This window comes from Strigops habroptila, chromosome 9, assembly GCF_004027225.2.
Source record: "Strigops habroptila isolate Jane chromosome 9, bStrHab1.2.pri, whole genome shotgun sequence".
NCBI classification, from domain to species: domain Eukaryota; kingdom Metazoa; phylum Chordata; class Aves; order Psittaciformes; family Psittacidae; genus Strigops; species Strigops habroptila.
Genome location: NC_044285.2, coordinates 41864081 through 41933565, shown reverse-complemented (window position 1 = coordinate 41933565; position 69485 = coordinate 41864081). Strand labels below are relative to the sequence as shown.

General features: G+C 43.3%; 4 protein-coding genes across 7 annotated transcripts in view; all 4 read left to right on the top strand.

Annotated features, from left to right (window-relative positions):
• Nucleotides 1-18945, top strand: part of ADGRG4 (adhesion G protein-coupled receptor G4) — a 19868-nt gene extending 923 nt beyond the window's left edge. The window contains exons 3-20 of the mRNA XM_030497642.2: nucleotides 783-822; nucleotides 1219-1244; nucleotides 2413-2561; nucleotides 3265-3397; nucleotides 3894-4012; nucleotides 4961-5171; nucleotides 7532-7697; nucleotides 7817-7966; nucleotides 8765-8887; nucleotides 10625-10670; nucleotides 11516-11619; nucleotides 12548-12669; nucleotides 13506-13774; nucleotides 14896-14989; nucleotides 16393-16682; nucleotides 17204-17305; nucleotides 17930-18091; nucleotides 18737-18945. Coding sequence (XP_030353502.1) covers nucleotides 1234-1244; nucleotides 2413-2561; nucleotides 3265-3397; nucleotides 3894-4012; nucleotides 4961-5171; nucleotides 7532-7697; nucleotides 7817-7966; nucleotides 8765-8887; nucleotides 10625-10670; nucleotides 11516-11619; nucleotides 12548-12669; nucleotides 13506-13774; nucleotides 14896-14989; nucleotides 16393-16682; nucleotides 17204-17305; nucleotides 17930-18091; nucleotides 18737-18864 — 2379 coding nt within the window. The 5' untranslated portion in view covers nucleotides 783-822; nucleotides 1219-1233 and the 3' untranslated portion in view covers nucleotides 18865-18945. The remainder of the gene's footprint in view (nucleotides 1-782; nucleotides 823-1218; nucleotides 1245-2412; nucleotides 2562-3264; nucleotides 3398-3893; nucleotides 4013-4960; nucleotides 5172-7531; nucleotides 7698-7816; nucleotides 7967-8764; nucleotides 8888-10624; nucleotides 10671-11515; nucleotides 11620-12547; nucleotides 12670-13505; nucleotides 13775-14895; nucleotides 14990-16392; nucleotides 16683-17203; nucleotides 17306-17929; nucleotides 18092-18736) is intronic.
• Nucleotides 18946-26483: 7538 nt separating this feature from the next.
• Nucleotides 26484-36061, top strand: BRS3 (bombesin receptor subtype 3). Its single transcript, XM_030497451.1, has 3 exons — nucleotides 26484-27082; nucleotides 29736-30087; nucleotides 30643-36061. The coding sequence occupies exons 1-3, from the start codon at nucleotides 26652-26654 to the stop codon at nucleotides 31048-31050; spliced, it is 1191 nt and encodes a 396-aa protein (XP_030353311.1). The 5' UTR covers nucleotides 26484-26651; the 3' UTR covers nucleotides 31051-36061.
• An 885-nt stretch (nucleotides 36062-36946) lies between these two features.
• HTATSF1 (HIV-1 Tat specific factor 1) lies at nucleotides 36947-53748 on the top strand. 3 transcript variants are annotated; one of them, XM_030497450.2, is made up of 10 exons: nucleotides 36947-37299; nucleotides 40938-41142; nucleotides 41458-41505; nucleotides 43017-43171; nucleotides 44124-44287; nucleotides 45189-45288; nucleotides 45800-45889; nucleotides 46366-46503; nucleotides 46888-47095; nucleotides 53714-53748. In XM_030497450.2, the coding sequence occupies exons 1-10, from the start codon at nucleotides 37120-37122 to the stop codon at nucleotides 53731-53733; spliced, it is 1308 nt and encodes a 435-aa protein (XP_030353310.1). In that variant the 5' UTR covers nucleotides 36947-37119; the 3' UTR covers nucleotides 53734-53748. The 3 variants fall into 3 exon arrangements, with proteins under 3 accessions (XP_030353310.1, XP_030353308.1, XP_030353307.1); XM_030497448.2 differs by lacking the exon at nucleotides 53714-53748 and adding an exon at nucleotides 47593-51041; XM_030497447.2 differs by lacking the exon at nucleotides 53714-53748 and having other exon boundaries at nucleotides 46888-51041.
• Nucleotides 53749-55403: 1655 nt separating this feature from the next.
• On the top strand, nucleotides 55404-61741 carry VGLL1 (vestigial like family member 1). 2 transcript variants are annotated; one of them, XM_030497453.1, is made up of 6 exons: nucleotides 55404-55512; nucleotides 56069-56125; nucleotides 57248-57477; nucleotides 58047-58463; nucleotides 60737-60796; nucleotides 61474-61741. In XM_030497453.1, exons 3-6 carry the CDS (start codon nucleotides 57267-57269, stop codon nucleotides 61512-61514), a joined length of 729 nt encoding a protein of 242 aa, XP_030353313.1. In that variant the 5' UTR covers nucleotides 55404-55512; nucleotides 56069-56125; nucleotides 57248-57266; the 3' UTR covers nucleotides 61515-61741. The 2 variants fall into 2 exon arrangements, with proteins under 2 accessions (XP_030353313.1, XP_030353312.1); XM_030497452.1 differs by lacking the exon at nucleotides 55404-55512 and having other exon boundaries at nucleotides 56001-56125; nucleotides 58044-58463.
• Nucleotides 61742-69485: the final 7744 nt, after the last annotated feature.

Genomic DNA, 69485 nt, shown 5'->3' with positions numbered 1-69485 from the left:
GACCTCAGAGCAGCTTCCAGGGTCTGAAGGGGGCTACAAGGATGCTGGAGAGGGACCTTCATCAGGGATGTAGCGATAGGACAAGGGGTGATGGGTTCAAACTGAAACAGGGGAAGTTCAGATTAGATATAAGGAAGAAGCTCTTCCCTGTGAGGGTGCTGAGGCGCTGGCACAGGGTGCCCAGAGAAGCTGTGGCTGCCCCATCCCTGGCAGTGTTCAAGGCCAGGTTGGACACAGGGGCTTGGAGCAACCTGCTCTAGTGGAAGGTGTCCCTGCCCGTGGCAGGGGGTTGGAACTGGATGAGCTTTAAGGTCCCTTCCAACAGAAACCATTCTAGGTTTCTATGATTCATATCCAAACTGTGAGCAGCTGAGAGGGACATTTAGCAATTCATAAAAGTATCACTTGTACAGACATGGAGTGTTATTTCATGCATATTTCAACTTCTTATTTTCTTCTCTGATTTCCACAGTTACTGTTTGCTTTACAACTGACAACACAGCAACACACTGCACTGTTTACACAGGGTGAATCCAATTCAGAAAATCATAAGATAAGGGGGGATCCCATTCTGGAAGAAGCATTTTCTGTCAGGGTGCATATCTGTTACAGCACTTGGCCTTGGGGATTTATGTAGCTACACCTATGCTGGGTTCAAGATGACTTCTCAGCTGCAAGATCTGGTTCATCATGGTCATGAGATAATGTCTTTAGGTGATAGGAGAATGGGGCATGTTATGTGCTTACTCTGAAATAATTCTTCTATTCTTTTTTGCTTACAGGGTTAATTATCAACAAAGCAGTGTCTATAACTGGGCTCCTGTAAGTCATTTGCTGTTTTTGAGTTAAAAACTTACTTTTTCTTATCTCTTCAGGGAGGACATAGTAGTTTTATGTTTTAAATACTGATGGTAGGTGTACCCCATTTAAAGAGCTGGGCTGGAAAGCCACTGTGTCCCAGTAGATACTGATACGTTCTGCTCTCTGTGTGAGGCAGCATTGATGCACTATGATGTTCTCTTTCATCCTGATGTACCTCTAGAAGTACTATGGAACAAAGGCTACTCCAGAGAGCCAGGCCCCAATAGCATTTAAAGCAATAGGCTCTATTTTAGTGAGAACACTGAGTTTCTGCTGTTTGCCTGCCTTAAAATCCAACTTGCATCAGTGGATTCTAACCAGCTTCTAACTTGTTGTGTCTTTCTATGTGAACTGAAGGTGAAGCGCAAGCAGATGTCACAAAGGTAAGACCCATGGTTATGAACTGGGTTTCCACAGCTCATGTTGATTTCATTTTTAGGGTGAGGAGGAATTATATCCCCCCTCAGCTGTTTTAGTTTCACAGTAACTGTGGAACCTTTAGTTGTATAAAGCAGAAGTGGAGTCAGAACCACAGCAATGCTTGGCTTGGGGAAAGGTATTTGAGCATCCAAGGTTTCTCTCTCAAACACCATATCTTGGGAGGCTCTTCCATGGCAAGAGCTGGGAGGTTTGCGCTGTAATGTAAAAGTTGGCTTCAGATCCTTCACTAGGGCCAGAGCAGTGAGTGGCCAATGCCCAAGAAAGCTGCCAGGATGAATCCTGCACCTCTTCTGCAGGAAATCCTATTGCCTGCTGACCAGAAAAGGAAGGGGAGCTGGATTCCCATCACATTTAAGTGGTTGCAAATGGCTTACAAAGGCTGTGCTTAGTGGGGAACAGCTGTGTAGAGACAGGAGTGAGTTGGGAACACTTGAAACACCCCAGTCCTAAGGAGATCTCACTTGTTAGCCCTCAGTTAAATTAGAGATCCAATGAAATGATCAATCTACAAATGAGAGCTGTCTCTTTGCATCTTTCTGCCATGCCTGAAGCCACTCAAAGAGAAACTCAGTCTTTGCAAACCTCCTGAAGTCAGCAAACACAGTTACCCAGAGGATAGCTATTTTGAGGAGAGAAAGCTGGAATCCAAAGGAGATGCTGAACGCAGTTAGTTAAATCTCAGTTTTCCAGGGACCCTGGTGTCTGCCACCTCTGTCTGAACACAGGGGTACTCAAGCACCTCATCATTTTATGGCTAGCTCACTCCAAACTTTAAAACATGGTTGAAAAATACTTACTTGTGACAGAGGTTTTCCTGTGCCAAGATAAAATGAACAGAAAACCTCTTGTGGTACTTACCACGAAGCTATAAAAAGGTTCTTGTACCTGTATTCCCAGTAATTCATACTTTAGAAAGCATTTCCAGTGATAAGGTGCATAAGAAGTGGCATTTGGTGACATTTGCCATTGGTCTGCCCTTATGGTGAACAAAATACATACAGAAATTATCCAATTCAATATAATTTTCTGGGGTACTCCTTAATTTTGTAGCCACTTCTAACTGTGAAATGTTACTAATATGGTAGCCTTGTTTGTGTATCATATTTGTAGCTACATCTGTAAGGCCATTATAAAGGCCACATCACTTGAAACACAAGAAGTGCCGAGTCTCAAGATCAAACAATTGTTGAATGACACTTATGAAGAGGGACTATTATCCTTACACGTGAAACCTGAAGATGTGGCTGTCAAGCCAATAGGTAATATAATACTTCATTAAAAGCTCATTGGAAACCACATGCTTTGTAATTCTGAAGATACTCACCACCCTCACAGTAAAGAACTTCTTCCATATATCTAACCTGTATCTACCCTCTTTCTGTTCAAAGCTGTTCCCTCTTATCCTATCACTACTTGCTCTTATAAAAAGTCCCTTTCCAAGTTCTCCAGTCCTAATCTCTTTGTTAGTTTGGTTACAATCTCTATTGCTCCTTAAAACACAGGAGCAAGCCAGAGAGAAGAGCTATAAGACTGTACCTGAACTTCAAAACCACGTTTTATACCAAAGACTTACAAAAGATCAGCTGCAGACAATAAAACTACAAGCCTGGAGCAAGAACACTGATGGATAATGAGGGGCACTGTGAAAGCACCTTCAGATAGAATAGAGAAGCCTGCAGGATGTTCTGTCATTAAATATGGTTTGTGATGCTGGGAAAATAACACTTTACCTGAGAACTGACCTTGTCAAGGAAAAGAGAAGAAGGCTGTAGAAGAACAGATGAAATACTTCAGCAAAATGTTTTCTTGCAGCCAGTAAACTTGTGAAATGCTTCTCTCCAGCCTGCAGATTATAGCTCATTCCCACCAGGAATGGAGGCCAGAGAACAGCGTGTCAGGGGGTGGTGTCTGCTTTTGGGTTATTCTATCTTTTTAAAGGGATTTTATGTGCTTCTTCCTCAGCACTCACGGATTGTCCAGAAAGCTTTTCCCTCACAACCTACAAGGGGAATTATTCCTGGCCGCTAACAGAGCCAGCGGCCAAAGCGGAGGTGAGCTGCAGGAAAAACCCACTGCAGTCTGCTGAGAGGAGCTGGTGAGTGACAAAATCATCTCATTTTGGTTCCTGCATGGGAAACAGGAGGGAGAGCCAAGCTTTGAGTGGTGGTAAAGCAGATGGCAGCGTGCCGTGGCACACAGGATGTGCCAAGGAAGATGCAAAGTGTGCAGGGATGCTCCAGCACAGGCTGCGGGAGAAGGGAGCCCTGCATCATTTCATCACCTGCAGCAAGCACAAGCAGCTCTTGACTTTCTGCTTGAGCAGGGAGGGGAAATGGATGCATGGTAGCATTTTGTGCCATCCGTTCACAGCTCTGCCTTCCAGTACCTCCAGATGCATTTCGAATTGCTCTGGCATTTGGGCTCTGCTCCCACTCTGCTAAATGAGTGCTAAGTCAGATGTGACTTGCAAGTCAGTTTTAAAATTGGGCTAAGTAGTGACATTGAATGTACCTGAATGGGAAATACAAGGAACATCTGTTATTACATGTTTTTTTTTTCTTGTAACTATGTACACTGTTTTCCTTTTTCAGTGGAATTAATATTGACCTTGAGCAAGCTTTTTGGGAGAAACCAGATTTGACTGAATGTAGATTACTGGAAGAACTCCCAAATAATATCTTAGACCTCCAAGATATCACAGTAACACAAGGTAAGGCACCAGATACTTCAGTGGTACAGTGAATCAAAGTAAAAAGTGTTATACTCAGATAATGCTTATGTTGGACATCTGAAGAACCAAAGCAATAAGGTTGTTTTATGTGCATCCTGCTCACTTGAGCATCTTAGAGTGGTTTTAATGTAGATGAATTTTGCAGGTGCTTTGAAATTCTCTAGCAATCACTTTGAAGACTTGTCTCAAATCAGAGATTTGAGATTAGATTTAGAACTAAGTGAATAACTGCTGAATAACATGACAGGTTTTACCTGCCTATGCTCTGTTACTGCATTGAAGTAGTTGATAATGTTGTACAAAGAAGCATTGATTAGTGTATGGAAGCGAAAAGTTTGTGCTGTAATTCCTGTAAGCTCAAAGGTGACCTTTAACCACCTGATTATATCTTTGCTAAGCTATGCAAACAGTACAAGTTGTTTGAATGGTGAACAAAAACAATACCATTGCTCATCCACCTACTCAGCAGTGGCATCAAATAATAGAGCCTTGAAAGAGATGTGCAGTTGCATACAGGCTGTCTGACTCCTCGGGTGGAAAACTGCTTCTATAAAAACATTGCAGAGGGATGATGAGATGGTGAATGGCAAATACAACTTTTCAAGCTATATCATTCACAAATGGCTTTTGCTGCTGTCCCAATCCAAAAGGAGGTGATAATATCCTTATGAAAAGAACATTGTTTTCTTCCTTTAAAATACAAGCTGAGATATCCAGATTTTACTTTTTGCCAGCTTCACTGTCACATTGAGGGCTCACTGACTTACTCTTAGGACATAATTCTGTAACAGATCAGAAGCATTATATCCATACGGAAAGAGAGCAGAAGCAGACCAATTCCTTGCTTTAACATAGAGACATGGAGCTGTATAGCTAGGCACATAGCTATGCCACATACCTCACCTGTGCTTTCTTCTTTTTCATCAGAGAATGCACAAGATGTTGTAGAGCAGATTTTATACCTCTTGCCAAATGCAGTCCTGCGAATGGAAGAAATAGAGATCATCACAAGTAAAGTTTCTGAGATCATAATGCTTGCAGATGTGAGCATGACACTTGCGGAGTCTCTATTGTCTATACTAAACTATATTTTGCTGCAAGAAACAGAAGATCAGAACATTAGAAAAGTGACCAATAGGTAAGTAAGATAAACCCCAGAAGTGGCTTCCTAAGCTACAATGGCACCATGGAGTAGTCTATTAAAATATCAGCACAAGAGTTAGCAATATCCGTACTTGGATCTTAAAAGCATTTGTGGTTCTTGGCAGTAGAAATCAGCTACTGTGTTGTGAAAGGTGCTTTTACCAGCACCAGTTGTGCAGAAGTCACCATCGGAGTTGTTCTCTATGGGCATCTCAGCCTGGAGGCAGAGCAGGGAGACTGCTGAGCTGCCCTCTCTTCTCCGAGGTAATCCTCACATCCCAGCACTGAAGTCTGTTGGCACGTCAGCCTGGAGACCTGCATCTCTTCCAGCAGCACACCAGGCTGGAGTGCTCTATCTTCTTTATCAAACATAGCTATTCAATGTTAGGCTTCCAAATCTACGTTTAGGATCCTACATCCATTATGTGATTCTCACACATGCTAAAATTGAAGTTGCTAGATAACTTTGAAAACATCTATCATCTTTGAGATCTTAAAGCTGACTCAACTACCTATTTAAAGGTAACTCAACCACTTGGTTTTGAAATGTCTGTTCAGAAAACTACTGCCAGCCTTTTCAAAAGCAAATGCAAGTACAGAGTTCACTCATCTCTGATCTGGGCAAGGCAGCTTACCCACTTCTCAGTGCCACAGCCTGAGGCTCCAAAGAGGAGAGATTATTCTACGTTGCACCAAACAGTGCTAACCAACAGTGTAAGGATGCTGCGTTCATTGTATTAAAAAAGTCTTTCAGCATCTCTCATTTTAAAGACTGATTATCAGGAATTTCCTGGTTTGCTTAAGGTGAACCAATATTTTAATAAGAAATGTTAATACGAAATATTAAAGGCAAGAAAAGTTAACTTTCCACTGAAGTTCTAGGGGAGGCATAGACTAGGCAACGGGCCAGTTGTTTGCACTGGACACCTCTGCGTTGCCTTTTCAAACTCAGGAGGCTGCAAGGAAGAATAGCCAAAAATGGCTTAGAAAACCTGTCAGGGAGAAAGCAGTGAGCAGCATCATGATCCTTTCAGCTCTATGCTCTCCCTTCAAAGTCTACTGCAGTGTGTGGAGAGGGGGCTGTGATAGCTGCCAGCACTCAACACCTCTGCCTTCTCAAATAGGCTGGGAGGGGGTTTAAGTGAAATGTTTACTGTGATTTCTCCCATGGAATACAAAGTTTTAGGGACATAGATGATGTTCTGATAGGCCCTGGACTCCTGATCCTTAGTGGTATGAGTTGGTGGGTACAAATTGTCATAACAGTGGCTTCATAATTCCTGCACACAGGAGAATCTTTGATATTTTCACTTTTCCATAAATCAGACCTTACTTTAAAACACCAAAGAGCACGACCACTGTGATGATGCCTGGTGAGTGCCACCATGATGATATCCTCACAAGAGCTATTATGCTCCTTCTTCCAGGCCTCAGCAGAGACTTTGCAACCCAGATATTCTGGGGCAGTTGAACTCCAGGCTTTGCAGCTCTAGGGCAGCTGTGACTGAAAGGATCCCATGGGACTCCTTGTGTGTCTGGGACTGATGATGCATGAAGAGAACACCAGAGCAAAGAAGGACAGGAAGGTTTTCCTTTAGTCTGTTGGGGGTAGCTCTCTTGCAGGTTTTCAATAGGGTATTATCTCTTCTTGCATACTGCTAAATAGCCTTAAGGGAGGCCAAACAAGACCTGGAGCTGCCTCTGACTCTGAATACCCATGAGCATTAAACAACCCTAATTTGCTGCTTCCTTTAGATTCCAGCCTCTTCTGTTCACTTAGAAAAAGCCCACCGATAACAGGCCCCGGAAAGCCTGTGAAATCTCCATCCTCGTTGATATCCAGAGCTTTCCTGGACAAGACCCGGAGCAAATGACCTATGTTTAAAGTGTGCCCTGCCTGGGGGAGGCGGGGAGCTGGAGGTCAGACCTCCAGAGGTCCCTTGCAGACTATATTATTCTGGCTGTGATATTTCACCTGGGGGTACAATTAGATGACTGCAGACAATCAAATCAGCAGGTTCTACAAGTTACTGCCTGCCAGATGAAATGCAGTATTTGACTAGGTGTGAATTCAGGCTCGGGTCTTCCCAGTTGTTGTCCCTATGTGTTGTCCTCATAGGAAGGTATCATCCACCTGCCAGACTGAGTTGCTAACTCAACCATCAGCTGACCCTGTGACAGACAAAATGCCCCATAACGGACCCATTCTGCTCTAGTGATTGCTCCTTGTGGTCATAAATCAGAGCAGAGGTTTTTAGCTGCTTCTCTTCTCCTGGATGCATATTATGAAGCCAGGAGAACACTTCAAGAGATGTATCTTTTTTTTCCTTCTTTTTCTTCTTGCTCTTGGTAAAGTATCCTGAAGACAACTGAGGAGTTAGGCTATAAGGTGACTTATACAGAAAGAAATACATCAGTCATAACCACTTCCATGGCTTTCCTGGTGACACGTCCAGATCCCAGCATGTTTGGAGGATTGGCCTTTGGCGTTACCTCCTACAACAGAGGCCTGGATCTCAAGGTGAGAGCAAAACATCACCTCAGGGACCACTGACTCAACCAATCCTCCTGCTATTTTGTACCATGACATATTTGACCTGAGGCAAGCAGCTCTGAGCACATCATCTCTCTTTCCTGCAGATCAACATTCAACAAAACCCTTTCAAAGAGGCCTTGGCCTCGGTGTTTTTGCCAGAATCACTGAAGAAATTCCTCAGGATCGAGCACTCTGACCCAGACAAGCATGCCAAGATCCAGTTTAATTTCTTTGGCATTACTTCACTCTTTGTGGTAACTATGACTCCTTACAAATGCTAACACGGCAGTAATGAGTTCTGCTGTTCTTAGGGTGTGCTAAAGAAAAACCCCAATAGTTTCATCTGTTCTGGGCACATTTAGCAGCAGACTGATGGAGCACTAAGAAATGTGCAGGGAAAATGTTCCCAGGCAGCAAAACCTTCTCTGTAGCAAGGATGCTCTGAGAGGTGTCTGTAGACCTTAGACTTGGTGTTCATTTTCTGTAGCTGATGCTGTTCTAATACTTCTGTAGGAAAAGAACACCCCTTAATCTTCCTCTGCTAGTGAGCCCTTGCTTAAGGAACATGCATAGTACATGTCAAATAGCATTAAAATAATTCCAAGATTTATGTTTTCATTAAAATAACAGCATTTAGGGCTATTCTACTACTTGCTGTTTTCTTATCTTGGGGGGAGTGGGAGAATGTGATTTAAAAAGGAGACATTTCTTTTGGTATGATGGAGTATACAGTGTGCTGAGCAATGCTTTTCACACAGAAGCAGCATTCCCCATTGTGTCTGCTGTCTAATGAGCTTAATGATGTACAACTGGATGTTCTGATGTACTGAAATGATTACACAGCTTTCTCAATCCAGCCAATGCATCTGAAGCTCTGTTCTGCTTCAGCTGATGTGGAGATTGTCCCTGAATATGCAACTAATTACATCTTCTAATGAAGTAGCAAGTGGCTAAATTACATCAGGCATCCCATGGTGTTCCAAGAAATACAACTGAAGAGAATGGAAGCAGGGAAGATCTTGGATTTTCATGTGTGTATTTTCCCACTGCAGGATGTCAGCTTAAAGAAGGAGAGGTTGAATACTTACGTTGTGAGTGCCAGCATTGAAAATGCATCAATTCAGACCCTTAAGGAGCCTGTGATTATTACTCTTCAGCACATAGAGCATAATACGGTAGGATGTGTTCATTTCATCAGAGACACGTTGAAGTACAGCCTATTTCACTTGGCCTTACAATAAACCAGCAACAGGACGAATGAGCTTAGAACATTTTGCTGCCTGACCTCTCTGTGATCCATCAACCTAAAGCTGACAGACCACACAGAGCTTGGTGGTTAATTCTGCAGTTAGTAAAGCTTGTGTCTCCCCTCTACTAAATCCCTGCTTAGCAGCAAGGGGCATTTTCAGTGTTTCCTTCTTTTGATCTGGACAATTTTTTGTTCAAGGAATAGTTTATTGCTAAAAAACTGCAGGTTTTGGGTTTGACGGAAACCATTTGTAGTTGCTGCAAATTCAGCGAGTTGGTTTAAACACCAAAAGAGGTAAATTTAAAAAAAAAACCCCTCAAAACATTGCACAGATATTTTCAAAATCAATTTCTTTTCTTTCAAAATGATGTTTTGAAACTAAAAACTACCTGAAAGTATTTTCAAGTGGGCATGGGTCAAGCTTGGTGACTGAGTTAGCCCTTAGCATTTGTGTGTTGCCAATCTGTACGGTCCAGCTTCCATACAAATATACTGCAAACTAAGAGCAGGACTAAATAAGTTCATGAGATGAATTTGATTAAAATTTAAGTTAATGAGAGCTTGAAAATGCTGCTTTTATGGCAATAAGCTCTTTCCATTCAGTTCTAGCAGATTATCTATGTACCCAGAGACTTCATCTAGATACCCCCTCTCTTCCGTCACTTTTACACCACCATCTGGCACCTCTCAGACTTTTTTCCTTGACCTTTTAAAACTATCCTAATTAAATATTTAATGGAATATCATCCTAACCTACATCTTTGGCTCTCTGCCTAATTATATTTGACAGTCTGCAGATCACGGATCTTATCAGCTTATCTGTTACGGTGGCTTCCTGGGAACTCTGTGCTTTAATAAACTTTATTAATACTATAATAAAAGAAAATGAATCTGTGCCTTGGGAAAGTTTGCTGCAGCATCATGAGTAATAAACCAGAATGTCCTCAAAAGAAAACACTGCGTTGAATACCCATTTAAATCTGTTCAGCTCTTAGGTGTCTTCCCTGCCTGGCTTCAGAGAGGGAACATTGACATTCTAAAATAGAAGCCGAGAATTGTGGGGGTTTATTGTGTAAAATCTCAGGTTGTTCTTGTAGTCTTAGTCATAACTTGTGAATTTCACTGGTAATTGGGTATGACATCTCAGATAGCACATGAAGCCAGTGAGATTAGACATAGGAATTGGTCTAAACTGGACAACCTATCAGATATTCTGCTGTCCTTCAATACTACAAGATAGAGGAAAAGTGCTAAAACTGAGAAAATCACTGACTCCTGGGATTTCCCTTGGTAAAGGGCAAGGTGAAAATTGGGTCCGGCCTTGAGCAACCTGCTCTAGTGGAAGGTGTCCCTGCCCGTGGCAGGGAGTTGGAACTGGATGAGCTTTAAGCTCAATTCCAATCCATATCAGTCTGGGATTCTATAACTCATCTGATTCCCAACAAACCGCTGGCATCCCCAGTGACTTGCTTGACCCTCTGTGGCACCACCGTGCAAATAATCCCAGAGATGAGTAGACTTTCTTGTCGAGCAGCACAGAGGAAATCAACTCAAACAGCCTCAGTTATAAACCCTGATTACAGGAAAGATGCACATCTGCAAGTAGAGATGGGTTATACGTGTACTGACCAAATGCCACAACTTCCTTTTTCTCTGCTTTCAGGGTAATGCAGCAGTGCACTGTGTCTTTTGGGACTTCCAGAAGAACAGTAAGTATTACTTACAGAGCTGCAGGCTTGCTCTGTCACCAGCAGCACACAGCCTTTGGCTCCTTGACATTGCAGCTTACAACTTTGAGGGTGTCCTGTTGAGTCTGTGTTGCTGATTTTTGTTGTTACTTCAGGAATCAGTGATATCACTAGGAGACATGTGGCACTGCACAGGGATGCATCCACATGAATAAGAAGACTTAGCCTAAGAAAAAAAAAGCAGAAATGAAAGGAAATGTGAGAAGATTTCTCATAGTTACTTCAGGGAAGTCAGTGGGGCTTTGCTGGGATGAAGTCTTGAATATGGCTCTTCAGAGAGGGAAAGAGAACTGTGTATTGGGTTAACTCAGAACATGTGGGAGAGGTTTTCTCTGCGCTTACTGGTGTTAGAATATCTATTTTTAAGAATCAGAAGCTTAGTTCTGAACATGTCACACATGCCACATAAATAGGGACATAAACTTAATCTTACCAGGGAAGGTCTGGCTTTTTCTATGCTACACTCTGCCTAAAGAAGTCCTCTGCCCTTGCCTTCTGTGTTTCCACATCCTGCAGCATAATCTAGTCCAGCACACTCTTCCTTACCTTCTTGTTTTCTCTGTGTGCAGGCATGGAAATGACTTCAAATATTTCTGCATTCCACCAAAGGCTTTCATCCAAGTTTTGAGATTCTCAGGCAACTACAGAAGAAGTGTTCCTGTGTGAAATCTCACTTGTGTGCTGCTCAATGACCCTGCAATCTGTACCAACTTGAGCTCGTATTCACACATTCTGCACGCTGCAGAGCTATAAATGACTGAGCATGACTAACTCTGCCTAAAACTCCCTTTTTCTCTATTACACAGATGGACTGGGTGGTTGGAATACGTCAGGGTGTGAAATAGATTCTACAGATTCGAATTACACAATCTGTTTTTGTAACCATCTTACCCATTTTGGAGTGCTACTGGTAAGTATTGTGTGATTCATTTCCAAGAGTCCCGTGGCACTAACCAAAGTCATCACTAGTTTTGGGGAGGGATGGGAGATTCAGAGCTATACAAGCTGTTAGTGATCTGCAAGCTTGTCAAAATCACCCTTAACAAACAAACCAGTTATAATAATTGGTTATGGTACAAAGTCCTCTAAATGTTACTTTTTTCAAGGCAAATTCATTTTACAGATGTAGTTTGGATTTCTTTGCAATCATCAACTCCGTTAATATGTTATTTGCTGCACTGGAAATACCGTGTTAAACTTATTGCCTGCCAGTGGCAGCTAATGAAGTTACATCTCTCTGCAAGTTGTATCTGTGCTCTATGAAAAAGGGAAGCTTCATATAAATATGGGAGATGTCATTTTTTTCCTCTATAATACGGAGAAAACTGCCTCTAAAAGCTGAATGTCAAAAAAGGAGATGACTGCCTGAGAATGGGCTGCAACAAATGCAAAGGGATAGGCAAAGGTCAGAGCAACCCGAGTAGACTGAAGTTGTCTAATCCCAGTAGGATACATCCATCACAATGGGGTAAAGCCAGCCCTTTGCCTTTGAAGCCTGCCCAGCTTCCCTTGGAGGTCAGCATCACATCTACAAAGTGAGCTCCCAGTGGAATCATTTTGGCAAGATCCAGGAATCCTGGTTGAATCTGTGGTTTCTGAAGTGCAGCTTTTCCAGCTTCACAGCTTGTTACTGGATGCTTTAAGTACTGTGTATTTTTACTAGTTTAGATATTCTGTAGGACTATACAATAAGGAACCACATAAAGTATTAATGGAAACCCTCCAAAAGTAGCAGTAAGCAGGATGGAAATCAATATCTTTATCAATGTGAAAAGGTAGAAAGCAATTTTCATTATCTATTATGGCAAACAACAGTGATTTCTTATCTTGTTACATAGGACTTGGCCCGGACAGAGCTAGATACCACACAGGATCGTATATTAACTCTGATAAGCTATGCAGGATGTGGTGCTTCTTCCCTGTTTCTGAGTATAACACTGGTGACATATCTGGCCCTTGAGTAAGTCTGATCCTTTTTCTTATGTCATTTTTACTCCTTTAGCAATAACGAATTTGCAGCAACTATCAGAATGTTTGGTGATACTCGATGCTGTGATGCATAGGAGGGAAGATGTAAATGTTGTTTTATTTTAACCTGTGACTGTGGTGAAATAAGAAGGATCCAAATACTCATGCTTCAATACAAGCACTGATCTGAACTGCTCAGCAACTTCATTGTTCCTCATTTTCAGTCATTTCATAAACTTACCCATGGATATAAAACACTCATGTAGACACAAATTAGAGAATCACAGAACCCCAGACTGGTTTAGGTTGGAAGGGACCTTAAAGCTCATCCAGTTCCAACCCCTGCCACGGGCACGGACACCTTCCACTAGAGCAGGTTGCTCCAAGCCCCTGTGTCCAACCTGGCCTTGAACACTGCCAGGGATGGGGCAGCCACAGCTTCTCTGGGCACCCTGTGCCAGCGCCTCAGCACCCTCACAGGGAAGAGCTTCTGTCTCAGAGCTCATCTCAATCTCCCCTCTGGCAGGTTAAAGCCATTCCCCTTGGCCTGTCCCTACAGGCCCTTGCCCAAAGCCCCTCTCCAGGTTTCCTGGAGCCCCTTTAGGCACTGGAGCTGCTCTAAGGTCTCCCCTTCAGGAGCCTTCTCTTCTCCAGGCTGGCTCCAGGGCAGAGCTGCTCCAGCCCTCGCAGCATCTCTGTGGTTCATCTTATACCACACGAACACAATCTGTAACACGACAAACACCCATTTGTGCTACTTTGCATTAGTGAATGCACCCAGCACCAGTCATGCAATGACAACTCTGTGGACTTTCCCATTCCTTTTAGAAAGCTGCGGAGAGACAACCCTGCAAAACTCCTGCTCAACCTTTGTGCCGCGCTGCTGATGCTGAACATGGTCTTCCTCACCAATTCCTGGCTGGCCTCATTCAACCAGCCAGCTCTCTGTATCACCGTGGCTGTGCTCCTTCATTATTTCCTCCTTGCTGCTTTCACATGGATGTGTCTGGAGTCTGTTCAGTTTTACTTGGCTCTTGTCAAGGTTTTCAATGTTTATGTCCCAAAGTACATCCTAAAATGCTGTATTGCTGGCTGGGGTAAGTAAGCACATTTCTTCTCCTCCTGTGTAGGTTGCACACCCTGAGCCATAAGGATGGATTTCTTCCCCCAGGCAGGTTCAACTTAAGTTTCTTCTGCCCAGGGAAATATTAGCATAAAGTACCTGTTGCTCCCTTCATGGTCATATGCAAGGAAAGGTGGAAGTGGGCATAAGGAACTGCTTTCCCTGCTCCTCCTGCCCTCTTGCAGGAATGATTTATCATGGCATCTCACATCAATGTGTATGCCTGAGGAAGGATGAGCTGCCCACAGCCTTCACCTCTGCAGTGGTGATGCTCAGAAGTGATTTTGATCTCCTTCTCTACGCCTTGTGTCTTTAGCTGCTATTCTATGCATGGTTCCCCCATGGCGGGTAGATTTGGCTTTCATTCATAGCTCTCCTGAAGACTTCATTCATTCACCTTTCCTGCAAGAAGTGAGCATCAGAGACTTGCTTGGGAGAAATATAACCAAAAGAACCCAACTCTGATGTTATCAGAGACACTGACCCAGAGCAGAATCAGGTCTGTGTTTCTTGGGTTGCCATTAGATGCCATTTTAAAGGGGGGGTTGAGGCTTTTGAATGTCATCATCCTTATCCCTAGATCTCAAGTGGCACATAATAGCTCTCAGCCATCCGTGATGGTGATGTTGGTGGCAGCCGTTCCCAGCAGAAAAGCCAGGACTGAAAGTAATAGGGGAAATGGGAAGTGAGCTGAAGGGAAGATAGATGAAACACTGCCTGGAAAACGTCTGTCTCTATCAGATCTTAACACAAAATGCTGTGGTCTGCTTATCTTGTGACACTGCTTTTTGTAATAATCAGTTTCATTGAACCAGATTGGATGCCTTCTGGAGATGTTTGAACACTCACAAACATTTTGCAAACACAGATATTTTTATGCCTACTCACTTGTAATTTACATAAATAAGGAGATTAAACCTGCTCTGCCACACATTGAATCACACTCATCTCAAAAGGAGCTTCAGGGGTAGAGTTTAATCCAAAGATGTACGTGTCTGCTGTGATTACTCATTAGAGATTAGCTGATGTCTTTCCATAGGCTCCATATTTTCTTATTAATCTAAGTATTTCTTTTCCTCTTGCCTTCCATACTAGGAATACCAGCTCTTGTCATTTCTATTGTGCTCATTATAAATAAAGACTTCTACGGCGATGGATCACGTTCAGAGAGCAATCCATTCAGCAATTTGTAAGCGTAAGCTTTTTGATGGTCAACAGAGTGTCTTAAAGATATAAGAAATAACCAGAACAACTCTTGTCTTTTCTTTCCTATCTTAATCCTCTCCTTTTAGTGGTTCTGGTTCAGTTTGGATGTATAGCTACTACACGGAGTAACTCTCACGCCAGTGGACTGGGCTTAAGGACAGGGGGGGCTTTTGCCAGTCAACTCCATCTTTACTTTCTGGGAAGTCTCTTTCTTCACATGACATTAACTCATTCTGATGTATATGTCTCATTCTCATCTATAACTCAGTCTCATTTGTATCTGCTCCTGCATGCTCTAGATTTCTGGTAAAACCTAAAAGCAGAATAATTGTTCTAGATTTTGCACATTTGCTTCTGTTTTTTCTTTAATGCCAATTCACAATCACTGTCTCTTCATCATTTCCAATTCTTTTACTTAACTCATCTCAACATCCTCTCTTTTCCAGTGGGAAAATGCTGCATTCTTTCCTCCTTTTTAAAGAAGGCTTTTCCAGCAAAGAATGCTCCATTTTTTCGCCTGCTTTCTGTGCAGCACAATCTGATCACTCGTTGGTGAAGATTACCTGGAATATTTGAATTCTATCTCATCAGAGAGGCAACACACACCCAGGATGCCTCAGAGGGAAAACTGTTACCCATCTCTAGCAAAAAGGCAGTAAAACTCATTTAAGCCTGAGGAAAAGCTAACCAGGGCTCATCTCTGTGCTATGCTATTATTTAGACTCCTAATTAAGTGGTATTTAACTCAGTTTTCCTAAGGCAGGGTGTCTTTGTGTGTATAGAATCACGGAATGGTTTGGGCTGGAAGGGACCTTAAAGCTCATCCAGTTCCACCCCCTGCCACGGGCAGGGACACCTTCCACTAGAGCAGGTTGCTCCAAGCCCCTGTGTCCAACCTGGCCTTGAACACTGCCAGGGATGGGGCAGCCACAGCTTCTCTGGGCACCCTGTGCCAGCGCCTCAGCACCCTCACAGGGAAGAGCTTCTTCCTTATATCCAACCTGAGCTTTCCCTGTTTCAGTTTAAACCTATCACCTCTTGTCCTAATGCTACAGTTCCTGATGCAGTTAATTATTAATATTAGTATAACAATAATTATTAATATTCATATATTAATTACATTATTACGTTGTGCAACAATTGTCAGGTTTATCTGAATTTGGCTGAAATATTAAACTCAAAGTTATTGAATTTCTATAACATCTGTAAAAAAGGCAAGTGTGGAGATTCTATGTATGTCCTCACTGAGGGAAAGCAATCGCCATTAGGGAATGCTCCTTAGTAGGATTTGGAGAACCATATGAGACATTTATTTTGGGAACCAGGCTTCCTTAGTTTCACTGCTCATACAACTCCTCACTGAACACATACCTCCCTTTCTTGCAGTTGCTGGATTCAGGAGAACACAGTGTTTTACATCTCCGTTGTGGCCTACATCTTCTTCATATTTTTCATCAACACAGCCATGTTCATCACTGTTCTCCTTCAAATCCACTTCATGAAATCAAGGACACACAAGAGATCCAGGTTCTGGAAACGAGGTTTTCTCCAAGACCTCAAAAGTGCTTTCAGCTTGATGTTCCTTTTGGGCTTAACTTGGGGCTTTGTCTTTTTTGCCTGGGGAGCAGTGAGGATATTCTTCTTGTATCTCTTCAGCATCTGTAACACTTTGCAAGGTAATATCTGACTGGAATACTGTCATAAATACAACAGTTTAGGGCCATGGAATAGAAATAAATGTGTGTCATCATGTAGTTCCAGCACAGGGAAGAGGTTATATGGATTTCGTGTTACAGTGTTCACTATTTTAATGTGAAAGCTCCATTGCAGTGGGATGATAGTGGTGTTTAAATAGTGTTGCTGGGACAGATACACTGTTAAAGACACAAACTCATGCCTGTGAAACATGGGTCCCAATAAATGCATCCTTTCAGGATGGCCACAGTCCTGGGCACAAAAATGGTTGATAGAATCTACAGTGACTTGCAGGTTCTTTTGTTACCAAATCTGCTGAAAGCTCTTCCCATTACCCTTAGATATGCACAAAAGACTTGGTGCAATTCTGGCCCAGGTTCCACCTATCTCTGCTCATACATAACCTACTACTAACTGAGTGGCATGCAGAAAGTTTGGAAAAGGGGCAGCAGGTTGGAGAATCCACCTGAAACCCTGTGAATTTCTCTTCTTACATCTTTAGGGGTCTTTATCTTTGTGTTTCACTGCCTAATGAAGGAAGAAGTAGTGAAGCAGTGCCGAGTACACTTCTGCTGGGGGGGACGTCAGCTGAGTAACTACTCTGGTAAGCACTGAGGGGCTTTGTTTTGCTTCACTCATAAGTCTTCTCCTGCTACTTTAAGAAATAAGGATCCCCTCAACAGCCTTTCTGCATTGCATTGGATAATTGTTCTTTAATAGGTCTTTATCCTCTTCCATTGGCTGCTGGTGTGATATGATGGGGGGTGACAGCATGCAGTAAAATATAGACTACCAAAAGAGGTTTTAGCTTGGTCTCTAATTCTGGTCTCCCATTCAGTGTTCCCTGATGTGAGCTACGATTTTGGTGGCCTTCCAGTCTTCATAAAGCTGAGATTCAGAGATGTATGCAGGATATTGGACATAGCAGTAACTATTTTTTACGTGCAGGAGCTGGCATTGCTCAGCCTGGGAAAAAGGGGATGTCTTTATCCAGATTAGATTGGGTCCCTAAAGGAGAAATAGAAGACTGGATTGCTGGTACAAGTGTGACAGAGCTAGTGTGAAAGCTAACAGCAGGAATTGTGCTGCACAGAGACCCGTGGCTTCAAGGCCAGGTACAAAGGTGGCACAAGAAGCAAGCACTGACCTCTCTCCTCCCTGGTCTCTCATAGTTTGAGATGGGAATATACAGAATTTTATTCCTGTGCTTCCCACTTTCTGATTTCAGACTGGAATGGGTCAGGTGCAACTCCTGGATCTACACCACAGCGTTTAAACCCCAACTCACCATCCCAGGCTATGTGGAATCTAAATTCTGATGGAACAAGTTCCATGTTCAATGGTTCGGATTTCCTTCCCGGGACTTCTCCGGATAGACACTTTAGGATGGGTAAGGAAGTGTGCACTGCACAGCCTGGTTCCATGTGGTGACTGCCAAATCCCAACCCATGGCAATAAAAAGGAGCCCTTTCACTGCTTTGTCTCTGCCAGGCTTCAGTTTGGGCTTAATGGCTACACTACAGATGGCTTTTGCTGTACTAAGAAAAGTAAGAAAGTCCTTAAGATCCTGCTATGCCCCTTCTCCAAAAGGAAGGGAACTCTCTGCTCAGCTTCCACCTTAAGCACCTAAGAGATATTCTACCCTGGGCCAACTGGCTGTCATTCTAATGGGAGCTACTTCCAGTTTGGGAGTGCTATAGTTTCTCTCATGCATTCCCGAAAGAGCAGAGATGCTGGGGAGTACAGAAAGCTGAACAGGACCTGCTGTGAGCCTGACTGATGCAGGAGAATCCCAGCAGGAGGTTTTGCCTTCCAAGATGGAGAAATTGTTGCAGACACATGTTCTGAATTAGGAATGCTTTTATAGGAATTCTGACCTAAGCACCAAACATTCCTGGTTGCTTTTGGAGTCACACTGATTTCTGTTATTTCTCCAAAGTGGTTAAATGGGTGAGTTCTGCACAGACACTTTTCTTTCTAAATAGATTAAACCAAAATACTATAATGGAAAACTTTTCCTCATTCTTTTCCATAGCTGAAGTTCATTCCAACCCCACTGCTGTGCCTCCAGAAGATGGTGAGACCAAACACCCTTGCTCACGAAGAATATTCCCCATGGATTCAGGGCTGCACTATTCACCGGAAGCAACATTTCTTCGTTGATACTGAATTTGGTTTCTTCTGATTATCTAAGGATGGTTCTTTTTTGTGGCATGTAGAAATAAACATTGGTCTAAATAATGACTTCTAATGTAGAGTTATCACTTTGAACACAGTTAGAGAGCTGAGCCACCCCCCCAGGGCTCTCTAGGCTTCAGTGGAGTGGCAGTACTGACCACATAAGGAGTTGGTTCCCCTGTGACTGGAATCATCCTCTTCCTCATCATTCACCCTTCTCTGGGTTTGTCCTCTTTTTTTCGTCTCTTCACACCCTCCTGCCCATCCCTCTGCTCTTTTCTTCACTGGATTCTTATCCTCAGAACCTAATACGCACAACACTGAGTTTCAAGTCACAGTTTTGAGCCTGTTGGCTGTCCACAGGCATGGTTGTTGAGGTCAATCAATCAGTATCTTTCCTTCCTTTTTCTTTTGTGGACTTTGAGCAACTTATACATTAAGAAATTTGACTCAGCTTCCTAAAATCTTCCTTCCAGTTGTATGTTTTCATTTTCAGATGTGTTGGCACTGTTGACTCATATTCATATCTCTAAAGAGATGTAGAGGCGTGTTTAAATGCTTGCCCCCTACTAAAGAGGGGCTTGCTTTTAGCAGATGTGTTTGAATCAGTAACTTGCCTGCACAACCGAATCCTAGTTTCAGTTTGGAATGCCTTTCTCTGTATCATTCAAGTACAGATGTGTTGATGACTGCTAATAGAGTAAAATACTAACCTGCTCTGATCACAGAGAAGTAACAAAGTATAGTGGAGCAATGTCTTAGAGGTGGTATGTATGATAGCGAATACAAAAGGTTCTTTCATTCTGTGAATAACTCCCACACAGCAATTAGTAGGAAAAGATGAGTATTTCAATGTACAGTAGCTGCAGCCAGCCTACTTGAAATGAGACAGCTCACCTCCCCTTCCTTGGCTTTCTGGGAGAAATGTTAGCATTCAAAACATACAAACAAGTTCCACCTCATACCCACAAGTTTTAACTTGGAACTGCTTTCATTGAGAAACGAATATAAAGTATAGTTCAGTATGTTGGACACTTGAACTATCATCTTCTGCTTGTATTCTTGTATTTTCATTAGTAAACTCTTTGTTCCACAACCTGCTGCTGAATACAAGTTTTCCCTGCTTTGTGATGAGAAGCAGGACATGCTGTGCCATGGTGCTGTGTGCTAGAGCTGTGCCTGGTTCCCACTGCACCCCTACACTGGCTACTGCAGACCTAAAGGGGGATCCTCGGGGGGTTAGAAAGGAGGCTGTGAAGGTCTGCAGAGGAACTTTGGCAAGGGGGAATAGCTTTAACCTGCCAGAGGGGAGATTGAGATGAGCTCTTAGGCAGAAGCTCTTCCCCATGAGGGTGCTGAGGCGCTGGCACAGGGTGCCCAGAGAAGCTGTGGCTGCCCCATCCCTGGCAGTGTTCAAGGCCAGGTTGGACAAAGGGGCTTGGAGCAACCTGCTCTAGTGGAAGGTGCCCCTGCCCATGGCAGGGGTTGGAACTGGACGAGCTTCAGGGTCCCTTCCAACACAAAACAGTCTGGGATTCTACATTTTGTTACACTCCTGATCAAAGACAAAATGTACCTTGGTTTTCTAAAGTTTTTGCTAATCGCCCTCATAACATCATTAAATTATTAGCAACAAAGATTTGGATAAAACCTGGAGAAGCAGTGAGAAAAGTGCTGGAATACTGAAGACTTCTCAGGCTTTCTTGCACAGATTCATCAGAGTGTTTCCTGCTTTGGAGGTGGAACAGCAGGAAGCAGAGCAGGCTGCAGGGCACAGAGCGGTCTCAGGCCTCCATTCCTGCTGGTGATTTGATTTTTCTATTCAAAAACCCAAACTGGAAGGAAATGTTTTAAAACCTGTCAACTTCTTATGCAAAATGCCAAGTGCTATTTGCTCTCCATTATATGCCTAATAGCTTATCTAGCTAAACAGTGTAGCATCCGTGTTTCAAGCATGGCATTGTTTTCGTTGTCAGTCGGAATGAAGATGTGTCATTTTCTTTGGGCTGAAATCATATCTTCCGCACCGGCGCTATTACATTTGCTCCTCTCCAACACATCTACACTGACATTCTGCCACAGAACTGTGCATTGAGGGTGTGCACAAGGAGAGGACACACACAAAGACAAACCCAATACAGAACTGCTATGTGCTTGTGATTCACATCCTCACCATTCTAAGGGACGGGAGTAGCTTCCGCAGCTCTGGCATGAATGTGACCTGACGGGCAGAACCGTGTTAGTGATGCAAATGCATCCTCCTCCCTGCAGGCTGGATCGTATCAGTTGGCTCTGTTCCCTTGCTGAGAAAACAGCAATCTCAAAGCTCCCCTGATTTCTAAGTCAGTCTCATTTACTCCTAGATAGCTTATTTTTAGCGATATACACACACCAGGAAGTGAATGCTCTATTTTAAACCAATGGAAGGAGGATTTCTGACAGTATATTTATCTATGAAGACAATTATTTAATGTCAGATCTCAGTGGGCTGTTAACAATAGGTTAGACAACGCAGAAGCAATACAAAATGATAGTAAAATCACTGCAGCAACTGGGGTGAGTGGGGCAAAACCCTCCTCACTCCCATCTTGCTGTTTAGACCAGCACAGAACCACCACCCTTCGTACCAACTAAGTCAGTGGATGCAGATCCAAGGTTTCAGCAGCTCACTTGTTACATCTCTGTATGGAGAGGTTGCTAAAGCTGTCTTCCAGCTCAATGTATGTACCACCCTTTGATAACCATGTGATAGAGAACATTACATAGGATGACAGGTAAAGGTCAGTGCAGCTTCTTTAAGTTTTCTTCTGACAGTTTATGACTCTACAGCAGTGCTTTGCAATACACTTTAGCAATCCTTATGCCCGAGATGTATAATTCTTTCTCCATTTAGCAGACAGTTATTATTGGGGCAACGAAAGGAATGTCATTATGGGAAATGATTTGAGATTAAAAATCAAAACACTGGGAAGATAATTACCTATTGCATAAGATGATGGTTACGTTTTAATGCACAATACTTTGTGCTTCGAGGTATCAGAAAGTATTTAGCATGTAATGGCACTCTAATGGTTCTAAATTAAATGGATTATTGAGAGTTTCAAGGATGCCCAAAAGAATTGTGCTTGCTGTATTACTGCATGGCCTGATAGTTGCTGTAATGGAAAGAATTCAAGGATACATTCCAGTGCTTATTTTTCTCTCTCTTCTAAGAAATGACACCAAATTTCCCTGCCATTCCCATACCGAAACTGGCTGAGGAAACTCTTGGAAAAGGAGGCTGGAAGGGATGCAAGAATGGAGAAACAGGATAAAAGGTATTTCGAGCCATTGATTAATGACAGCACTTGAGATCCTGTCACAGGCAGACTGAGTCCCACTGACTCCACTGAATAGTCTGGATTTAGACATAGCAGAAGTGGAAACAGCCTTGGAGGTGTTAGTAATTTGCTGTCTCTGACATCGATGCTCACTCCAGGTGTACATTTGGGCTTTCCCATTCAATACCTGGCTGCTTGCACACTGGGAAATGTGCTGGGAACAGTCACACAAGTCATACAGCCCATGAAACGGCTGTCAGATAAAAGCTTCCTTCTTACTATTGACATGAGTTATGATACTGTTTGTCCCCTCCTTTTCCCAGCAGGTCAAGGGAGGTGTAAGAGGAATGTGCCTGTGGTGCCCCAATGGCAGAGTCCTGCTCTGTGCTGAGCAGTCTGGGCATGTGGATAACAATTGGGCTCATCTGTAGAAGAGATCTTCATCTGAGAAAAGCCTTTTATAAGAGAGGATGCCACAACAGAGACTACCAAAATGCAGGACTAGGATAGACAAACTGTTTGGTATCTCCCTGCTGTTAACACCCAGAGAATATAAACGTCAGTGGAGAGATAGAAAGATACACCAGCCAGCAATAAACAGATGGCCATGGTGCTGGGGGAGACAATCAAAGCAAGGGTCGATAGGGAGTTTGAGACATAAAAGAAGAATGAAGACAACTAAATAGTTCTATGCAGAAATTATACGAATAATGATCTGAGTTAAAATAATCCTAAACCCCCCCAGGCTGGCTAATGCAGCTGCAGTTCAGTTTTGTGTTCCTGGCACTATCGCTACAAAGCATTTTGACATATTTGTATAAATAACAATCAATGCAGCATGACCACTATTTCAATGTATGCTGAAATAACAAAATCACACTACACAAAATAACTACCATTTTGGCAAATCTGCTTCTGTAATGGAGTGAAGGTTTTGGCTCTTCTCTCCATATTTTGGCTTGATGCAGAGCAAATGGTTCCGAAACGGCTTTTTCTGAGTGTGTGATGCTATGCAGCACATGGGACTTCAATCAGCAGACACACTGCATTCAAACAGAAGATTTGCATTAAAAATACAGCTAAATGCTATACTCTTGAGTATTTTACTCCATTTTTTTGCAGCATGGAGTTCAAAAGCAACATTCATTTTCTGAGAAGCCTGGTACTTGAAACAATAGCCAGAATTACCCAAATTGCTTTTCTCTTCACACTAGAAGATAGAGCTCTAAAAGAATGCCTTAGAGTTGTTTACTGTTTGCAATAATGATGCCATTCTCTTCCTTTTCGGCTGGATTTGCACAACTGAAAGCCATCAGAATCTGTGTTAAAAACATGGGGTGGTTTTTCCTGCTTGGTTTCTACCCATATCAGTAATGAAGAGCACACAAAACTGATGTACAGAAACACTGAAATTCAACCATCATAAACAAATTGCATATTTGATGTTTACTAGATGTCCTTCAGGCTGTTGTTGGGTCTAGGGAATATTATAGAATCAAAGAATGGTTTGGGTTGGAAAGGACATTAACATCATCCAGTTCCAACCCCTGCCACGGGCAGGGACACCTTCCACTAGAGCAGGTTGCTCCAAGCCCCTGTGTCCAACCTGGCCTTGAACACTGCCAGGGATGGGGCAGCCACAGCTTCTCTGGGCACCCTGTGCCAGCGCCTCAGCACCCTCACAGGGAAGAGCTTCTGCCTTATGTGTAACCTAAATCTCCCCTCTTTCAGCTTAAAGCCACTCTTATCCTATTGCTACAGTCTTTGATGAAGAGTCCCTCTTCCCTAACGACTAAGACAGTATTTTATGCTCCACAAAGAGAGAACCTGTATGACTAGCTCATAGAAGAGGAGTTGGATGGTGCCTGAGAGCAGCTGGCCACAGCCTCGCAGGAACAGGAGGGGGCTGAGAAGGCAGTGGATGAGTGCAAGCAAGGAATGAAGGTTCCTGCAGTAATAGCAAGACTGTAGGAAGAACTGTGGGAAATGAAGGAACTTTCTTGTGCCAGATTCCCCCAAGGAGGCAGAAAGCTGGAAAACTACAATCTCTCAGTAGAAAGAGAAAACCAAGTGAAGTTTCATGCTGCTGTGAGCTGGGTATGACATATGTACTGTGTCCTATTAGAGACAGAGCAGGGAGAATGTGTCTGTGCTTCCAGGTAGTGCAGGCTTCTAAAGTGTGAAGCAGCAGACTGGGCATTCAGGGTCAGATATATGAATTCAGGTTCAGTTTGGAATTAACAGCACATGAAACCAGGAATAAGCAGAATTTTAAGCCCTTGCTACTTCCCGGGGTTGCTTTCATCCATGGCACATGTTGGTGTCCTCAAGAGGTCTAAATATAGGTTGGAAAAGGGTCACCTTTCCCTTCTAACCTGAATTATCCCCTAGACCAACTGCTGGGAGCATCTCACAGCTCAAGAGTCTCTGGTCCTCTGGGTCATCTCTTACTCAAAGAGGTATCAGTTCAGGTCCTCTATCCTGCTGTCCAAAATGATTGAGTGACAGAATGAACCGAGCCTCAGATTTCATGTTGTCAGCCCTAATCTCTCCGATGGCTCTGAAAGCTTGGGGAATGTAAGAGGTTGGGATCAATTCTGCTCGCCAAACTTTGGTGCACCAACCAACCTTTAGTGCAATTCAAGGCAAGTAACTAGTTTCCTTCATCCTAAATGCCAGTTTCAGCTAAACACCTGATGTTTCATTCAGATGCTACCCTTGAGTATTCAACACTTGGTGGAAAGAAATCGGTTGCCACTGTTTGGTGATACCCTACTTCTCCTATAGAGGAAATCTAAACATTTTATGTAACTATATGACATTAAGCTGTCACAATCTGCTACACTCACCAAACACTATATTAAATATAATCCACAGTACTACGCCAGTGTAGGTGGACAACATAATTGGGCATCCTCAAAGGTACCTAAATCTGTAAGCAACCTACATACTGTGCCTGCATAAGATATAGTATGGTTCATCGTGACAAGAACTTCTCTTCCAAAAGCACTTTGAAAGAAATGGAACTGGAATGTTTAACCCACCCATCCTTTTTGGATCAGTGACTCCTTCTCCTACCTGGCCACAGCTTCAGTCTTTTATCTGACCTTCCATCTCCCATCCAGTCTATCACCCCTTGGTACCGATGGCATAGTTGTGTTTGCAAAGACTGGGATTGGGAAAGGGAAAATAAGACTTTTCACAGAGCAGTCTTTTGGAGTCAATGAAATAAACTTGATTTTATGTGTCTGTGTGTCTGTGTGCAGCTAAAGAAAAGACTGCTTTTGTGACGTGAGCAGGGAACCTTCTCCACTCGAACTTCACAGCTGAAAAACTGGCTGGAGGGAAAGATACTCCAGCCTGAGCCTGTGATCTTCATTTTCAAGGCATTAAGCTCAGCCCTTTGCTATCTTTCCTACTTCCACTATTTAGAGATTAGATCTTGGCTTCCTTAATTTCAGGAGATTTAACTAAGTACGTCCCATTCTTTGTACCTTATTTATTAAGATAATCAGGAGCTCATCACAGAGCAGAGTTTAAGATTTGACTGTTGACTAATCTAAAACCACATAGTACTAACATGTCTGGTTGAGGCAGCATCAGGAAAAGTTGGTTCTCCCCCAGATGATCTGAATCATCTGTTGTACCATCCAAAGCCAACAATTACATGGATTACTGCAAGATAACAGGCTTCCGTACAGCACCTATAAACCTGTTCAAACTCCAGCATGAGTTGTGGTTTTGATGGCAATGGGATTATTTCAAGGGACAAACCTAAGCTTTAATCTAAGAGTTAGCAGAATTATGGCCATAAATCTCAATCTTATATTGCCTTTTGGAAGGTCACTGCATTTCTGTGATAAAAGGATTAATCAGAGCATAGATAAGCACAGACTGTCTCTATGGCTTTTCCAGCAAACACTACCTATATTCTGAGCTATTTCATCTGTCATTAAGATACACTGTAGAGTTTTGTGGGGAATTAGTCTATTCTATGCTCACCTGTACTTCTGAGAAAACTATTTCAGGTTTTCCTTTTATTTCCTTCTTAGAATATCCTGAAAGATTTTCACAAACCTTTGCGATCGATGCAAACCCTAGTGCTGCAGTAATCACAATATGTACTTGCCAGACACTTCCAAGAAAAAACATCATTTCAGCTAAAATCTTTAAAGAAACTCCACTTCTCTCCTTTCCTCCTCCCTCTCTGCTCCACCAGCTGAAAAGCCAATAACAAAATTCTCCACCTCCTACACAGTTCAGAACAAGATCCGTGTGCATTTCTCCTAGGCATGTTTTGAGACCCAGAAGGGGATGAAAGTAGTTAATGTGCAACGGGAATCTTAATGTCAGCCACAAATCTGTGTCTTTCTCTTGCCGATACGCTGGAAGCTAAACGTTAATGTTGTGATCAATTTAAGTCCAGCCTGGGGAGAAGAAGCAGTTAAAGAGATGTCTCAAGTATACTCGCCTTCAGCTAATCAGACTTTGTGTGCATCTACAGATGGTACAGAGCTGAAATCAATCATTGATAACGAAACCACAACTGAAAAATGGACTGAAGACTCCTTCCCAGGATTAGAAATACTGTGCACCATTTATATTACATACTCAGTGATCATTTCCGTGGGGCTCCTTGGAAATGCAATACTCATCAAAGTGTTTTTCAAGATTAAATCCATGCAGACGGTTCCAAACATCTTCATCACCAGCCTGGCGTTTGGAGACCTACTGCTTTTATTGACTTGTGTGCCTATAGATGCAACAAGGTACATCGTGGATACCTGGCTCTTCGGAAGGATCGGGTGCAAGCTGCTGTCTTTCATCCAGCTAACCTCAGTTGGAGTCTCAGTGTTTACCCTGACTGTTCTCAGTGCTGACAGGTGGGTCTGATGCAACTCATTTGCCAGGAGATACCTCTGCTGTGAAGCTAGAAATGAATAAAAGAGCAGAAATGACCAGTTAGTGCATTTTTTAATTGTAACAGACCAAAAACCAACAAACCCCAAAATCAACCATTCTACCATTTCATTTTAACATGTGTGTTAGAAAACTTGGAGCAGTTCTTTTTAATGGAGTGAAGTGAGAAAGGCTCTTAAAGTCTTCTGCCCTTTTATTAGCTTGAAGTACAGTACTGTGGGGTTTTTTTCCTCAATTGTACAGAAAAGGGAAATGGCTTAATGCATGGATAAGACAGTGGATTGGTGCTATCTAGTGGTGCACTAAAGCAGTCAGGGAAGATGAAAAACAAATCTGAAAATGACTGAGTGGAAATCCTTTGTCCTGTGCACTCAGCGAGGCTTTAAATCCTGTGACATAAAAGATTGACATGTGGGGCTAGCAAGCCAAAGGAAAACAGAGAACAGATTGGGGAGCAAACAGATGACTCTCAAGATCTGATGGTTACTGCACCACTACGCTAATTTGCAGCTTGATGAGGGCTTAGTGTGATGTGACACATTTGAAGTATTGTCTCTTATAGTTCTTTTATCTCTTCCAGAGATTCTTCAGCCCAGAGGTCCTGAAATTAAACTTAGGTGATGATGAGACCTCTGTTAGTTGGGGTCAGTGCTCCCGTCTGACTGCTTGGCCATGCACTTCCTTCCTGAATGAACAAATCTAAGATGAGATTTCAGTTCAATCAGCATTAGCATGTCAAGGAGCAGAGAAACCTGAAATAAAATGTAATATTAAGAGAGAAAAAGACTTCCATCTTGTATGCCAGCAACTGTGGATTGTATCTAATAGCAAGTGCAGAGTTTAATCAATGCTACTGTTATTGTACTCCTAAAAACATCAGCCAGCACAGGAATGGCCACACTGGGTGAGACCAAGGGTCCATGGAGGCCAATACCAGCCCTCAGTGTAAGGACCACAAAAGACACATAGGAAGAATAAAAATCACTGTCCAACATTACACTTACACCCTAAGCCTTCAGATCACCTTCAGAGCAAATGTGGTTTCTGTCTATTTAATAACCTCAATGGATTTCTCTTGCAGATCCTTGTTCAGCCTCTTCTTGTACTTGTTTAGCATTGAGTTTCACTGCCTGTTGCATAAACAACTCCTTCTTCGTACTATGCTTTGGCTTCATTTGATGACCCTGGCTCTTGCGCCAGAAGAGACAGTGATGATCCCTACCAATCTCTCCAGGCTATTCATGTTATATATATATTCCACCCTTACTATGGGATTTTTTGAGTTAAGGTTTGCAGAGCAGCACACGGTGTTCAAGAGTTGCATGGACCAGAGATACAGATAACTGCTCAATAGTTTCTTTTTCTCTTCATTTTTTTTTTTCCTAATAATTCCTAACATTTTGCTTTTTTGCTGCTTCTTTAGGGTTTGGTGTGGGGTTTTTTAACTACTGCTGAATATTAAGCTGATGCTTCCAATGAACTATACAGCATAGCTGCAAGGTCTTGGTCCTGTATGGCATCAATTCAGAATCGATCATGGACTAGATGGCCTTTAAAGGTCCCTTTCAACCCCAACTATTCTAGAATTCTATCATTTAGATAGTTAATTCTTCATGGTAGCTGTTATGTAAATACTCTATGCTGCATTTTCACAGGGTAACTGTATGGTAAACTTAGTGAGAACATGAGTCGTGCACAATGCCAGGCTATCATGTTCCAGTATGCTAGAAGAGCTCGAAGTCAATAAAACCAGTATGTATTTGGTAAATAGCAGTCCAGCTTGCAGTTTTCTAGTTAAATTTGCCTAGAGGAGAAAAAGAGCAGATCCTCAGGTTGTGCAAAATGGTACAACCAAGCTGTCCCAGCCTCTGGATCCTTTTTCACTGCCTTTCCTTTCATGCCAGCCTTGTGTCCCTGGAGGGGTCTCTTCTTTCTACATCACCAAGAGTCCCTGATATTTTGGGAGCAGGGTATCATTTCCTGTGCTTCAGCCACCTTCATGGCAGTCGGATCTTCTCCCACATCCCATTTCCACACAGATTTTCACACATCCATCGATTTACCCACATTTTTCTCATACGTCTGACTCAGGCCACATGCTGCAGGATCGCAGCCATGAATCAACAGCAGTGTTAGCTCCTGTTTTATAAATATGAATGAGTACTGGCGCATTACTTTGAGTCAGATCACTGCGCTCAGCTGGGATCTTAAGATCATGGGAGAAAGGAAGGGTCTTCATCCTTGGTTTCATGTACTGATAAAATAGTTAATCTCTTAATAGTTTTACATGCTAATTCCCTCATTTACCTTTCTAGGCAGCATCATAAACATAGGAGAGATGACTGCCTTTACTGATCCTGATCCAAACTTAGAAGTCATCTTTACTTAGGAAGGCTTTAATGACAAGTCCTGCCAGCCAATTCATTAAAATACATGCTTAAAATTAGCTTCTACATTTCCATCTTAATTACAAAGAGCTACTACCTGTTTTCATTTCCAAGATGATTCTCCCCCCCTTGGCTTAGCAAGAACAGGGATGGTTTATCCTCAAGTTTGCACTGTCCGTGCTTGCATTATTTCTGTGTTCCTTCTGACCATGGTGTTGGTTGGTTTTAGGTACAGAGCCATCGTTAAGCCCTTGGAACTGCAGACTTCAGATGCGCTCCTGAAGACCTGCTGTAAAGCGGGCTGCGTGTGGATCGTCTCCATGATATTTGCTATCCCAGAGGCTGTTTTCTCAGATCTCTATTCTTTCAGCAACCCCGAGAAGAATGTAACTTTTGAGGCATGTGCTCCTTATCCTGTATCTGAGAAGATCCTCCAGGAAGCTCACTCCCTGGTTTGCTTCTTAGTGTTCTATATTATACCCTTAGCTGTCATTTCTGTCTACTATTTTCTTATCGCCAGAACTTTATATAAAAGCACCTCCAACATGCCAGCAGAAGAACACGGTCATGCCCGTAAGCAGGTAAGCTATGATCAAGCATTAAAGTGTGATTAAGTCTGAAGTCTTGAGTACAAAACCTTTACCTGATAATGGGAGTTAAATGCTCCATAAACTCAGCCCATATTAGCAATCCAAACTCCATTCTGCACGTGCTCATGACTCATTAAGTTGTGAGTGTGTGTGCTCTCCTAAAGAGGGATGGGCTTTGATTTGCTTTGTTATGGCCACATTAAACTCAGGAGTTCATGTGTTGCAATGTAAACAGAGACCTCATCCATGTGAGCTGACACATTAACTATTGTACTTGTAAATCCTAGTCTAGAGGAGCTTGGCATGTGATTTATAATGGAAAGGGAATGTGTAGAAACATGTTGTTAAATATATAGATTTATTTTTCCATTGGTTTCTCGATTTAGTTTTTGATTTTGGTGTTTTGTTGGGGTTTTTTTTTTCCATTTTGCTTTTTTTGGTCCCTAACGGATTTCGGTTTTTAGGCCCCTTTGAAAATGAGCCCCAACTACATAAACCCATGTAACTAATTGCTACTAACACCAGATGTGCATCATTTTCTCCTAGATTGAATCCCGCAAGAGAGTTGCAAAAACAGTGCTGGTGCTTGTTGCTTTGTTTGCCTTCTGCTGGCTGCCCAACCACATCCTCTACCTATACCGCTCTTTCACATACCACGCTTCTGTCGATGCTTCCACCTTTCATCTGATAGCTACTATATTTTCCCGTGCCTTGGCCTTCAGCAATTCCTGCATCAATCCTTTTGCTCTCTATTGGCTGAGTAAAAGTTTCAGGCAACACTTTAAAAAGCAAGTCTCGTGCTGCAAGGCAAAGCTTCGTTCAAAGCCTCCCAGCGCTACCCACAGTAACACACCGACCAGAGCCCCGTCCATCACGGGCAGCACGTGTGGCTCAGAAATCAGTGTGACACTGCTAACAGATTACAGCATCACGAAGGAAGAGGAAAGTGTTTAGTCCGTCTGGGATGAAGGAGGATAGAAACTGAGCTTTGCAATCAAGCCCTCACTACTGGGATCCTGGAAGGAGGTGCCTGGCTATGACAGAGTTTTCATCAGGAGTTGGGGTTTTTAAATGTACAATAAAGAAATCAAACTGTGTGGGAGAAGAAGCTGCACCAGCTGAACTTCCCAGCATAAGCTCAAAGGGATTGTTCATGTTCCTAAGCATGGCCATGGATCCCCAGCTGGAATTCCTGGACTGGGCAGGACAGGAGGCAGCAGAGTTGGTGCAAGAACTGTTTGCGAGGATGGTTTTGTTCTTGGTGACTTGTTCTTTGACTTGTGACTGAGAGCTCCCTCTGTCAAGTACTTGCATCCACAGCAAGCAAGCAAAGCCACCTATGGTCCTAACACCAACAACCAAGAAGATTTCTGGTTTATTTTTGTTGTCCTGAATGTTAAAAATTGCTAAACTCATCAAAAGGCACACTAAAATGAAAGAAAGCAAAGGTTTGTGGTACGGTGTAGTAAAAGAAGAATAAGCATTATGGGCCAGATCTACACTAGCCTTTGCTCTGACAGTGCTTTACTTTGTATCTCTGGATAAGAACTGACTGCGGTGTAAAGAGATTCCCTTCTCAGTTCCTAAGGAAGTCAAGGGGACCAGCCAGTGATCATCTCTCTGAGAAAGCTATAATCATCTTTAACCATACTTGTAATATTCTTTGCGATCTATGGGTAAAGCATCTCAACAGTGCAGCATTCTTTATTGTTCTAGTGATTTAACATCAAGAAATTGGGGTGGATCTGTATTAAAGTTCTATTTGGATTTACAGTGCACTTCCGAAGCGAACTGCTCAAACATGCCCTCCTGCCTTACTCTGCTCTGTCTCCCAGAGTCACCTTGAGTGCACAACCTGGATTTCCCTCAGATGAAACTGTGTCCACAGAACCAGACAAGAGTGAGTTTGAGGTAAAGCCCCCAAAAGTGTACAGTGTGTGGGGGTCAGACTAACCATTCACCTCCACAGATCCACTCCTGCTGTAGTGTATGTGGTCATATCTAAGTGATCTGCACATTTTCAAGCATGCTGGGAGGGCTGGATTTTTCTATTGTACTGATTTTCTATTCTTCAAGTTGTTCAAGCAGGATCCCTTTTTCATATTAGGACAGACTGTCTTTATGAGATAGGTTTTCTAATCCCAAATCCACTCATGTTATGGCTCTGCACGCAGAGGCAAGTCAGTGAGAGCCTATCATGGGCAGCCTGTGCACCCCTAAAAAGCTCAGCAGTGCTGCTGGCACGGACTGTCTTCCCATCAGGGAATACAGGAGGCAAGAATTCCCACCCCCCATTACAAAAAACATTAACTAACACTTATTTTTATGGATTTTGTGTACCCTGAACCAAAATGTTGCTCTGTGAGTGTTGGTGGTAGAAAACCCAATAGATTTTCCATTGCTTAAACTCAGGAACTTATATCTCAAACCAAGAATTTGTGCATTAAGGTATAGAAGAGAGGCTGCAACATAGGAATAAAAACAAAATAGTGCTGGGAGTTAAAGAAGTTTCAATTTTAACTAACCCTTGAAGACACAAAAGCCCTCCAGCTGCACAGAGCCTCCAACACACGGCTGGAAACCCATCCAGCCATGCCTCAGGATTTGAGTTCATTGCAGGAGGAGAAAACATATTTGCAGTCTCTCTCTGTTGACTGCCCTAATCAGAATAATAAGCCCAAACTATAAATCCCAAGGGCATTGGAATTCAACCTCTGTCATCATCTTAAAGAAGTTTCATGACAGTCCACTTTAATCTCATCAGGCCTGGCCTTATTTTACTACGCTTTTCATGTTACAAGCTGCAAGGCTACGAGCACTAGTTTTTAAATGGATTCTCCCTTTTCTTGACCACTGGAATGGAAATAGAACAGCACAGAAACACAGTTCATGGTTAAACAGACTCAGGATACCTTATTTTACTTTCTTTGTCTTAATATAACACATTCTCTGGTAGTGAGCTATGTACAAACACAGCAAACATAACGCAGTGGTCTCTTCCCTTTCTCTTTTTGTCTTAATGGGGCTGCAGGGTGAGACTGAAATAAGGAAACAAGCCTAAACACTTCTGAACCTACGTCTATCTTCCTGGGTCTTCCTATAGGGAATTCTAAACAGAAGAAAAATCAACCACCATTACAGTCCTTTTATTCTAGCTTCTTACAGCCTGTGGAAAACAAACCTGCCACATGTTCCTGGACTTCACAGTTTAGCTCTGTTGGAGACCAAACTTCCCACTGTAAAATCCTTGGCTACACCTCACGGTAGCCTTTAAACCCCCCAGTTTCCTAATTCACCACTCTAGGTTTGCATGCAGCTACTTTTTGCTTGTCCTCTAAGCGGTTAGCCTATCTATTGCTAATAGCTCTTGTTACAAAGCTGATGTTCCTGCTAGAGGCTGCACATGTTTTGGTTAAAGACTGGCAATATTTCAAGCCAGAAGTTAACTATGCTGTATACTTTATGCTTTTATAATTCTGTACACTCAAATGACATGTACTGGAGTGATATTCTGGTCAACATTTATTTTTAGCTAAACAACCTGGTATGATTCATTCCATCTATTCCCCCAATATAATAGCCATAAAATGTCTCCACGTTACCATAACTGGATTTAGGGGAAAAGAGCTGTTTCCTTTGCAATCTTTCTCAGTGTTCCAAACCCCAGTTCTTCTACCCCTAGGTAATACGAGTGTAATTCCATAAGAGCATATGGGAATAATATCCATTTACAGAAATATTGAGTGTTATTTAGCAAAGAACTGGCACGAATAATTAGTGTTTTACTATTTATATCCACAACGAAAGACTAGGTAGAAAAAAAGGCACAAACTACTGAAAGCCAAGATTCCATCAAAGGTCTCGTTCATGGGGAGTCTTAAGGAGTGAGTAAACATGATTTCTAGGATGTACCTTTCTTATAGTTTCTTTTGTGGATGAGACATACACATTAAGAGCTTGTGTTAATGTAACACAATTAACATTCACCTTAGCAGCAGCTTTAGTATCAGTACTTTAATTTGTGCTCACTATTAAAGCTCGCCCTCCTGCACTCATAGGAAGTACTGCTTTATTTTACACAGTTCAATGAGGCTTGCCTGCTGACACACTCGTGTGTTTCTGCTATAAACCTCAAGAATAAGCTAAAGTTACACATAGCTACAGCACTTACCTATTTCAATCAATCAGTGTTACTTCCAATTAAGGCTCTAATCAGCGTTAGATCATGGGTTCTGCCACAGATGGTCCCCTCAGTGCAAGGTGAACCTATTTGTGGAATTTCCTTTGTCAGCATAGGGAAGGGCATTGAATTTTTGGCACATCTGGGTCTGGTGCTGTCTTTCTTCACACTGTGAAGACTCCTCTTCACTCTCACTGATCTGTGTAACAGCTACAGGCTCCAGCCCCATGGAAACCCAAAAGAAGAGTTACAAAGAAGAGGAGTAACCTCTCTGTACTTAATCACTGGTTACTGCCTCCTTAGTTTAACATAACAAAGCAATGTAAGGAAAGAGTGCTAACTCTTTACCTAATTATTACCTAGTGAATTGCTGGTTCCCCTCTAATAGCAAAACACCACTTTATGAAAAGCAGGATTGTTACCTGCAGTAGGTGGTACTTCTAGACCAACAATCAGCTCTGATAAACCTCTTGTCACAGTCAGACACAGATAAAAGTCTTCGTGCTAATGTTTCCTTTTAATATTCACTTTCAGACGTTTTATCAGGATTTAAAACGCCATTTCTTGACAGCTTAGCCCGATGTGAGCTGTGTAACATTTGAGCTCTTCACACCATCCCCACAACACGCAGCTTGCAGCAGCAATGCTTGTGCAGCCATGAATTATGCCGTGTCAAGGATGCGATTGAAAGGAAAGCTGTCCTGACCAACAAAAACGATGAGTTCCCAGCCGAATCAGCTCCCTGAGCTGGGTCACTGAAGAGGAAGAGAACAGATGGTGGTGACACGGTAAGAAGCTGTGCTGCAGGAGCTGCCATCGCGCGTGCTGTTATCTGTGGAAGGTGTGAGGGGATCTGAGGCAGTTTGTCCTCATCGCTACGCTGAAGTGTGCAGAGCAGGTTTACCATGCACCAACCCTGCTGCACACAAGCAAGCTCCCACTTCCATCGGATTGAGACTAAAACTGGAACCTGAGACTAAAACTGGATCTCCTGTTTCCCAGGACAGTGCCCTAGTGCACACTAGGGAAATCTGTACTATGTGCACAGACATCACTGCATTTACTCAGGTTATTGATGCCAAAAACCCTGCCAAAAACAAATAAGCAGTTTCAGACTTAAATTGCATCGCTCTTACAATGTTTAAGGCTGCGATTATCTTAATTCCAAAATATACCCAACTGCAATTTTTATAAGTAAGCACAGTTTATGTTAAGACTCTCATACTCCTCACCAAAACCCAGTACCTATTTGAGAGCTAATGCAAACGCCTCTGAAGCTGTCAGTTTATAAGTGATCACAAAACAATCTTTGGACAACTATCGTAATAGCCCTGCCAAGACAAAACTCTTGAAGCATGAAAGATGCCATTAACTAGGATGGATGTTGTTTGTGCAACAGCCAAAGGTTCCTACAAGTCTATATTTATATCCCCAGCAATTCCACCTGATGGTCTGTTGAGCAGGCAGTTAGCTGATGTTGGTCTCTCCTTACAAAGCTCAGCACTGTGCTTTTGACTTTATGATCATTCCAATCTGTGTGACAATTACGATACATTCGTTCCTGGAATACTCATTTCCAGAAAGCTTCTGGACTGAAGGCAATTTTCATTTCTGAGTGGCAAAATTGCTTTGCCACTGGTAACCAGCCTCAGCCAGCTTAGCTGTTCATTTAGAATACGTGCACTGTTTTAATACCTGGGGTTTATAGCTCTACGTTCAATTTTGCAAAGCAAAGCCTAAGCAGTGTGCTTCTTCGCCTTCTGAATAAAAATACTTTGAAATACATACTACTTTAGCAATTCAATTTGGGTTTGATGCAATGCTGTCTGGACTGCACTGTGAAAAACCACTAGATGGCACTGAATGAAGGTCTTTTAATAGAACTGATCTGAATTTTAAGTATCCACAGGCAGGGCACTACAGTGATTAATAACTAATTGCAGGCTTCACTAACGCAAAGCAACTCAACATTTAAGACAAGCCTTATCCCTTGCACCAAGACATCAACCCCTTCCAAAGGGAACACAGCCACCGTAGCTGGATGCCCTCAGCCTGTCACAGCCCAGTCCTGTGGAAGCAGACACATGTCATGGAGTGATTTGGGTTGGAAAGGACCTTAAAGCTCATCCAGTTCCAAACCCTGCCACGGGCAGGGACACCTTCCACTAGAGCAGGTTGCTCCAAGCCCCTGTGTCCAACCTGGCCTTGAACACTGCCAGGGATGGGGCAGCCACAGCTTCTCTGGGCAGCATTAGGGGTGTCCAAGGCACAAGAGGATAAAGCACTGCTGCCTTTGATTGTACCACACGGGGCCCACCCGGGCACGGCCCCCTGCCCACAGCAGGCCGGGAACAGACTTTAAGCTTAGTACCTCAGCCGCCCTTACACCTGGGCCGTGCCTATGGTGCAACAGAGCCTGAGGAGAAGGGGCAGGGCCGCTGCGGGACACGAAGCCGCCTTTGTCCGCGCCCGCCCCGCGCCATGGCCGCGGCCCGCCCCGAGGCGGGAAGGCAAACCCCGCCCCTGAGCCCGGCAACAACCTCTCCCTCCCGCCCGCCCTCCTTCCCATTGGCTGCGCCGCCCTCTACGTCACGAACCAGCCCGCAGCTGAGTGGCTGCGGCATGGATGGAGGCGGGAGGAAAGTCAAACCCCCGCCGGTGGTTGGGGGGGCGCCGCTTCCGCAGCTGCGCGCTGCGGGGCTCCGGTGCGGTCACCGGCCGCGGGGACCCGCCGCTCCCCGGCCCCGCCGCTCACAGGGGCGGGCCGAGCGGGCGCCTCAGGCGGCGGTGCGGGTTGCCTCGGCCCGGTGCGGGTGTCTCCGGTCTCCGCTGAACGGGCCAGGATGAGCGGTGAGGACGGGAACGAGGAGTTCTACCGGCAGCTGCAGCTCCAGCAGCAGTACGACGCCAAGCCCGAGCCCGGCGGCGAGGGCGAGTCCGAGTCCGACCCCTTCACCTACGTGGACCCGGCCGATGGAGCTGCCTACGAGTGGGACCGGGAGAAGAAGGCCTGGTTCCCCAAGGTGGGTGCGGCGCGGCCTCCCCGCCGGGCCGCGGCCCGCTCCCTCCCGCCGCCGTCCCCCCGTGGCGTGCCCAGGATTCCCCGCGGAGGGGTGGGAGTGAGGAACGGCTGATGCGGGGCCTCCACCACGGAGCTGTCTCGCTCGTCTGGCTCAGCTAAATGTGTCTGTTGCTAAATCTGTAGTGCTGGAAGTCTGGTTTTTATAGGCAGAACCCACGGCAGCGCTGCCTCCGTCTGTAACCTCCCGGCTGCTCGCTGCTCTTGTGTTGTGAGGAGCTGTAGGTTGGGTTTTCTCCTTGGCTGGGGGGCTGTGGAGCTGCTGGGGCCTGGCATAAGGTCACAGTTACATCTATGGGCATCAGTGAATCGGTTCTGCCTTTGATATGTTTGGGTTTCTTTATCGCTGGAGCTGTGGTGATCATAGAATCATAGACTCACAGAATGGGTTGGAAAGGGCTTTAAGATCATCTAGTTCCAACCCCTGATCTTTGTCTTTCTGTGAACTAGCCTGTTACAAGGTATGAATGAAAATGGAGCAGTATATTCCTCTTCTATTATTATCTGAAAACGATGCATGTGTAGAGATATCTCCTTCCCTCTCCTTAGATCTTGAAAAATAAGTGTTGTTCAGAATGGTTAACGGTGGAAGGGACCTTAAAGATCTAGTTCCAGAATCCAGTTCCAGATGTAGTTTAAAGGCCTTCCAGGGAATGGAAATACATTACAGTTTTTCATCTTGATTTTGTTACTAAACACTTCAGTATAAAAAATGAACTTACTGTAACAACCTGGTTCTTCAAGGTGCGAGGGAACGTAGATGTAAGGTGTTGAGCCAATCTGCTGATCTATGAGTGATATAATAGATTTGTTACTAATACCAATGAACAAGGGCAGTTACTTAATTTAGAAGTTTTAAGACATTTTATAGCATATGCTTGATAAATGCGCCAGTTCTTATTTGGGACTCTGAGTTCATTGCAGTTCAGGGAATGTGAGTGAGAATGAAGCCTGTAGTGCCAGGTTTACATGTGTGTAAACCTAGTGAGGTGTCCGTGTAGCAGATGGCTTACGGAGGGATAAAAACATGTGGAAAATCCAGACTCACCAAGTGGAGCAGTGGGGAACTGAGTACCCCTGGCTCTCTGTGGAGGACTTTATCCAGTGAGCACAGTAACTTTGCATAGAGTCAGAATGGTTTGGGTTGGAAGGGGCCTTAAAGATCATCTAGTTCCAACCTCCCTGTTCCTTCCCCTCTTTTTTATCTCTTCTTCTCAGGCCTTTCCCAAGTGCCTTTCCTATCTCAAATTCCTCTCACGGAGAGGAGATAATGTTAAGGGTTGGACAGGTTATATAGGAACAGCAAAGTTTATTAGTGGACATGATGTATAGTAGAAGTTGATGAAGAGTCGTTGTGAAGCACTATGTGTCATAGATCCATCAATGGAGCTAGATGTGTTATCTCGGGTTACTTCATTTTGCTGATGATTATACAACAGAATGTTTTATCAAAATAGACTTAAGAGACTGCAGGAGCTAAAAGTTGGAGTCCTATCTCTGCTCCATGAGCAGTAATAAAATCCCTTACCTCTGTTCTCTGACAAAAGATTGAAATAGTCTGACTGGTCTAAATAAGCATCATCTCCAGACTAGTATTGCACTGCTGCTCTGCTTTGGGAATAGAGCTGAACTTCTACTACAGCTGATCTAAAAGCAGTGCGAAAAGTTAATGGCATTCACTGTCAACATTCCTCAGGAAAGATTGGAGACAGTCAAATATTTACCAAAAGTGATGGCAACTTCATGTATTATTTAATGATTTTTCTTTCAATGGTACTATATGGATGGATACCAACTTCTTCTAATCGTTCACAGATATAGCGCAAAATCACATGTTGAATTCATCTGTCTTCCTTCAGCACTTGCTATGAAAAACCACACTGGATGTCATCTGGAAGCGCAGGGTATCTGTTCTTCATTTGGTTAATCTATTCCTTTCCATTTCAGTGTGACCAGTAGTTAATTACATGCCAGCATGTCCCTCAGTATTGTATTTCTTTTCCTGTAAGCTTAATTGCCCCAAACTGTCCAGCTGCGGAGATAGAACTGGTCTCTTTCTCTGATGTTCTCCACCAGAACTGGATTGAAGCCCCAAGTAAGAAATTCTGTGAGTGCTTGTTTTCCATGTGACATAAGTTCCAATAAAAGCCTTTCTACATATATAAATTCCTTTATGCCTGCAAAAACACATTTTCAATTGAAGTAGTTAGCATACATGGTAGGATGATAGCATATTATGGGAAAAAAAGTCTCTGTTACTGACTGGCAAAATTTGTCAGTCCATGGTAGATAATATGCTTAGGATAAATGGGGCTTTACATGAGGTTGTGGTTCCCCACTGAAGTTGAGAAATAATACTGCTGCAGGAAGGTGCTTAGTTGTTGCAGGTTTAATCACTAATTCATCAGTAGGTTCTCTGATGAACATGAATAATATTGTTCACCAGAAACTTTAAAAGCTTCTTAAATCTCTTGATTTCATCAACTGGGAAACGAAGGCTTTGCTAAGATTGCTAGTGTCAAGTATAATGAACTCGGTTAGAGCGCAAGAGCCTTCTTTTCTCCACTAAAAGTGAAGAGCTCTTTTTCTCTTGACATTATGTCATGTCTGTAAAAGGAGCCAAAAGCTTAGAGTCGAAACATCAAGCGTCAAATCAGTATGGCAGATACAAGCTTGCATCATTATCGTTGGCACCTACTTCTCTCTGTTGTGCCACTCTTACAATAGCTCAGTGACAGTAAGTTTTGTTCCCTGTTGATACAGATGAAGCAAGTGCAGCACAGGTCAGGATTAGGTACCGTTTTCAAAGGTTAAGGCTCAGCTTTGGGAATAAATCATTTCAGTGTGTGTAACTTCACAGTGCAGTGATCTTGCAAAAGCAGCTATGATGTATTATCTCTTTCCATGTTATTGCTAATGGTTAGTATTAAAATCTGCCTGGCTGGAAATACTGGGTGTAATTTATGGGGTGTTTTTGGTTTTGGTCTGTGCAAGATAGATATTCACTACTGTTGTATTATGTCCAAATACAGTCTCTAGAAAGGAGCAAGAGAGTTATTTATCAATTAGTAGGATACAGAGTGTACACCCTTACAAACAGTGTGTTCAGATACGTCTGGAAGTGCAGTATTTATTGCCTATCAACACAAACATATTTCATCAGAGAAAATGTTTCTATGAAAAGGCAGATGCCTACGAATGTCAGTCATTCATCATCTGTGGAGAAGTTGTTGGCTCACTATCAGTGTCACTTTATCTCTTCCACATGGTCTGGAGTGCTTGGTTTCTGTCCTTCACGTAAATCCAATTCAGCCAAGCAGAAAACTTCGCTTGAAAAAAGGCAGAACTTGTGAAATGTTTGCTTAAAAACTTTGTGTGCTGTATGGAATTCGTATGTCAGTGTAGTTCAGGTAATGCCTGAGCTGGTTGTTCTTGTGGCTTTACAAAGATGATTTCAAATACTGTTACTTTCTGTGCTGACAGATTAAAAACTGACCATCCTCTACCTACCATTAAACCCCTTACAAACCTGAATTTGTAGTTCTTCAAACATTTGGATTCACTTTCCTAATTTCTTTTCAGATAACAGAAGATTTCCTGGCAACGTATCATGCCAACTATGGCTTCAATGCAGACGATACAGACAGCTCATCTGCTTCTGGCACAGCAACTGAAAGTAAGCAACCAGTAAGTTCTAAGACATCAGGAACACAACCATCAGCAAATGAGAAAGGACCACAGCAAACAGATGCAAAGCAAAAAGCAGAAAAACGGAAGCTTGAGCCAGGTAAGTGACAAAGGGTTTCCCTCTGTGTAGGCTGCAGCTTATATAGTACTGACTGGAAACGGGCAACTGTTTGGTGTTCCGTGTGCAGCAAAGATATGGGTTGTTCTGAAAGTTTCCAGAATGGCTTTAAAATTGTGTGGTACTTCACAGGTGTCCTCCTGAGCCCATATACATGGTGGAAAAAAGGCAAATTAAGGCATGTTCAGAGCTTTTTCCATTAGAAGCAGAAAAAGAAATCAGATGGAATGGGAACATCAGTGTGTGCTCCCATGTTTAATATATTGGCATAACTGAATTAAAACTCTTTGTTTTTAGGATGGTTTCATGTTGAAGAAGATAGAAACACAAACGTTTATGTGACTGGTAAGTAATACTGTTTCTTTACATAGTTTGAGCTAAAGATAATAAGAGACTCATGTATGTCTCACTGACTTCTAATACTATCTAGTCAGTCTGCCACTTGCAAGTTAATTAACCTTATGTTTCTGAATGTATAATGTCTTTGTGACCTTTAAATTGCAGATGTGGGAAAGTTAATATAAGGGACATACTCCATGCTTTTATCTTTTAAATGTGATATTCTGGGAGCTATTATTATTCTGGGAGATATTAGTGTCAGCCAAGACACTAATTTCTTTCAAGTAAGCTACCACCAAGAAGAACGGTTTCTGTGAGCATCTAAGGAATAGGATAATGAGAACAAGTTTATAATAAGATAGTGCATTGATTATATGCATCACTGAATATTTTAATACCTAAAAGGGATGACAAGAAAGCTGGAGAGGGGCTTTGGATAAGGGCCTGTAGGGACAGGACAAGGGGAATGGCTTTAACCTGCCAGAGGGGAGACTGAGATGAGCTCTGAGGCAGAAGCTCTTCCCTGTGAGGGTGCTGAGGCGCTGGCACAGGGTGCCCAGAGAAGCTGTGGCTGCCCCATCCCTGGCAGTGTTCAAGGCCAGGTTGGACACAGGGGCTTGGAGCAACCTGCTCTAGTGGAAGGTGTCCCTGCCCGTGGCAGGGGCTTGGAGCTGGATGAGCTTTAAGGTCTCTTCCAACACAAACCAGTCTGGGATTCTATTTTTGCTTGATTTAATAAATACATCGTTAAATTATTAGGTAAGAAGGAGGAAATAGCACGGACCAAAAAAAAAGATGCAAATAGAATGAGCAGTAAATGGGGAAGCTCAGATGAAACTATTTGTGCATTTACTGTGGTATTTTTCTCCCTGTTCTGGATGTCAGGTGCTATCTTTAGGTGCATACACAAAGGTACATTTGGTGGTTCTGAGCTGTCATAAAAATACACACACTTAAATTGTCAAAAATCCTCATCCAGGCCAGACTAGCATGGAATGTGCTCATAATTTTATCCATTTTGGTTTTTTCTCTTGTCCTCAATTCAAAGTCCAGATTTTAAAAACTCCATACATTATCAGCTCCTTTTCTTGTTAAATTTGTGGATGAAGAAAAATAGTCATCTGGTTATAGGTTGGGTGGTTATTTTGTCTCTAGAGGTGCAGTAGAACTTGAAACTCGGGCATTATAGTTATGCTAGCATAGGCCATTGTGTCCACTGCAGTGTCAGTATAGTGTACAACACTACAGCTCTAGGTGTGTGTATTGGGGAGCACAATGATGTTACTGTATGTTCCACCTATTAAAAAGTAGAAGGATTATCAAAACACTAGTAGGAAGTAATGTTTTAAAAGTAATACCACAAATACTTGTCCCAAAGGCAGTTGTTTCTTATGGTGTATGTAAAGCTTTGTCCTTGAGATCTTTCATTTAAATAAATACTGTGGGGTTTTTGTTCTGGTGAGGTTTTAAAAAGCAATTGAACATACTGAAGCCTTCTGTTTGAATCGATTTTGCAGGTTTACCTCCAGACATTACAAAAGATGAATTTATACAAGTCATGTCAAAATGTGGCATCATTATGCGAGATCCTCAGACAGAAGAACACAAAATCAAATTGTACAAAGATAAGGAAGGAAATCTTAAAGGAGATGGTCTGTGTTGCTATCTAAAGGTCAGTGGTGCACTGCCATGCAGTTCTCCTTCCCATTGAAGATACTTATGACCACTGTTTCAGAATCATACTCAGAAGATTCTACATCTTATGATTTAAGGGTCTGTTTTACAGATTTATTTCAGAAATGCCACTTACCTGCTTTTGCTCGTCATTCGTTTCCTCTTAATTCATCCCTACCCTACCCCTGGAAATGTCCATAATACCTGCTGAACATGTCTCTACATGTTCCTATCTTGGGTGCTACTGATTATGGGATGAAATGAAGGACTTCTTAACCTTTTACTTTGAAAATCTGCCACTATATGGTGAAGAATACAAAAATAATGAGACAGGGAGAAACATAATGTAATCCCATAGCTGAGTAAATACTGGTTGAGAACTGGTTAGGTTCAGAACTGTTCTTGCATTCTGTATTAACCTATAGAAGTTCAGGCTGCAGGACTGTTTCTTTCATGTGTTTTATTTGTGAATAATCTGGAAAGTCACTGCTTGCACGTGCAATGTGCTTTAATGCTGCAGAAAGCACCAGGCAGTGCTAAAGCAGCTGCATTGTAGTCTCTGCTATTTCTGTACTTTTAGTAGTTGGGGCTCTTGAGTCCACAGGTATAAAGACAGTCTCCATTTTAAAGGACTTCATCAGCTTGCTTAAGCACTGCAGATTAACTTCTATGACATATTTGAATGAAATGTATGCAGTTGCTTTTGGGAGCATTAATCTGCTTGTCCTGAAACCAGGACATTGCTATAACAGTGGTGAAGAAATACTGGGTTTTGATAAAGAAAGCATTGCCAGCTAGCTGCATGTCAAGAGCCTTGGAAGAGATATGGCATTATGGTTTAGAGTGACAGGAAATTGATTCTTAGCACAATATTCTGAACTAAATGTGATTGGAATAATTTGACTGTGCTACGTGCTTTAAAGCTTGTGCTCTGTTTCATCTTCAAATAGAGAGAATCAGTTCAACTTGCACTGAGACTTCTGGATGAGGCAGAAATTAGAGGCTATAAATTGCATGTGGAAGTTGCAAAGTTTCAACTGAAGGGGGAGTATGATGCAAGCAAAAAGAAGAAGAAATGTAAAGACTACAAGAAGAAGTTGTCTCAACAGCAGAAGTTTGTATTTCTTATTTCAGTAAAATATTGCTTGAATTCTAAGGCTATTAGTAAAGAGCTGCTTTCTTTGGAATGCAATGCTAAGAGTTATGCAGAAAGTGAAGTCTCACCTGAGCAAACTAGATTAAAAAATACCCATTTGAAGGGGAGGAACTCCTAAATTAAATGTTGACATAATGATTGACACATTAACATCCTATATAGGGAACCAAGGTCCTTGCAGATCTAGAAGAAAGCATTACAACTCCAGGGAGGTAAAAGTTGTTGGGTTTTTAGCTCAGTGTGTGAGAGTGTGCAAGGCCTGACATGGTATTTGGACTTTTAGGAGGTAAAAACACTCTGTCCACATTGTTTCTAACCATACTTTACTACTTGCAAGGGGCAAGAGATGCTGGCTTCCATAGGAGCAAATACTAAAATATATGTTTATATATATTTAGGTTACATATAAGGAAGAAGTTCTTCCCTGTGAGGGTGCTGAGGCGCTGGCACAGGGTGCCCAGAGAAGCTGTGGCTGCCCCATCCCTGGCAGTGTTCAAGGCCAGGTTGGACACAGGGGCTTGGAGCAACCTGCTCTAGTGGAAGGTGTCCCTGCCCGTGGCAGGGGTTGGAACTGGAGGAGCTTTAAGGTCCCTTCCAACACAAACCAGTCTGGGATTCTATGAATAATTTATATTCATTCCTCTGTGAACATTTAAGTACCTTAAAACCTCAACTGCTTTGTAGAAGTGATAAAACTGGATGCTTAACTGCTTTTTTCAGAAGAATAACTTAACTCTGTGTCAAAATACGTGTTTTAGTTGCTGTATTTCAAGAAATTAATGATTTTTTTCCAACAAATACTTGTAGAAACTGAAGAGAGCCGCAACAATATCTTCTTACTGTTGCTTCATTTCATTAGACAGCTGGATTGGAGGCCGGAGAAGAAAGATGGTGCAACTCGGATGCGACATGAACGCATCGTTATTATCAGGAATATGTTCCACCCAAAGGACTTTGAGGTAGGAAGGTGCAGTTTGCTGCTGTAGGTTGTGCTGTTGTTGTTAATGTTGAACTTTCTGCTCTAAGAATTTCAGCAGATCTCATCTAAGCAGATGAGAGCAAAATTAAACTTAGTTTGGGCAGGTTTTTTTCCTGTGCCAAGCATCTGCTTGAAATTCATTCATCTATTTCCAAAAAGCAAGAAAAAAGAGGTTGGTATGGCTGTGTTTTTTCAAGTTGGCCTTTTTCACTGTGTGTATAGTGACAGTACTCTCTGGGATGGAAAGAGGAGTAACCAGTATGTTAGAAGGGAGAAACTGGCACAAAATAACCTTATTAATAAGTAGCGTTTATTAAATTCACATAAGGGCTGTCTGCCAATTCCCAAGTGGCTTTGAAAAGACAGCATCACAAGACTAAATTGATGAACTTTTAATAGATGGGAGATGTCTTCCATCGGCGATCGAGCCAAAATAATGCTGAGAGAAGAAAGTGTTTCTGTTGAATTTAAGCTGTGTGATTGCATTGCAGGAGGATCCCTTAGTGCTAAATGAAATCAGAGAAGATCTGCGGACAGAGTGTGAAAAGTTTGGTCAAGTAAAGAAGGTTCTTATATTTGATGTAGGTATTTTTTTACATGTTGTGTTGGCACAATGTTTAAATGTGCAAAACGTTCAGGATTCTTTAAATATGAGTGGAGCATTTAATTGGTTTGTGTCTTTGTTTTATGGAAACTTGACCTAATCTTTCAGTATTTTAAAATCAGCTGTTTTGGAAATGAGTTTCTATTCTATTTCACCCAATGTGAAGGCAAACTTTAACTCTTCCCAATAACTTGGATATATGTCACAAGTCTGAAAGTTTATAAATCCATTTATTTGTAGCTGAAGTAGCTGAAACGGTTGTCTTCTGTGTTCAGAAAGTCTGTTCTGCCTGCAAATAGAACAAGATGCATAAACTTGCAAACCGGATTTTCCAAACACGATTCTGTATCATTAGGATGGAGCTGTATCCAGGTTGATTTTGTAACACAGGCTAAAAGATGTTGGATAAATTCACTACTTAAACTATTAAACCAAAGTTGTCTCTCCTTACAGCGACACCCTGATGGCGTGGCTTCTGTGTCCTTCAAAGAACCTACAGAAGCTGATCTGTGCAAGCTGACTCTAAATGGAAGGTGGTTTGGTGGCCGTCAGCTCAGTGCTGAAACATGGGATGGTGTAACGGATTATCAGGTAGCCTTTCATGGTCCTATTTTATCAAATACTTCTTCCAAACTGCAAACCTGTTTCAATTTGAGAAGTGCTCGGTGTTCTCAGCCCCATACTCTTCCCCTACCCTGCCTTGCTTCTCCTTTACTGCTAGTGTGTCTCCAAAAATTCATCCTTAATTATTCAGTTTAGCAAAAATGTGAAGGACCTGTTTGATGCTAAAAATGGTGTGTTGGAGATGTCATCCTAGAGGATCAGTCACTGCATGTACTGCATGTACAGATCACTAGTTCACAGTCAGCAGGGCTTGAGATACCGCTGCAGTATAAATGTTTGTATAACTTTGTGTAAATATTCATTGTTACAGGAATGACTTAGTAATGATGTGTATAAACTTACCTTTAATAGGTGGAGGAGACTGCAAGAGAAAGGGAAGAAAGGCTCAAGGTGTGGGGATCATTCCTAGAGGATCCTGATGCAAAGGAGCAGCAAACGGCATCTGATTCGGATTCTGCAACAAGTAGTGTTAAACTGCCTGAGGGCAGACAATCTTCAAATGTTAATGACACATCTAAGGAGGATGTAAATGCTGAAGCCCAGAAGAGGGAGAATAATGGTGAGGGCATTAATGAAGATGGTGCTCCCTCTACAGACAGCAGCCTTGCAGGCAGTGATGTTGAAGCAGATACATAACATCTTTAATGCTTTCTGAAAGCATGGGTTTTAGGGTGATGTTTGAGTTTGTCCCTTTCTTCAGGGTGACTGCAGACAATATTCATATGAATATATGCATATTAGAATGTCATCAACTGTGTGCTTTGAAGTTTTCATTAAAAGCAGTATTTAATCAGGTTCTAAAAGTTTGTATTAATTGGCTGTTCAGGTAAGGTAACTCAAGTTGCCAAGAATGCAGTAAAACTCATCAGGCTTCTTTTGTTCTAACTATGCTTGTCAGTGTTTCATGATGTAAGTGTAGAATATGTTCCAACCCTTAAGTTTATGTAACTATATGTAACTGAAGTAATGCAAAGCTATTACAAGATTTGTGGATTATACTGCTAATTTTCCTGTAGCCCTTGGAACTCAGTATCTTACCCTTAACTTCTTTTCCAGAGTGCTCTGGATCATTTGATGGAACAGATGCTGTGATACAGTACAGGGTGAATGCATTGGATATGCCTTAAGTAGTGAATGATAAGAGTAGTACCAAGTAACAAACTTAAAGGAAGTGGAAAACAATTTTGCCATAGCCAACATAAGGCAAACTGAGTGAAGATAGATAATTAAATCACAGCATTCAGTAAATGACATTTTATTTCCCCTCTTTTGATTTTCAGTTGATGCTTAGATCTTCTGTTGAGGCTGGAATTAGTCAAGGAGGCTAGAAATGCACGAGCACACACATTCTAGGCCATAGTGAAATAAGACTGATCTTAAACTCTCATGGTCTGTATGCAGTAGGTATGCAAAATAGGCTTTTGATTGATGTGTTGACTTTGTTTAGTTTTTGCTTTAACATTAGAGTAAAAGCTTTCATTGAACTTCGTTAGATTGGTGAGTTCTCTTCAGTGTTTTGCTTTAGCTCTTCAGAGTGGGAATGATCTCCCATATTTCATAAAATTTAAAGGCTTTTGGCAACTTGAACTACAGTTTGTTGTGCAAAAGTTAGAATACTTGAAAATGTGCTTTCAAATACTATTCTTTTCTATGGAAAAAGCAAATGCTTAGCCCTCTTAGAAATATTCCCAAACGCAGGATTTAGGAGACATTCTAACTTTAGATATCTTAGTAAAAATAACTTGATGGGGGAGAGACATTTTGGGCATAGTCATTCTTAGTTTAAAATCCCATTATTTTGATACCTAAGGGTAAAAGAAGATGGATTTAGGCACCAAACAATTAAAACATTGGTGCTAAATTCCTAGCATGTTCTTTATAGGGATGGTGACAAGTGTGCATTTTTAAGGAGGATATTTTGAGGTTTTTTTTTAATTCATATTGGATTAATATGAATGAAAGAATGAATATGAATATACAAGAACCCATAGATGCTAATTCTTGTCTTTCCACCCTCAAGTATTCAGAATACTCTGAAAATTGGTGTGTTCAAACTTTGTGCTCAGAGATTCCCATCTATGTTCTTTCTCAGAAGTCTGTATGATATTTTAAGTTTGGTTTGTTCTCTTGGTTTTGGGTTTTGGTTTTGGTTTTCTTCTTGTTCTTGTTTTAATATGTAATCAATACATATGGGTAGCTATGCCAACCAGAGCATCTAAATTAACACTTGCCACTGAGGATATGAATTGCATCTTTTCATGACAAAATACCTGGTCTTACAACAGAGATGATATTTGAATTCAGGATTTAAAAGCCTGGGGGCTTATTATAAGCTGGTATGATGAATTTCCAACATTGGGTTACATTCTAAAGAAGAGTTGTGACTGTTGCCAGCTAAGAAAGTCCATTTTCTCATCTTTACAAGTGTGAATTTCAGCAAAGCAGGTATTTTGAACAATTCAGGGCATCTGAAGTACTGCCTGGTTTGTATTGCACCCAGTGGCATATTCACGTTACATCTCTGGGTTGTGTTGCTTCTGCCTTAGTTATTTTTATTAGTAATAAGCCCCACAGACCTTTGAGGGCTGGAAGTTTCTGCATATGAAGAGTGTGATGTAGTGTGGTGGGTATTGCTTTCAGTGCTCCTTTTTTGCCTTCCAGCTTCTAGACTCCAGGCTTTAGATCTGTTGCTCTTGTGTTTTGTTAGGGGTTTTTTTGAGAGCCTAGTCATATAACACTCTACACAGTTAAATCACTTGTTTTCCAGTGGAATTGCAACAGGTACAGGGAAACTTACTGACAAATGTATAAAATTGTACAGTCCTATGAAGCCTTATCATGGTATCAGATATGAAAATAAGGTTAGTGTTAGTGTTTGAAACAAGACTTTGGATAATAAAGAACCATTCTATGTGCAGTAACCTTCCTCTCTCCAAATTTGATGTACAAATTCGATTGGCTTCCTTCAAAAGTCCAACGTGGTGGTAGTGTTCTCACCGTGTCCTCTAGCCCTCCCACTGAAGTAGAGCACCCACTCAGACCGAGACCAAATGCTTTCCTGTTAACTAGGATTTGTAAGGAAATAAAAGCTCTTTTTCCATGCAGATATGTTGTTCTGAAGTGGTATTACACTCAAACAGGTATTTTCCTTTTGTCTACCTCTGTTATTCCCCAGTAAAATGTAAAAATCTATTTTTCTAAACTATTCATTAAGTTCTTGAGGCATTTATTAGTCTATGGAGAAGTTAATGCAGCTCTGACTTTCTTTTCAGCACACTCATTGAGACCAAATTCTTCTGATGTTGCCCTGTTTTTTAAGTGATGCCAAGTTTTATAAATCTGAACCTGAATTAAACATTTTCACAAAATACTATTTTGAAGTATGATTATGGGAACCTTGTATTATAGAACAGTGATGGTTAATACCAAACTTGAACAAATCTGAAGCTGAACAAGCTGAGTTGCTTTTTAAACTTACATTTTTCTGGCTGAGCAGCAGCAGAAATGAATTGGGAAGAAGTGGAAATCCCAATACAATTTTCCCTATATTCCTTAATTAAAAGTGCTTTCTAATGACTTGCCTTGCTCATGAGAAGGGACAAAATCAATCTTTTTGCTCAGTTTCTCCTTTTCCTTAGTCTCCATTCCAGTGTTCCAGTGTACTGCATGTTCCTTCATCCCGAGGATGATGGTGAGAGGTTCGTTTTAAGGAAAGCTGTCTCCTTCCCTCTGTATATCCTGATAACAGTAACTAGCAGCACCTTGAACCAAAACTGGTGTTGCTCAGTTTTGAACTACAGAAATAGCTGTTTCCGCTAATTCACACAGTGTAACAAAATGGATGGGAAGCCACCTAAGTATAACAGCAGGAAAAGAGTATTAAGCGATGCTTCAGCATAATTCAGCAGAGAGAATCACTTTCTTCACCATGTCATACAAAATCAGTTGCTTAGCTTCAACATGTAGTAGTAGTTGGCTTTCCGGTGCTATTTAGTGGTTTGCTGGTGAGGGAACTGTACAGTTACAAGTATGAGAGGAGCATGGCCAAGGTAGACATCTGGGAACGAAAAGGCACATAAGTTGTAGCAGGTTCTCGAATGTTCCTGTCCAGCTGTAAAGAGAGAATTAGTTTCATTTTGCATCAAAATGTTTTATCTGTTTTCTCCTGCTGACTTTTTGAATTACTTCTTTTTTTAATTGAATTTCAGTCCCTTGTACAACTTACTGTTTGTATAAGGATTGCAATTCACTTAAAATCCTTAGGATGGTAAATGCAGTGCATTTTAGCTAAGACATGTCCTAGACGTTATTCAGTTAAGGCTAACCTCTATTTACACCCCCAAATCCTTAGCTTCAGTCACTTGAGGAAACTTAAAGGTATTGGATGCTTACTAGAAACCCATACTTACCTTTAAATATGCCAGGAAAATGGATATTCAACCCCTGAATTCTTGACCTGTGTAACCCAAATGAATTCTAAATAAACCCCACCATATCTACAGATGTAAACTGGATTTTAAAGTCGTCTTTTTCTTTCTGAATGTGAGGAAACATACTGCAGTATGAGACATGAATTCTGGACGTTGTGGGCTTGTGTTGATTTGACTTGTGTGTATTTTAGTGCTCATTATACAAGGCTTGAAGTCTTCCTGTGAGGAGGCTCTGAAAGTTCTGTAAACTATTTATAGGATTACAAACTCCTTTGCAGCAAATTGGGTTTGTTTTTTGCTCATTCTGTAACATGAAAGTCTATTGTTAGATTAAACTGTTCAAGAAGTTGACTTGGAATTTTTCTGACAGGTTTTTTTTTCTTTCCATAAATTGCTCATTTTCATTTATCCTTTAGAAAACCAGCACTTAAATCATCTTGGAGTAATATCAACCTGTGAGAGCATCTGAGAATCCCTTGATTTGTCTTCAATTTTGTTTCTTAAAGGGGTTGTGTTTTATACTACCTTTTTAATAAACAAACTCATGAACAAAACAAGTCTTTTCTCATTAGTTTTGAGATCATGTATTTGTCTTTTTTTCCCCTCAGTCAAAGGTACCATCGCATTTGGTGCACAGTGACTTCAGTTTATTAAAGCCTGGGTGTTAACATGCCAGAGCTTCCCGACTGGAGGCCAGTACATGTGTTGCTGGAACTGTAAGTGTTCATGATAGCAGCCTTCCAGGGTCTGAAGGGGCCTACAAGGATGCTGGAGGGGGACTCTTCGTCAGGGAGTGTAGTGATAGGACAAGGGGTGATGGGTTCAAACTGAAACAGGGGAAGTTCAGGTTAGATATAAGGAAGAAGTTGTTCCCTGTGAGGGTGCTGAGGCGCTGGCACAGGGTGCCCAGAGAAGCTGTGGCTGCCCCATCCCTGGCAGTGTTCAAGGCCAGGCTGGAGAGAGCCTTGGGCAACATGGTCTATGTTGAGGGTTGGAACCTATGGCAGGGGGTTGGAACTGGATGATCTTAAGGTCCTTTCCAACCCAAACTATTCTGTGATTCTATGGTGGGACATGGTATTTGCTCCCTCTGTATGGCTCTTTTATTAGACTTCAGTCTGGATTGCTGTGTGAACGGATCCTGAGTGAAGATAGAAGGAGCAGGAGGAACATCTGCAGACACCGTAGTTACAGGTGATATTGTGGAATTTGGGGGTTTTCTTTGTTAAGGACAAGCAGAATTTCAATTTTTGTTCTCAGAAATTAAGATTTTAATGGTTTTTTTTCTTCAAGGCTTGACACAGAGCGCTTAAAAGCTCTGGAAATTGGTTGGTTTAGTTCCTATACTACAAAGGAACAGGGATGATAATCCCATTTTCACCCAATAGTTCTTTGAGGTGCTCACCTATGAGCTTTCAACTGATGCCATCCGATACACAAGTGCTTTAACTTAGAGGGAATTATTAAACGAGGCCTTGAAAAGCTTTAGCGGAAGAAATCTTATGTGTGAAACAGTTTAGATTGATTCAAAGAATGAATGATGAAGATGTTAAGGGCGCTTGGCCCTGCTGATAGATGGAATCCAGCCTGTCTCACAGTGGAAATGTGCTTATGCAAAGCGTGTGTCAATAAAAGCACCATCCCAGGAAATCTTCGAGCCTCATGGTTAAGTTCTGGGAGATGGCAGAGGGCGGATTCATGTGTGTTTAGGCAGAGGGAATAGGGTTGTGCTCCTCTACTTTCTGGGTGAGTAAACAAACTCTTAAGCTACTGCATGAAAGACATAATGTTTCTACCAGTTTGGTGACTCTCAATCCCTGATGTATTTTTCCATCTGAGACTGGCAGATTTCACCCTGATTCAGCATTTACAAGACCTAAATGGTCTGACAAGAAACCTGGAGAGGGGCTTTGGACAAGGGCCTGTAGGGACAGGCCAAGGGGAATGGCTTTAACCTGCCAGAGGGGAGACTGAGATGAGCTCTGAGGCAGAAGCTCTTCCCTGTGAGGGTGCTGAGGCGCTGGCACAGGGTGCCCAGAGAAGCTGTGGCTGCCCCATCCCTGGCAGTGTTCAAGGCCAGGTTGGACACAGGGGCTTGGAGCAACCTGCTCTAGTGGAAGGTGTCCCTGCCCGTGGCAGGGGTTAGAACTGGGTAAGATTTAAGGTCCCTTCCAACACAAACCATTTCATGATTTCTTGAATGGCTGCAATTGGGTAACTTTGGTAAACTTCCTGCAGAAAATCCTCAAACTCTCTCTTTCTTGCTACAGCCCCTGCAGAACAAGGAGGACGTTTTTATTTTCTGAAGATTTCTTCAGTCATTTAAACAGATCCAGCAAAAAGGAGAATGAGAATTGGTTATCCCGTTTATCTGGGATGGAGACAAGGTGATCTTTTCCTTCTTGTGGACATTTGTAGTTACTTAATATGCTGTAACCTGGCATAGGAAAGTTCTTTCTGATCCTGGCCAAGTTTGGTTCTCTGCCATGACTTATTTATCGTCTTAGTGTAAACTCTTCTGAAGTCCAGACGCTGTCTTCTTTATTGTGTACACATTGTCATAAAAAAACAACCCCTGCTTACAGTCCTGTTTTCCTCATTCCTGAAACCTCCTAACCCGGTTGACTCGTTGGAGTGCATTTCATGCATTCTTAGCAGATGGGCTGAAGGAAACGCCTAGTTCACTCGCAGCTAGAGGCTAGAAAGCATGTAAGGAGTTCATGAACGCTGCTTGTCTCCTCCTGCAGTCACTGCAGAGTGCACTTAGCCTGCTGGGGGAAGGATCCCAAACTGCTGGACACAGCATGAGCATCCCACATCTGGAAAACCCCACTGGTGTGACACCGCTTCTGACAGTGAGTTAAGGTAGGAGAATTCAGTGATCATTTCAACTTGTGTTCACTGACTTTCCCAAATGTTCACTTATTTGAAAGCTACTTGAGGAAAGCGAATGTCTGTTTGTTAAATTATTGCTCAATACTTGGGAAGTGGAAAGTTTTTGTATTTTATTTATGCCCATACCTGGCAGTGTTCAAGACCCGGTTGGACACAGGGGCTTAGAGCAACCTGCTCTAGTGGAAGGTGTCCCTGCCTGTGGCAGGGGGTAGGAACTGGATAAGCTTTAAGGTCTTTTCAACCCAAACCAGTCTGTGGCTCTATAATTCAGTTTTAAAGCTGTTTTGGGCTGCATGAAATAGAGAACTGAGTTCCCTGTCTGATGCTACAGTGATGGGAAATTAATGTTACTAGCAAGGGTGAGGAACTCACAATTCACACACATGGAACAGCTGCTACACAGCAGTAAACAGCACTACAGCAGCTTACAGTTAATGCCACAAGCAAGTTAAGCATGTTAATAAAGTGGTACAAACACCAAATGGCTGCCTTGCACTGAGTGAGGAACAGAAAAAATAGACCTTTGGGCCACAGCTAATGCTTCCTAAAGTTTATGTTGCTGTGTAGTGGTGGAGCAGCATAGGAAGAGCTGGTTTGCTCCTTGCTGTTGAGATGGCCTCATGTACTATTTCTTAGGCCGTATGGTCGCTGATGACTTTGCCAAGCTTTTGCTGCTTGGGTTAGAACTTACAATGGCAAGTGCTGGCCTCCAGCTGAGCAACCAGAGAGTTTCTTAACCTAAACAGTGGGTTGCTTTCTGAAACAAGACTGGAAAAGTGTGTCTCTCCCTGTGCTTGAAGTTCTTCCGTTTGTTTGGCTGGGTTGTGCTAGTTCCTGCTCCCCTTATGGGCCTTGGGAAGGTGCCTGTAAATCAGGAGGAAGGGTTTCTGGTTTAAGTTTTCTCTGATTGGTAAAGTTGCATCAGTTTTAAAGGTCTGAAAGATTGTCTTCTGAATCAGACAACTGTTAGAGCATTCCTTTGCATTTCCTAACTGGTGACCAACCTGTGTGTGTCCCATCCTCACCAGTGTGTCTAAGTGGACTGGAGGCTGGAGTAGGAAAGGATGCAAGAAGGGTAAAGCAACAGAAATTCTAACATGAGGACTGAGGAACTACTGAGTTCCTCATAAATGGGTGGTTGATGACAGGGGTTAGTGCTAGCTGAGGAAGGGTCTGTGAAGGGGGGAGAGGTAACAAGCAAAACTGGACCTAGAAGCAAATGATAAACATGGACAAGAGGTTTGTAGATGAAGGCTTAAGCATAAAAAGGGGCATAGATTATGTTGGGTAACCTCAATCCTTGTATTTCTTAATGTCTGAATACTTGGCTTTGCAGCCTGAACAATCTTTTCATGCGTAAGAAATACTAAGAGACCATTTGGAGGCAGCCTTTGCAGATACTTCATAGTACCCTTTGAGACACAGATGAGCACAAGTTTATTAGAAGCTTCTGAGGATTGGGGCGGGGGGGGTTATGATTAGAAAAGAAATCAGATAAAGGTATTGGAATAGGTTAAGCAATGCTGCGTATTGCAGGGGTAGTTAGATGGAAACACAACTCTAATGACTCACCAGGTTTTGTGTGATACAACTGGCTATTGACCAAAGGTTTCCCCGGTCTCTGGAGCATAACAGCCTCCTTGCTACCAAGGTAAAGCAGTTATGCTGTGTGGTGTGATGAGCTGACAGCGAGACTGGAAAATGGCATAGAAACAGCAGGCACTTCTCCCTGCATTCACAGCCTGAGCACTGCTACATATGAATTTGATTACAGCAGAATGCCTGCTCTCTGGTTGTAGAACTCACTCCCCTGCGGCCAGAAACCACAGAGATGCATATAAACCATGCTTGTCCAGGGCAGGCAGTGACGTTCCTTATCCTACTCTCGCCATATTGGGCAGCAGGGATTTTGTAAGGAGAACAAAAAGGAGTCTTAGAGTCTTCTGCTGACTTCCTGCAAACTATTTTAGCATAATTCTTGCCTTAAATCCATAAGTTCTGGTTGAGCTACAGTGTATGTTCTAGCAGTCTTGGTGTGTGGTTTAGCAGTCTCGCTACTGAAGTTTTAAGCAACTTGACAGATCCACCATGTTCCTCAGTAAGTTGTTTCAAACAAAAAAGAGGTTTTGTTTGGTTTGTTGGGGGTTTTTTACTTGAATTTGCAGTAATTTGAATTTCCAATAATTTAATCTGTCTTTTTCAATTAGGTGAAGCAACTCCTCTCAGACATCTCATTGTGGAAGCCTGTGCTGGCAGTGCTCAAGGTACTTTGAACTTTACCTTATCTAAAGTTGTTATTATTTTAAGCTCTAATGAGTATTTTTTCTTCTTTAATGTTTTATTTCACTCTGACAATATGTTATTTGAACAATGCAGAAACCAGAATTGGACAAAGCAATCCTTCCAGAGAGGAATCCCAGAGGAAGGAATCCTCCTGGAGAGGGACGCCTCATCAGGGACTGTAGTGATAGGACAAGGGGTGATGGTTTAAACTGAAACAGGGGAAGTTCAGGTTAGATATAAGGCAGAAGCTCTTCCCTGTGAGGGTGCTGAGGCGCTGGCACAGGGTGCCCAGAGAAGCTGTGGCTGCCCCATCCCTGGCAGTGTTCAAGGCCAGGTTGGACACAGGGGCTTGGAGCAACCTGCTCTAGTGGAAGGTGTCCCTGTCCGTGATGGGGGGTTGGAACTGGATGATCTTAAGGTCCTTTCCAACCCAAACTATTCCATGATTCTATAAGTTCACCCTGAACATCCAGGACTAATGTAACCTCTGAATTATTTGTGTAAGTGCTTCAGATCTTTCAGTATAGTTCCATCCTCAGGGCATATTTGTGCAGTGCTAGGTCCTAAGCACGGGGCTATAAAGGCAGGGTGAGAAATGACAGCATTTTATTCCTCAATAGAGCCAATGCTGTGGCACTGGCAGGTAACTCATACAAGAGTGCAATCTGTCAGGCTCTTTGCATCTCTGAGCCATTCACTGCTTTCAAAATGCAGTATCCTTTACTAAGGTTGCATATTGTACAGTTATATCAAACTTAGAGCTCACCACCAAAAGATCCTGTATTGAGCAAGTTAAAGACGTACTGGACTCACTTTGGTTGGGAAAAATGCACTCCCATCACAATTCTGGAAAGTTTAGTACATATTTATTGAAAGGTTTCTCCTTTCGTTTTATACTTCGAGTATTTCATATGAGAAGCGTATAATAAGGAAATCAGTGAAGAAAAGGTGTGCGGAATAAGCAGAAACCCGGATAAAGAATCTCATCTTACTAGTAACAGTTGGTCTGGCCCTACCAGTTTCAAGAGGAAGATGGGCTCACCGCTGACTGTGCACTTTAAGCTGAACAGTATGTCTTTGACTGCTCTGGTTTTCTTTGGCAGGGGCTGGTGCTTATTGAAAATGGAAGAAACAAGGAAGCTCTCTCCAAAGCCGTGTAAAAGCAAAGAACCTGTGAAAACAGAATGGGGGGCTCAGAGTGTTGTATTTACCTATTTCCAAGGGGATATTAACAGTGTGGTGGATGAACATTTTTCAAGAGCCCTAAGCAATGCCAAGAACCCACAAGACCTGAGCACAAAGCACAAGGACGAGACTGTTGTCCTGAAGAACGGTGAGCTGCTTCCCATGCCTAAGCGTGGCGTTAGACAGGGGGGACTGGCTTTCACTAAGAGTTTAAGATGCAATATGCTTACATTTGGAACCATGTACAAACAGAAAGCAAGAAAAGCTTGCAAAGCCCTGGATTATATAGCTGGGACTTCCTGAGTAAATCCCTGTGATTGCTGGGGTGCTTCCCAAGCTGTCCATGGGCCTGTTGGCAGGACTGGGTCCTCATTTTCCAGCCAAGTGTCTCCATCACAGTCAGATGCATTAAGTGCAGTATGATTTTATTTGTTATAATCTATTTGTCTAAGCTTGCAATGGTTAAAAAACTGCCTATGCACATGGCCTGTAAGAAAACACATGTAATAGTTATTTGGAAGTATTGGTGGTGGTTTAGTCTGCTTTTAGCATGAGTTTGTGGTTGATTTTGAAGACAAGCAGCACTATGGAGAATATATATTTATATAAAATGAATATGCAGTTTGGTAGTGTTCCCTTAGAAGGCCATTGGAATTTGCCTTGGGGCAAAAGTAAGAATCGATGAGACTTCAGATGCTTTCTTTCTCTTTTAAGTAGATAGCATGTCTCCCCATCAGTGGAATTTCTCTTCACATTGCTCCAAAACATATCCATCATCTTCTGCACCAAGCATGTCAAATTCGGGTCTGAATTTTGCTGCTGCTGGTCTGGCAGGCCAGTACCAGCCACCAGCTCTGCGGAGTCATCCAACCCAACCTGCAGACTTATGGCCTTTCCCTTCGATTGGGACTCCCAGTCTTCCCAGTTCGGTATATCATCATGCCTTGCCTGACCTGCACGTGGGAGATGAACCCATCTCTGACAGGAAATACGGTTCTCTTCTTGGTCTTCTGCAACAGGAAAAGTGCTTAACATCCATGCAGGAATGTACCATGAAGCAACACTCAAGTTCTGCTTGTATGGCTGGACCTGCTAGGTTACAAAATATAAGTCAAAGTTCAGCTCCTGGGGGAGGTAAGGAAATACTATCACTTTGTTCTTTGATGGCATCTTATGGAAAGAGACAAAATAATACAGTCTGTGGTTCCTCAGGCTCTCAAACAGGAGCCATCTTCAGCCCAGCTCATAGCAATGTTTTGCAATAGATAGGCCAGGATGTGTCCTGTGGTACTTGGGAGTGATTAGCTCCGTAGTGTGGCTTCATCAGAAACTATGCATTGCCCACTTGCACAATATTGTACCTCCTGGCTTACATTAGCGAGCTATTTGAAGTGAATATAAACATTATTCACAGTGCTATGGGGGTCAGGGATGGGGTGGCCAGGTAAGAGCCCAGAGCAGCCTACATTACTGTGTAGGGTGTTGTAGCTGGGAGGATTTTGGTTACTGGAGCGGGACTCTTCATCAGGGACTGTAGCAATAGGGCAAGGGGTGATGGGTTCAAACTGAAACAGGGGAAGCTCAGGTTAGATGTAAGGAAGTTCTTCCCTGTGAGGGTGCTGAGGCGCTGGCACAGGGTGCCCAGAGAAGCTGTGGCTGCCCCATCCCTGGCAGTGTTCAAGGCCAGGTTGGACACAGGGGCTTGGAGCAACCTGCTCTAGTGGAAGGTGTCCCTGCCCATGGCAGGGGTTAGAACTGGATGAGCTTTAAGGTCCCTTCAACACAAACCATTCTATGGTTATATGATGAGGATAAAGGGGTTTCCAGGTTGGCCTTGCCATGTTTCCCAGCTAATTGCTGCCTGCCATGAAGCACTGCTGCCCTGCTGGCAAAGGCAGAGCTTGCCCTCTGCAGTAGATCTCCCAGAGCTAACACAATTCACACACCAGTAATTATTATTGCTTGTTTGTTGTTAACAATGAGCAGGAATCCCAATCCCAGGTACTACCAGCACACAGAAGAAAGGTGGCTGGTGACTGAAGTCCATTTCCTGGGATTTTACATCCCTACACACTGCTCTGGTGGATAAAATTACTCACAGCTCTCCTGTGAGTAATTTCTGCCTTTGAGAAGCCTTTTGCGATCAAGCTTCCTGGTGCCCTGTTAGGGGAGGCCTGCATTGCAGTTCCTGGGCGTTACCCACGTACATAGCTTGGCACTGGCTTCCAAGAAAAAGGGTTGTGAAACTGTTTAGGGAGTCTGCTGGAAAAACACAGCGTGTCCTATCTGGTGCTGCTAGATGGAGAGGAGCAGGCATGTGAGGAAGCAATCCCAAGTCTTAGCGTTTGAAAAACAGCCAGCTGTGAAATAGCTGCTGGTTACCCCGTTTCTAATCTGCATCAGCAGGAATTTGGCAGAACATGAGCTAAAAACTGCTGTTTCCATCTGCAGGCAGGCTTATCCACAGGTCCTCTTCTGAGGCTACAGCAAAGCTCTGGAGTTACAATGACCCCAGCTATAGGTGTTTTGCTAACCCATTCATCTGGAGTGTCTAATGTCTGTCTGGAATACACATTCTTCTGCTCATGCTACATAGATTTAGCTGAGGCTGGTTGTGTGTGTTGCATAGGCACCCACCCTAGGCTTTTTGCAGCTAGTTAATGGCAGTCCAGTTACTTTAAAGAGACTCTGAACATCTAGGATTTAATTTAAGAACAGGGTTAGGTGCCCTCTTCCCCCAAGGGGGCAATGTGAGCCTATCAAGGCTTGGGAGCCCAAGGAACAGGCTTCTCCAAAGAAGGATATGTTTCGTGAAGCTAGTGTTGGGATCAAAAAGGGAAGCAATGCTAACAACAGGGGAAGGAAATTAAACAGCTCGATGTCCCCCAACCATCATAGAATGGTTTGGGTTGGAAAGGACCTTAAGATCATCTCGTGCCACCCCCCCTGCCATGGGCAGGGATGCCTCGCACTCATCAGTTAAAGCCTTTTCCTTCAGGATGCTTCCAGGGCCTTTCTGACCATTCAGGGAGCCTCACAGCACTCTGTGTGTAACAGCACACGTGCTTATCCAGCAACCCCAAAGGAACAGATAGGAAACGGCTGAGCCCGTGTTCACAAGGAGGCTTTGGCAAGCCCCTGGGATCTGTGCATTTGTCAGGCTGTGGGAGTCCCTGTTTCTTGGCTCTCTCTGTTCAGTACACTTCTCCTTACGCTGTGTCATGTATAAGAACAGCTGATATTTATATTTATGGGAGTGTATATTGCTGTGCCAGCCAGCACAGAGTTCCCCAGCACCTGCGCTATAGGCTGGGCTGCAAAAGCACAAGGTTTCTTTAGGAACTGCTGTCTGCTGCTAGCTCTGTGGTGAATCTCTGCTCATCTCCAGTGTTTTCTGTTTTTTTAAGAGAGGAAACCAAGCTCTTACCAAGGCTCAGAGAATCCCAGTGGAAGCCACGCCAGTGCAGGTGAGTACTGGAGCCAGCAGGTTTGGAACAAATCCATGCTCGCCTGTGAATGATACCTTGCTGACACATGCAGAATTCAAGATGCTTCCTTGCTTGTTTCCAGGCTCTATTTCCAAAGCTTGTTTTCCCTCAGATAGACACACCACCTCCCATAACTACTTATTTCACATTCTGTTAAATAAGATATATGATTTTCTAACCCCATCTACTGTAGTTCTTGTGGTTCTACCATCAATGTGCCTCTTCACAATGCCTGTTTTACACTGTCTGTCCCAGTTTCAGACCCCAAAAAGACAGGACACCACTTGCAGTGTACCTCAAGCAGCCAGTTCAGGCTGAGGTCCCTGTTGGACCTGTGCGCTCACATTATTGCAGCTTTCACGAGCAAATCCACCACTCTCCTGGGAGAATCGTTTAAAGAAATGACTTCCAAAGTATTCAGACTTCCATGTATTTCTTTGTTCAGACTGTGTGTCCTGCTTTAACTGAACACTGTGTTATACCCCGATGTTGGTTCTTTGGTGTGCAATGTTCTGGGCATACTTTGGAGGGCTCATTCTGGTTGTTCTCCTAAGGGCCATCTTGCATCAGACTCAAGGGTGCAATTTTGCTTGCACCACCTCTGCAGAGATTGCACGGACTGTGTTTGACTGCCCTGATCCTGCTGTGTCTTTCAGGCATTCAGATCCATGACAGAAGACGAGATCTGTACTTTTAGCAGTTGGATGGTTCTCCTTTATTCTGAAAGAGGAAGTTCTTGCTGTGAACTCTTACTCTTTGCAACTGTGAATCAAGAAGTGAACTGCAGCTATTCCATGCTTTCTCTCTCCGTTGGAAGGATACATGTGCTATTTACTATTTGGGGAGTGAAAAATCATCTTTTTCTATTCAGTAAATAATTTCTAATAGCTGTGGGATTAAACCTGACTTGTTGTTGTGAAGAAATAGTGTCTACTGAAGGTTTTTCATGTAGCCCTCTTGAAAAGACTCTTAGCACTTTTTAATCTGTGTATTCATTTACCATCTCTTGATAAGATGAGATCAATGTTGTCAATCACTGTTATCAATGCAGTTGCTAACTGGTAAGTGCAGGGATGCAGTTTGAATTTGCATATGCAGATGAATATGGCATATATATCTATGAATGAATATGCAGATGAATTTGGCATAAATTCAGTGCTGCAGGTTCTTAGCTTGATTTGATACCTCCATATTGTTTAAAATAGTCTTAGGCCAGGGGCAAGAGACTTCAGGACAACCACGGGTCATGCTCATGTTTTGGAAGTACAGTGATTTGTAACCATACTTGCAATTCACAGGGGCATTCTTCAGAAACTATGTAATATGCATATGCCCAAAGGCTCTGTTTTGCCTTCTCATAATGTATAAACCATCCTCTAGAAAACAGTGAATTAACACTAAATCTGGGAGGAAATCTGGATCCTCATTGGGTGCAATTAAAATACCCTCGAGCAAAAGCTGAAGGGAGGAATGTTCTATTTTCCCAGCCTCTCTGCAGGAATAAGAGCTTCTTCCTCTAAATAAACCTGACCAAGCAGAAATCAGATCCCTTCGTCACTTCACCGCTTGTGACCTGGTGTTCAGGTCTGTGTATGTTCAGGTAAGCACTAAGAGAGACTGCTCAGCCTTTGTTGTAAATCCTAAGGCTAAAGATTTGGGTTTAAATTCTCCTTCTCTGTTAGCTATACATTAGTATAAAGCTTTTTCTGACAGCTCTATGCAGTTGCTTATGGAAATTTGACCTTTGAGATCTTAGGCTTGTGATTTGGGAGGACAAATCTACCTGGTGGAAGTAGTTGTGGCTCAGTTTACACCAGATATATGCTGCCACTGGTCTACATCGGTTATAGCACCTTGTGTAAGTTTATCAATCATCGGAGTTCAGTAACTTTAAGTGTTTATGGTACTGATTTACAAAGAAAAGAATTGTTTAAATCCCAGTTTGTATCTTATGAGTGGATACTTATAAGTGTATCTTATAAGTGGAGCCAGAGCAACCTTCAGGTCATGTGTAAGGGGCCTCAGGTAAACTAACATCATGTCTCCCTATAGGTGAGCACCAGCAAATCACTTGTTTTTAATAGTTCTGTAAAATTGCCATTCTTCTCTATAAAGTTTAGGAATATCTCTCCAAGTAGGTTTCTTTTGTCAGCCCAAATCACTTAATTTCTTGATTTTTAAGGCTACATGGTAATATAATGTGCAGAAGCAAAGCTGTACTCTGTATATCTGTCTTATTAGCATGTGTTGTAATTCCAGGGAAGTTATTGCTTCAAACCAGTGAAATATTATTTTGCCTCCCTCTGCCATCCCTCCTAATGGAAAATGTTTAAATCATTTCTCTCTAAGGTCTGAAAAGCCATATAACAGTACATAAAACTCCCTGATCTCTTCATCAGGGGCTGTAGTGATAAGACACAGGGTAATGGTTTCAAGCTGAAACAGGGGAGATATAGATTATATATACATATAAGAGAAGCTGTGGCTGCCCCATCCATGGCAGTGTTCAAGGCCAGGTTGGACACAGGGGCTTGGAGCAACCTGCTCTAGTGGAAGGTGTCCCTGCCCGTGGCAGGGGGTTAGAACTGGATGAGCTTTAAGATCCCTTCCAACCCAAACCAGTCTGGGATTCTGTGATTTAAATCTCCTTAAAATGTAGTGCTTTTTGGAATAGTTTGGTCCTGTGCATGTCACAGCTGGGAACATTCAAGGTGACAGAGCCAATGTTTCTGGTGAATCAACCAAGTGGAATTGTACAGTCCAGGGTGGAACAACCCTTGTTTTTAAGTGCAAGGACACAAGGCATCAGTGGCTCTGCCTTGACATGGTAATGCTTTGAGCCGTTGCTGCAGGGTTTGGCAATGCCGTGTCCTCACCATCCAGCTGGGCAGCAGACCTGGGGAAAGGCAGCAAGTGCCCAGGCAGCCCGAGGGCTGGTGTCCCGGCCTGGTCCCCAGCAGCAGCAGCAGCTCCATGAGCTCTGCGCTGGGCTGGACACCCGAGTGCTTGCTCTTCTCCCCAGCTGATAGAAGAATGAAGACCTTGGGGACAGAGGCTTTGCTGCTCCAGCATTTTATCTCCACCACTGCAGCAACCTGCACCAGAGCGTGCCTGGGTTTGTAGGCATCTGACTCTTCTTCCGTCATAAACAGAGTTGACAATTTCCCTTTAACAATGTAGTATAAATAGAGGTTTGAACATTTCATAGCAGTTCCCTACAGTAGGTAGGCTTTTAAATATGCCTGTATATAATATATATGTAAAATACATATTCCTCTACCATGTTGTTTGTCCAGAGTGGAGCATTTCTTGTGCCCTCAGGCCAGCGCTGTGTTCCCGATGCTCCCGCACTGCCGTCATGCTCCCGGTGTCTTCATTCCCATTCAGTCCCTGTGCTCCTCTGCTCAGAAGGACTTGGCAGGCAGCAGCACGCTGCACTCAGCAGCTGCCAGCTGGTCCTTCCCACGGTTATTTTCAGTTCCTGCTCGGAATGCAGCAGTCGTGGTGGTGACAGGAGGAGAAGGGATGCAGGAAGTACCCATCGCAACAGCTTCCGACTCCCTGAGTGCTAGCGCACCTCTGCAGAGCCCCAAAGGACAGGAGGACAAATGTGGTCTGGGTGTTACATTTGCTGGTAACCTACTGTGGGAAATCACTGTTTGCCTTCATTTAGGTACCACTTCTGAAGCTCTAGTCCAGGAATAACTTCTTTGCAGAGTTGGGTTTTCCTGACGGGCAGATGAGATACAAACTACGTGCTCCATGAGCCCTGTTCAGAGATTAACACAGATTAAAACACTCCAGTGTTTCACATGCCTTCCCTATGAGGAGGCTGGGGCTTGTTTGAATAAGCCACAGGATCTGTAGCACGTCTTCACCACGCAGGGCCCAGGACATAGCTGGGTCACGTTTGCAGGCACCTTGCTTTGTCTTCTCACGTGGGATGGCCCTGGTCCAGCTCCTCCTCTGATGGTCAGATAAACCTTGTGGGTGGCTGGGAGCAGCGGGGCTGGCTGAGCTACTCCACCCCGGTTTAGTCACTTGTTACTAGCGTTAAAAATAGTCCCGGGCTGCAGTGACAAACAAGAGATGTTCTTTTGCTATGAAAGAACATTTTCATTCCACTTTTGTTCAGGTATCAATTAATTTCATAGAATCATGGAATGGTTTGGGTTGGAAAGGACTTTAAGATCACCCTGTTCCAACCAGCTGCCATGGGCAGGGATCCTTCACACTAGACCATGTCACCCAAGGCTCTGTCCAACCTGGCCTTGAACACTGCCAGGGATGGGGCAGCCACAGCTTCTCTGGGCACCCTGTGCCAGCGCCTCAGCACCCTCACAGTAGAGAACTTCTTCCTTGTATCTAACCTGAACTTCCCCTGTTTCAGTTTAAACCCATCACCCCTTGTCCTATCACTAGAGTCCCTTATGAAGAGAACTTGTCCCATCACAGGTTAAGAAAGGGCCACTTCATGTACCCACGTGGCACGTAGCCTTTGGGAAACACTCGCTCCTCAGTGGTATTTATGACTATCTTGTGGTTTTTAAGCCTCTCTTCTGGCAGGCTCTGGCAAGCAGGACAGTGCTGCTCCTGCCTGTGTGAGGGGCTTGGAGTCACACACTGAGGCTGAGATCTGCACAGAATGTGTCAGCACTGGTGAATTTGCTGGTGGTTTGAACTGAAGGTGGGTTCTGCAATACTGCAAAGGTCAGGAAGCAGGAGTGATGTTTGCACATGTCCAAACTCCTTACTTTTAAATCCAGAATCTCAAAAGCGAGGAGATCTTGGAGCAGCTCCAGTGCCTAAAGGGGCTCCAGGAAACCTGGAGAGGGGCTTTGGACAAGGGCCTGTAGGGACAGGCCAAGGGGAATGGCTTTAACCTGCCAGAGGGGAGACTGAGATGAGCTCTGAGGCAGAAGCTCTTCCCTGTGAGGGTGCTGAGGCGCTGGCACAGGGTGCCCAGAGAAGCTGTGGCTGCCCCATCCCTGGCAGTGTTCAAGGCCAGGTTGGACACAGGGGCTTGGAGCAACCTGCTCTAGTGGAAGGTGTCCCTGCCCGTGGCAGGGGTTGGAGCTGGATGAGCTTTAAGGTCTCTTCCAGCACAAACCAGTCTGGGATTTCAGCAAAAAAGTGGTGCAAACTGGTGGTTTTGGTGCCTTGGTTGCTGGGAGGAGGATGCTCTCATTTCAGTATCACACGCTGTGTAAGAGGGCTGCGTGTTACCGCACTGACAGTATTGCTGTGCAAGCAACTTGTTTGTGGTCTTATCATGCAGATCACCATTTCTTTGCTGAGGGGGTGCACAGGCAGCTGGGGGCTGTGAAGTCAGTGCTGGGCTGCAGTATGGGGCCATGGGGCTCTCGGGGCCAGCTCAGAGGATGCTCTTGGGTGTCTGGAGCCATAATGGAGCTGACCCAAGCTATCTGTAAAGCAACTCATACATTGGGCTCCCCAAAAGATGGTCCATCAAGAATCTCCCCATCCCCTCTGAGCACCCTGAGCTCCTCAGCACCCACGCTGCTGATTCACGCTGCCCTCGCAGCCTGGTTTCCAGGCAGGGGTTAGGCTGGGTGCAGCACTTCCAGTGAGCAAGGCTGGCCCTGCAAAGCCCTTGCACCTAGAAAGGTGGCTGCTTCCCCAACCTCCATCCTCACCTCTGTACCCCCATCACCCCAGCCTGGGCTTTGCAGGCTCTGGGTTTGAGTCTGAGCCGAGCAATTGGTGTTTTCCCCATCCCTCTTTCTCCATATGGCTAATGCTAGGTATAGCACAGGGCTATGTAACTATTAGGAAGCAGGTTTTGATACTGAAATACGACAGTATTTCAGCCCCTGCTCTACTGCCTTTCAACCTGAGACAAGGATAAAGCAACAGTTTCTATGCTCAGCAGTGTACATCACTCCATTAGCTCCCAATTTACCAGAGAGAAGTGTCACTTTAGGTAAACCCATCTGCCAAGTGAAAAACCAAATGGAGCGGATGGAAGGAAACTGAATGTACTGAACATGCAAAGGGCATCTCTGGTAACTGAGCACAGCCTGAAACAATCCTGTCCTGGCTGCCTGGCACACGTTGCTTCCCTGTGTCTGGAAAAGCACCCCCACACGCACGGGCTTCGTCTGTTACCCTGTATCTGTAGAGTCAGAGATCATAGAATCCCAGACTGGTTTGCATTGGAAGGGAGCTTAAAGCTCATCCAGTTCCAACCCCCTGCCACGGGCAGGGACACCTTCCACTAGAGCAGGTTGCTCCAAGCCTCATCCAACCTGACACTGAACACAAGATGACCCAAGTCTTGCAGATACCACTGAATGATGTGGTCAGAGGACAACCCTTTGATTTGACCTTGCTGAAGATCAACCCTTCTTTGGTCTTTAAACATTAGTTCCCATGAAAGCCTTGAAAATCTGTTTGTCTCTAAGTTTTGTGGACTCCATCCAGTTACTGGCCCCCCGGAGCAGCTCTCACATGTGAATAGGTCTGGTTGTGGCTCTGGAAATCAAAACCTCTGGATTTGTGTAGGTTGTAGAGCAGTATGGACTAAAGCAGGAAAGCCAGGTTCTCAGGAGGGCAGGAGGAATGACAGGGCTTCTTGTGAACTACCCAAATATCATCAAGTCCCAAGCATTTGCTGGATAAATGATATTTAACAGAAGTTGCCATGTGCAGCTCCACCAGCGTGAGGAACGCCGTGTGCAATCTGGGTCCTCAAATAACTGCAGAGAAGAACACAGGGACTAATTAAAAATGATGGGCAATTAGGCAAGTCCTCCAGCCAGACTTCTCGATGCTTAAAGAAGGGGTTTTTTAAGGTAGGATAAGTAGACTTGAAGGAAAACCTCCTGGTTTAAGTCACGCTGTCACATAACTCAAACATTTGAGACGCGTGATACCATCACAGTTCCACCCACCACACGTTGTTTGTTGGTGCTGGATTTGTGCCATGTTTTAAGAACAGATTAGCATCAAAATCCTTTTTCCCCTGCACCAATGATTGCTGATGGAAGGTGTGCAGAGAACAGCCAGCCATTATTCTGCTTGTGAATCATAAAGGTACTTCACTGCAACAGCAGCATCAAGGGCACCGCGCTGCGGGTATGCAGCACTTGAGGTCTCTGTGTAACACAAAGGTGGGTGATTTACTGTGAGTAAATGGGCTGGGGCAGGGGGTGGTTCCATTCTGCTCCATGCAGGATCCAAGCACCCTCTCGTTGACCTCGACATTTGCTGACAGAGCCCAAGAGGATTGCCCAATGCCTGTCCTGGGCCATTCCAGCTGTTTTTCTGGGTTTATCTGGATATGTAGGACCAGGATTGTGGTTGCACCATTTGTTCTGTTTCTTCCAAAAAAAATCTTACAGAGGATTCAGTTTATTAGATTGATTTAAGTATAAAATCCATTTGCATCATCTATAAGGTGGCATGTTGACCAGATTGGATCAGTGGGGCTCCTCTGCCCGAGCAGACAGGGCTAAGCTGCTGACAGTGCATGAATAATGCCTGCCTGGTGTTTAGATAAGACAGGTCTGATGAGGATGCTTCTAGGTCTGTCATTCAAAACACATTGCTATGGACCTCTTGTCTCACAGGAACACCCATGGAACAGTGCAATGATGGGGAAGATCGGGGACAAGGCCACACTGGAGACGCAGATGCGGACAGAAAGTGAGTGAAGGGATGAACCACACATCCTTATCCTGCAAGGCATCCCTGTGCAGCATCCTCTCAGCACAGGCACAAGAGGTGATCCCCTTCTCTGCAGTACCTGCCCACAGGCTGTGTAATGGTATCCCATAGTGCAGCTTTATTTTTGTATTTATTTTCCCTTGCTGACCCAGGAAAGCAGCCTGGAAACACCACTGGGAAATGCCAGTTTGGGAAGCAGCTCTGGCATCATCCTGCAGGGCACTGGCGCTGCTTGGGCTGCTCTGGGCAGAATTCCCACACTGGCAGGCTGTAGGGCACAAAACAACCATAGAAGTCACTAATGAGAATTGCTGCCTGTCTCCACACAGAAACTCTTGGGAAGGGAGGGGTTTCAGGGAAAGAAGAGCTTTTGCTATTGCTCCGCCTTGCCTGGGAAGCATGCTTCCTGTGGCTTTGCAAACTGGGGAGGACAGGAACCCAGAGCCAGGTTTATTCCTCTGTGCACATCCATCCTCTTCACCTCCCGTATACACAGCTGCAGCATGCACAGAAACTTGCTTTAATGCAGACTGAAACCCCTGAAGGATCTTCTGGCCTGATTCTGGCTTTTGTGCTTATGAAGCCAGAGCCAAACTTCCTCGCATGCAGCAGTGCACGGGGAGTTCAAGCCATGGGATTCCTGCCCCTGCCTCCAACTTTGTTTGTGTCAATAAGAGCAGGAATGTTGCACATCTCTGCAAAGGGAAAAATGAGTGCATTTAGTCAAGCTGGCTCGATTGGAGCAGCTCTGGGACTGTGTTCTGAATCCCTTTTAGCAATCCTGAAAGGAGAGAGAGCAATCTGTAATTAAATCAATACATATGTAAAGGAGCATCTGCCACACAACCAGTTTAGCTTCTTTGTGTTAAACATGGATTTCTGTTGATGCGTTATTTGTGACTTGTTCTTTGTATGTAAGGGTGTTATTACATTGGATTTTGGCTTGATTTAAGCAATTAAGTGAGTCAAATCATTCTAT

Excerpts from the sequence above, each read along its gene's own strand:
- BRS3 (XM_030497451.1), top strand. The coding sequence starts at position 26,652 with ATGTCTCAAGTATACTCGCCTTCAGCTAATCAGACTTTGTGTGCATCT. Across the intron at positions 27,083-29,735 it reads ACTGTTCTCAGTGCTGACAG|GTACAGAGCCATCGTTAAGC; the intron begins GTGGGTCTGATG and ends GGTTGGTTTTAG. Across the intron at positions 30,088-30,642 it reads ACGGTCATGCCCGTAAGCAG|ATTGAATCCCGCAAGAGAGT; the intron begins GTAAGCTATGAT and ends ATTTTCTCCTAG.
- HTATSF1 (XM_030497447.2), top strand. The coding sequence starts at position 37,120 with ATGAGCGGTGAGGACGGGAACGAGGAGTTCTACCGGCAGCTGCAGCTC. Across the intron at positions 41,143-41,457 it reads AAAACGGAAGCTTGAGCCAG|GATGGTTTCATGTTGAAGAA; the intron begins GTAAGTGACAAA and ends CTTTGTTTTTAG. Across the intron at positions 45,890-46,365 it reads AGAAGGTTCTTATATTTGAT|CGACACCCTGATGGCGTGGC; the intron begins GTAGGTATTTTT and ends CTCTCCTTACAG.
- VGLL1 (XM_030497452.1), top strand. The coding sequence starts at position 57,267 with ATGGAAGAAACAAGGAAGCTCTCTCCAAAGCCGTGTAAAAGCAAAGAA. Across the intron at positions 57,478-58,043 it reads GACTGTTGTCCTGAAGAACG|TAGATAGCATGTCTCCCCAT; the intron begins GTGAGCTGCTTC and ends TTCTCTTTTAAG. Across the intron at positions 58,464-60,736 it reads AAGTTCAGCTCCTGGGGGAG|AGAGGAAACCAAGCTCTTAC; the intron begins GTAAGGAAATAC and ends TGTTTTTTTAAG.